The sequence below is a fragment of the Chiroxiphia lanceolata genome, chromosome 2 (genome assembly GCF_009829145.1).
Source record: "Chiroxiphia lanceolata isolate bChiLan1 chromosome 2, bChiLan1.pri, whole genome shotgun sequence".
NCBI classification, from domain to species: domain Eukaryota; kingdom Metazoa; phylum Chordata; class Aves; order Passeriformes; family Pipridae; genus Chiroxiphia; species Chiroxiphia lanceolata.
Genome location: NC_045638.1, coordinates 30,011,213 through 30,074,727, shown reverse-complemented (window position 1 = coordinate 30,074,727; position 63,515 = coordinate 30,011,213). Strand labels below are relative to the sequence as shown.

At 38.2% G+C, this 63,515-nt stretch overlaps 2 long non-coding RNA genes across 2 annotated transcripts; one reads left to right on the top strand and one right to left on the bottom strand.

The window, feature by feature from the left end:
* Positions 1-15,241: 15,241 nt before the first annotated feature.
* Positions 15,242-45,333, top strand: LOC116783408. The gene is made up of 4 exons (XR_004355674.1): positions 15,242-15,328; positions 19,280-19,465; positions 22,853-22,984; positions 45,316-45,333. It is a non-coding gene; the product is annotated as an uncharacterized LOC116783408 (long non-coding RNA).
* LOC116783407 lies at positions 32,486-58,853 on the bottom strand. Its single transcript, XR_004355673.1, has 3 exons — positions 58,810-58,853; positions 33,007-33,189; positions 32,486-32,703 (listed from the first exon to the last, which is right to left on the bottom strand). It is a non-coding gene; the product is annotated as an uncharacterized LOC116783407 (long non-coding RNA).
* Between the last annotated feature and the right edge of the window lie 4,662 nt (positions 58,854-63,515).

The window sequence follows — 63,515 nt, the reverse complement described above, 5'->3', positions numbered from 1 at the left end:
TTTTCTCATTTGGAGCAACATGGGTACTACTTTTCTTTACATGAAATGGGGCAATCAAAACAGAGTAGCTTCTGAATCATAGGGACAATGATTGATGACAATTTTAGAAATAGTCTGTCAAGGAATTGCTGATTATTTGAAATGGAATAACATTTTTTGTGAAAAATCTTGTGTGAAAGCTTTGTCTACTGATGAAACATGGAGTCAGGTTGAAATGTACCAAATATCTTTGTTTAACCTTCATCACTGTTAAAATAATAATGATAAATCCTCCAAAGCAATCATTATTATATTTATAAAACATGTTTATTTAATTGAAAGTGATTGTTTTCTGAAGTATCTCTAAAATATGATGAAAAATTAAGCCAATAGTGTTATTTTAACTCCAAGTGTGATATTCAACGCAAGTTTTATTTGATTTCAAAAAACCCTCCCCGGAGATCACACAAACCATAACAACTTTCTGCCTTTTTAGAGTTTTTTCAGGACCACCAGTAAGAGAAAACATTCATTATTCACAAAATTGTACTGAGTACTTCTCATTTCCTTTGGTGTCAATGTCAAGAGTGGCATCAGACTTAGAAATGAATACATGAAGGCTATAACTACATTTTCTTTTCTCACAGAATCACAGAAATACAGAATGTTCTGAGTTTGAAGGGACTCACAAGGATCACTTTGTCCAACTCTTAAGTTAATGGCTCGTAGGGGGAGCAAACCTGCAACCTTGGTGTTATTACCACCATGCTCCAACCAACTAATGTCATCTCACCTCCTCCAAGAACTTACTTACTCTAATGGAAAAAATGTTCATAGGGAAAATCATTGTGGGCTAAGTCAAGTCAGGATATGGGTGGTGCCTAAGAAGCAGAAGTACAGGGCCTGTATGCAGGTGATCATCCCTCACAGGTAAAACTATGAAAGATCTTTCCAAGTTTGCAGAAGGGCAGGACTAAAGATTCCCTACCTGAAGAACAATGAGTAATGGGAAGGAGAGCCCTGCAGTGGTATTTACAGGAGCTACTTCTTCAGAACTTCTTCGCTTTTAACTTGGAAAAGATGACAAAAGACATATGAGATAAGCATGTGAAGATAGCTTTCAGGGAAATCAAAGTCACATTTTTCACTGAGTTGTCTGGGATTGCTTCCTTGCAATTTCTTTCTCCAAGTTCTTTTGAGAAAGTTTGGATAATCTAGTACAGATTATCACAGATCATAAAATTCATGCTTTAAAACCCTTTATGAAATGCTACATATTTCTTCATAAACTAAAAATGAAAGAAAATTATGAAAACTATCACTGCAAAACTGAATCAAAGTACAAAGATACGACAATTGAAAAAAGAGGAAAGCTTAGTTAAAAAAAGAAAAAATAATAATTTAAAGCTCAGACTAATTTTAAAACTACTTCTGGTTACTTTTGAAACAACAGTTTTGTTGTCTAACACTCTGAACTGATGCCAAGGGGTCAGGCTGAGACGGATTGATGCATTGATGCATTTTGGTCATTGGTTCTGATGCCTCATTGCAGAACAACTGGAAAATCATCTCACAGAGATGAATGAAGAGTATGAGGTATTTGAACTTCAGTTCCCTTGAAATACCTCAGTGATATTTGTAAATCACCCCCTGTGCTTTGATCATCAGGTTTAAGGTTTCTTTATGCTGCTTGTGATGAGAATTAAAAATATCTACATGAAAAGGAAAAAAAAAATCAAATGTCTTCATTATTGTGGTATGATTCTTAGGTAATCTGTGAGATGATGTTTTAAATCTGTTTTCACCTGCCCTTCCCATGCTGTTGAATACCACAGTTTATATCAGAAGAAAGGTTTGCCTGAAGGAAAATAATACTGAATTTAGTCAGAAGACTAACATGACATGAGTAGGTGGAGAGAAACATCAAGATAACATGTTTTGCTAAAATGTGTGTAACTGCTGTGTGTGAGCTGTTTGCAAACTCTGTTTAGGTCTACCATTAGGGCAGGAACTTTTTCTTCACCAAATGTTGGTCAAGTTAGGTATGAGAAATCCTCAAGTCAGCATGACTTCCCACTCTTCTCACCAAATATAGAGAAAACCTCGAAGACATACTTTCAGCAGACACTTGCCTGAAACCAAGAAGGTTTCAGTTCAGTGAAGGGAATCCCATCTACTCTTCCGTGAATGTTGAATGAGAAGTTTTGGTTTCCAAGATTTCATTTTAAAAAGGTTGTTTAATCTATCTTTTTGTAAAAGATTGAAATGAAAACCACTTTGACATGATTTGATTCAGCCTTAAATATTATTTATGGTTATAGCTATCTAGCTTTAGTAAATTATACTTTTTCATAAACTCAGAAAATTTTGAGAGAATAGCCTGAATCTTTTCAGCTTCTTTCAGACTGCTTAGAAGTAACTGAGAGATCCTTGCCATCTGTGGTAGTTTGGTCTGGGCCTTCCTTGGTGACCAGTCTGTAACCAAGGAAGGGTCCAGATTTACCCAGTATTCCCTATGATTTTTACGTAAGCCAGACTATAAGAAGAAAGGAGGAGAGGCCTTTGCTCTTTCTTTCCTTCCGGCGGCTTGGAGGTGCAGGTTCCCTGCTGTTGAGTCTGCCGGGTTGGGGAGCGAGGCCTGGTAAGGCCTTGTTGACCTTGGGAGGCAGCGGTTGCTGGCGATCGTCCCAGAGCGACTCTTGGTTGTCCCAAGGAGAGTGGTGGGATATTTCTTTGCTAACTCTTTAGTTACTAGATCTCGGGCTACTGATTGGGATATATATATATATATTTTATTTTGGTTTTGTTCCTTTTCCTTTCCCCCTTCCCTTTCTCTTGTGAAATTGTATATATTTCAATTGTAACATAAGTGTAAATATATATATATATCACTTTAGCTGTCTCTCTCTCGTTTCGGGTTTTCTTAGTTGTTTTTTCTCCCTCTTCTCCCTGAGGTTTCGGGGGGGGGGGGGGGACAGACTTCTTGTGGTAAGTTTTGGAGACTTGGCAGGAAGCCAGCTTCAAACCATATCACCATCTTTCCTACAATGCATTCAAATCTCTACCCATGAAATAGTATGCATTGCAATGAGTTCTGCTGAGTTGTAGGGGAGAAGAAACTCATGTATCAGAGCCTGGGAATGTGTTCTTCCATAGGCTACTAAATGGTGCCTTCCAGGAGTTTCAGTTATCTTTCAAAACCAGTAAAATCATAATCTGTTCATTTGGTTTGCTGAAATCCCACTATTTAACCATAACACTGCTTTTCTCTTCCTCAGTTCCTCACCCCCTCACTGGAGACAGTACTTCAGACTCTCATCATGACAATGCCAGGTGGCTGGTATTTGGTAGTCCTCTGTGGAGTGTAAGCAGCACATGCTATAGACAGCCCTCGGCCCATTGTTGTGAAGTCTGAATCTCTTCTGCCCTGGGACAGAGGTTAACCCCTCAAGGAGGCAGGAACATGTGCCTGGGATGATGGGGTGGTCTCAGTGTGGCAATTAGGAACAGAGAGGATAGAGTACATATAAACCATTAGGCTGCCTGAACCCGGGAAAGGTTTTGGTTTGGAGCAGAAGCTTTCGAACACTGCAGCAAAGGTTGTCCCCAAGATATTTGTGCCATGAATAATCTGAGTAAGTTTAAGTCTCACAGTAAATCTGAATTTTTAAGAATTTTCAGTCATTTTCTAGACCAAGAATAGCACAGTAAGACCTAAGTAAGAACAAAAATGTCTGTTATTTGCAAATCCTTCTAAAGTGACAGAAGAAACCTTAGATGAAAATTATTGTGAATTGCTAATGAAAATAAATAAATTTAGATTTGAGAAAATTTATTGCTGTGAGAAAACTCCAAGATTAAAAAAAGAAAAAAACCAAATAAGAACAAAACCAACAAGCCTTGTTTTGCTCATGTAATGCTCAGTATAAGAAAAACACCCCATTGATAAATATTTTACACTTCATCCAATACAACTATGCTTTCAATAGATGCCTTTGTAACTACATATCTTGGCAAATACTAGGGAAATGAAGTCTGTTACTAAAATATGTTCCACTTAAAAAAAACCCTAAACACCATAAATCCTCTCCCCCTAAAGCCCAGACTCCACCAGTGGGTTTTTTTTCTCCGTATCCCTTTTTCAGGTGTTCTTCTGTATTTTTTGTCAAGGTGAGTTTTCCTCTGAACCCTCTGTGCAGTATGTGTTCCTTTTCAGAAGAACAGCATTTGTGTGTAGTGGATGATAAGGCAGAACACATGCAGCTAATTCATATCCAAAACAAATCATGATTGTATAGCACCAGGATAGCCTTCTTAGCACACGAAGGGTTAGCATGTGTCATTAAAAGAATATGCAAGCTTTTGATTTTAATTGTAATTGTAATCCTCTCCACTGAAGCCTCAAATCTATCATTTGAAAACTAGTGGAGATGTGAGTTTTCACTGCAGCCACTTTACATTTGTGATACATTAAAAGGTGTAATCCAACTGAAATGTAAATCACTGTTCTTGAAAATAAATTACAAATGAAGATAACAGGGCAGCATACTAGCAGTAAAGCATCCAAGAGCCCATCTGAGGCAGTTTTCTTTCAGATCCAAATTGCAGCAGCCTTGTTATCACAGGTAACAGGGTACTGCTAAGGCAGGTTGATTACAAGGCTATGGTAAACAATCCTTTTAAATGCATTGCTTCAATAGATGTGCACATATAACATTAATCAACTGAATTCAAACAAAGCCACAAAGGGAAGTGGTGGGGCAGCCCTTGGTGCTTTAAGTCACAGAGTAAGTGGCCAAAGTTCAGCGTTCACTTGCCGCAGAGGTGTTTTCCATCCCTTTGTAATCAGCACTAACTTGTAGGAAATCTTAATTGTTAGCCCTGTAGAAACCAAACATGATGTTTCCTCTTGGAAAGGGGTGCTATTTTATGCTTCAAGGTATAGAAATTTTGCCTTCCTGGGACAGAAATTTTGCCTTCCTGGGTCAGTGGCCTTCCTGGGACAGAGCTGGCCTCTGCTTTATATGTTTGCTCAGCCCACCGGGGCCAGATGAAGCAGAGGATGGGTTGGAGGGGCAAGTTCTGGCCAGTGGTGCAGCCCCAATTCTGGACCACCATGAAGCACTAATCCAAGGAGAGAGCAACCTTCTCCCTGCTGAGGCCCTTCTCCCATAATAAATCCACCTTTCCTAATAAACACCCACTCAGACACACAAGTTGCATTAACAGCAGACATTTGTTGAGGTTTTTTGTGTAACTGGTCTCCTTTTGAAATTTGTCATAATTCTGTTTATTACACCTCTCAATCTCTTTCAAAGGTTTATGTCTTTATAGCATGTACTGCCAAGAAATCTCCTCTATAATTGGAGATTTTCTTTAGAAAAGTTTCTGCAATGGGTTGATGAAAATAAGCATCTCTTGGAAGGATGTTGATGCAACATGAGAAAGCAGGTAAGTTACAGAAAGAACAAGGTGTAATTAATCCTTTTATTTAAAAACTAAATACAGTTTAAGTCTGCCTGAAGGTGGCTTTAAATAATTCAGCAAGTGATAATAATAGCATTCATTGAATGATAGCTAAAGAATACCTTACAGAATAACTCTCAGCAATTCTGTGAGAGGCCAGCTACCTGTAATTATCAAGCATGGCCATATCCAGCAATTCAATTTATTTTGGAGAATTTTAACTGAATACTTTAATTAAAACTTCTCTAACTCTTTAGAACAAGGAATATCTTCTGTCAGCTCATTAAATAAAAAGAGGGTATATAAATGTAGGAACTCCATAGAACTGAACATAAAAAGCATTTTAAATTTATGATACGTATAAAAGTTTGAAACCTAGGTGCTGGGACACCACAAAGTTTTTTAACAGGGTTTGGGGAACTTCACATTCAGGTTTCTGATTAAAATTCAGTCCCAATTGAGTGATATAAAATGTTTCTTCAGCACAGGACAGCAAATGAGCTATTAACCTTCAGATCTAGTTCCCAGAAGGTGTCTGTATGATTAAAAAATCAGGGACATGTTAGGAATCTTTCTGGAAATATGGAAAACTGTGTGGCAACTGATTATTCTTTGCACTTCTCTCCAGAATTTGTTCCTCTTGGAGAGGTTATTTCTATCACTCTCAGAGAAAGAGTGACTATATAATGTACAATTTGAAGTAGAACAGAAGACATGATATATTTGATCATATTTCACCCAATTGCTTTTCCCTGTTCTGCTTGTCTTCATATATTTGTAATGTTTTTCATGGATCAAGCCTGTTTCACATTAATACTGCACACAGGTTTACACATGAACCTGCAGAGTGCAAATAAGCATGGGATCACAACTGCAGTGCAAATAGCATACATAAACTGGTCCAACATATAGTAAGTGAGTAAATTCTTATGAAAACTCATCATCATGAATAGACTAACAGACCTGTACTTAAGAAGCTTCTCTATTCCCTGTACAGGTACACTATGGACATCAGCACAGCCATTTCCCCTGGGCTGCTTTGCCAATGTATGTGATCACCATTACTTACAGGAAATAGCTCTAGGAATATAAAGGTAATTCACCTCACTTAGTTCTTGGATTTAATTCAACCTGTTCTTTTTATTTGGATGATGATTCTCGGGAGGAATATGACAGGAATATTAATCCTCCAGTATTAGCTCAGGGTGTATTTCCTGTAAGACAGTAATCTAAACATTTTTAGCTTAAATATTTTTGATTTCTCACCAATCCAGCCTAAATATAACTTGTGACCTAGACCGAAGAGCTCTAGGGGCACAAATGATACTCACCTCTTTGAAGATAAATAGTAACCCAAGAGCACAAAATCTGAAATTCCTCTTTCAAACATTGTAAGGACTGGTTTGTGAGATCAAGCATTGGGTTCCTCACTCAGAATTTCTATTCTAATGAGATGACATTGTATTAATGTGTGAAAGACTATGCTAGCAGAAGTATAAGCTTCTGACCATGCCTCAGAGGAGCCAGACATATCTGAAAGGTAGAGGAGAAACAGTTGGAACAGAATAATTCTGACTTGGGAAGAAGACTGTACAAAGAAGCACTAGCCCCCAAGACCTTGAATACATATACCAAGAGGAGAAGCACTATTATCGTTTAGCTTGAACTCCAGGGCCAACTAATGAAGGGTATTGTTCCACTATGCAACAGCAGAGAATCTGTTATTATAAAAGCAAAAGAGAGCAAGGAATCTGAGTAGTCCATGTCCCTTTCGCCTCCTTTGGCTTCTTGAATGCCTCCATGTCTCTTCTTGAAGCTGTCATAAAAAGCATGTTTTTTTGACTTCCAGCCATGATTTTGGCTTGGAATGGTGGGGCATGACAAACGTTTACCAGTCAACTGGATTAAGGCTCCAGTGTCTAAAGAAGCACACACTCTAATAAACTGCAGATGTATCTCTAAGCTTTTCGCTGGAATAATAAAAATATAGATTTTATCATTCAAGTTAAGCTCAGTCTTTAAGGAGTTTCTGTATTAATATGGCCTGTTATAAAATGATTCTTAAGTTTTATCAGACAACAGTAGAGATAAAAGAAATAGAAATATCACAAGTCTGGTTCTGTTAATTTTAAAATTGCATACTCTTCCTGACATTATTAGAAAAAAAATCAGATTTCATGGAAATTTATTAATACTGCAAAACCTTTGAAATATTTTATAAATGTCTACAAGAATACTAAATGTTGAGAATTATACACAAAGAAAGAGGGACATGTATCTGACTGTGAGTTCAGCTCTACTATACTAAGACAGCTCACAATACAGGTTTGTAACAAATTGGGCAATCCAAGATGCCCTAGTCAAGGACTGTATGAAACACAGGGATCATTTTTACACACAGAGCTGAAAAATACAGCTGTTGTTTTCACTCAGAGATAATAATCATATCTCTGGGCCACAGGATAAGGCCGTTTTCTTGGTTCATGAGCATTAAGAAACAACTCTCCCATTGTTAACCTTCCTGAGGAGAGGCTGCAAATGCAGAGTCCTACAGGAAACAAAGATCTGGAAATCATTTAATGCAACCCTACACTAAGACAGGTGCCGCTCTTAGTCTTTTTAATTGATCTCATTTGTTACTTATACCTGTAAATCACACTGTTATCATCTCTGAACAAGCAATGGAAACCAGAACTTGTCACTGACTAAAGATAGCAGATCAAGACCTGAAATGGGCTGGTCATATAGACTTACTGGCTTAATTACACAACAGTACATTACAATGAAATGAGATACTTAAAAAAATCCAAATTACATGCAGGCCTCTTGTTTCTTTATCCCACATTGACACAAAACACAGTTCAAATGCAACTGCTAAGAATAAATTACAGTCTTCTGAGAGACACAGAACCAGATACAGATCCAGACCTGACACAGTCCAAGATTTTTACAATAACATTAATCTTATACTGACCTAAAGGTCTACTATGCCTATGGCATGATGCTCACATCCCGGAGCTGCTGCAGTGTCATGATGGGACCTGGAGTACATGAAGGTGAACAGCTGGGAGCCTCCTTAGCAGGATAAATTCAGTTATTTAGAAATGGGTAATGTTCATGGTATTTAGTTCGCTCTCCTTGGAATAACTCAGTTCCGTATGAAGTCCTAGGTATAGTAAAAAACCTGCTTGAACAAAATCTACCTAATAATTTCTAGTTCTTCAGTTCAATTGCCCAAAGTCCAGATCACACTTGAGGGCCCCCACTTAGACTTCTTACAGACAACTCTTAAATGTAGTAGTGTGAAGAAATCACACTTCTTTAATTTTTTCATCTCCTTCCAGGTCCAGTGAGATTTGATCTCCTTTTGTTTTTCTAACTACCTAAGTTCCATGACAGTCGTGTTTCTCGTGTCTGAATCCTGAAATCAAGTCTCAAGAAAATGGTAAGCAGAATCATAGAATCACAGAATTATTGAGGCTGGAAGACACCTTCAAGATCAACAAGTCCAACCTTTGACTGAATACCACCATGCCCACTAAACCATATCATGAAGTGCTATGTCTACTTTTATTTTTTGAATGCTTCCGGGGTGGTGACTCCATCACTTCCCTGGGCAGCCTGTTCCCATCCTTAACCACTTTTTCACTGAAATAATATTTCCTAATATCCAATCTGAATCTGCCTTGTTGCAACTTAAGACTATGTCCTCTTGTCCTATCTCTAGTTGCCTGGAAGCAGAGGCCAACGTCCACCTCAGCAAAACCTCCTTTCAGGTAGTTGTAGAGAGTCATAAGGTTACCCCTCAACCACTTTTTCTCCAGGCTAAACAACTCCAGCTCCCTCAGCCACTCCTCACAGTGCTAAAGCTCCAGAGGTTGTGCCAACTCCATTGTCCTTCTCTAGACACACTCCAGCACCTCAATGTCCTTCTAGTAGTGAGGGGCCCAAAACTGAAAACAGGATTTGAAGTGCAGTCTCACCAGCTCCAAGAATAAGGGGATGGTCACTGCCCTGGTCCTGCTGGCCACACTATTTCCTGGCAGATACAAGTCAGGAGGCCACTGCCCTTCTTGGCCACCTGGGAAGTCTGCTGGTTCATGTTCAGCTGCTGTTGACCAGCACCCCCACGTCCTTTTCCACCGGGCAGCTTTCCAGCCACTCTGCACCAAGCCTGTAGTGCTGCATTGGGTTGTTGTGACTCAAATGCAGGACTCAGCACTTCATCTTGATGAAGCTCATGCAGTTGGCCTTGGCCCATCTATCCAGCCTGTTCAGATCCCTCCGCAAAGCCTTCCTGCCCTCCAACAGATCAATGCTCCTGTCCAACTTGGTGTCATCTGCAAACTGACTGAGGGTGCACTCAATCCTCTTGTCCGGATCATTGATATAGATATTAAAGAGGACTGGCTCCAGAACTGAGCTCCGGGGAATACCAGCTGTGACTGGTTGCCAGTGGGGTGCAGCACTGTTCACCACTACTCTCTGGGCTTGGCCATCCAGCCATTTTTTTAGCCAGTACACCCGTCCAAGCCATGAGCATCCAGCTTCTCCAGGAAAATGCTGTGGGAGAGTTTCAAAGGCTTTACTAAAGTCTAGGTAGACTACAACCACAACCTTTCTCTCATCCACTAGGTGGGTCACCTGGTCATAAAAGGAGATCAGGCTGGTCAAGCAGGGCCTGCTTTTCATGAAACCATGCTGGCTGGGCCTGATCCTCTAGCTGTCCTGCATGTTCCGGGTGAAAGCACCCAAGATAATCTGTTCCATAACCTTCCCTGGCATAGCAGTAAAACAGACAGGACTGTAGTTCCCTGGATTGTCCTTCCAACTCTTCTTGTATGTGGGTGTCACACAGGCTAGCCTCAAGTTGTCTGGGACCTCCATGGTTAACCAGTAATGATTATAAATGAAGAAGAGTGGCTTGGTGAGCTCTTCCACCAACACCCTCAATACCTTTGGGTGGATCCCATCTGGCTCCATAAACTTGTGAGTGTCTACGTGGCTCAGCAGGTCACCAACTACTTTCCCCTGGATTACAGAGAGTTTATTGTGCTCCCCGTCCCTGTCTACCAGCTCAGGGGCTGGGTGCCCTGAATATAACTGATTTTTCTGTTAAAGACTAGGCAAAGAAAGCACTAAATACTTCAGCTTTTTCCTCATCCTCGGTGGCAATGTTGCCATCTGTATACAATAAAGGAGACTCTCCTTGGCCCTCTTTTTGTTATTAATGTATTTGTAAAAACCTTTTTTGCTATCTTTTGTGACAGTAGTCAGATTGAGTTCTAGTTGGGCTTTTGTCTTTCTAATTTTCTCTCTGCAGAGGAAATAAACTTCAATTTTCCTTCTTATCTTGAAGCTGCTCTCAGATGTCTTTCAATAATCTGGGAGTAAGCATTCAGCTGTCCCAATCTTTGATGTTACGTTATTGTTTCAGCCATAAGACTCCGAGACATTAGTGATGCCACTCCCATGCTTTCATGTTTGCAGCATGGAGAATGGTCAGCCTCAGATCTGCCAGGCACATGATTCCCAGTGGCAGCAAAGGGAGCAGAGGCAAGGTAGAAAGATATGGGGTTAGTTCATGCCTGACACCAAATTCATACAGGCAAGGGATGTGATGGCCTCAACACCTCTTACAACGTGGATGATAGAAGTGTCTTTTTCACAGCCAGCCATACTGCTGCTCAAATACAGAGCAGGTGAGGCTCAGAGCACAAATTGGTCCTTGCAGCATTATTTACCTCATGGTCTTAAAAGCACTGCAGTTAATTAAAATTATTTCCTTTTATTCTTAAACCCCAAATCTCTGAGATATTGAAGGAACATATGTATTCAGGGTGAGAAGATATTCATGCAATTTGCAAGCACAGCAGAGACACTATTACTATCTGATCTCCTCTTTCACAGCAATAGGTATTTTTCTCAAGTCTATGCTGCTATTGTCATGTTGGGATGTAGCCTCCATATTTTTACAGAGATGATGATAAATTTTATAATTTTAGAATTGGACAAAAAAGCATGGTGCTTATGTAATTTTTCTATTAACTAACCTTTCACCTGACATGTTTTTTCTCCAAGTAAACTCTAATTGAATCAATATGAAAAGGTTTTTGAGTAGGAGACTCTTGAAAAAGTTAGACCAGATAAAACAGTGACATGAGTTTAAAAAGAATTTAAAGTTGTGTTTCAGTAAATGGTGGATACTGTTATTTGAAAATAGTCTTAATTCAGTTTAATCTAATTCATGAAGATATGTCATGTTAAACACCTTAAAATTCTGAAAAAAAATTTATGTGGAATTGATGTAGTTTAATAATTCACTTTAGAAATTAATTCAGGTTAACTTTTCTCAAATCTCCCCAAAAAATAAATAGTATGCAGTTAAGAAGGGATCAGTTATGAAACTTCGTAATAGTTGTCCAAGGGATATAACAGTGGATGTAATTTTTACTTTTCTTCAGGAACATAGAAAAATTTTAATGCTCTTAAGCAATGACTGTGGCTTTTGAACCAAAATGAAGTGTTTGCATATTATTATTTGAAAATCTTGTCTCCTAATTGGCATGGAAAATTCAGTTTGTGTAAATTTGTGGAATATAAGGAGAAATTGCCACATTTTTCTTTTAGCAGTAGAATAGAAATCAATGACATGAAAATTAAATTTTAGCTCCCCATGCTACATTAATTTTCAATTTTATGACTGAACCCATCTTATTTGGGCAATATTGTTGCAGTTGTATTTAATTTAGTAATTTCAGCTTGTTTAATAGTTGACCTTGCAGAAAAAAGCAGTTGGGTGTTGATTGGCACTGCTAGAAGCAAAACTTTTCAAGGAAAAGGTTAGGCTTTCAAAATTTCCAAGAGAAAATGCCCAGGCATTTGCAAATGCATTTTCTTGTAAAGAAAAATGTATATAAAAACATTGATTCACAACAGCAAAATAAATATTAGTACCAAACAGCAAATGGATATTATGACATATGCTTTTTTAATCTGCAATGGTACTCAACTGGACACAGGCAGCATAAAATAGCAAGCAGTAAATGATTCAGCTTCTAAAATAGCTATCAGAGCAAGATTTGGAAGTTCAAAGCATCAAAAAGTGTACTGGAAAAGTGATACCTGTCAAGAGGGCTGAACACTTCTACAGGTGCCAGTAGAGCCTACAAGTTGATTTCTGAGTTGAATTTTGATTTAAACACGTATGCAACTCAGTTTCAAAACTTTAGATATTTTTATGTTGATAAAGTATGCAAAAAAAATTCAAGAACTACAAGGTTTTATTAGCTTTAACAAAGAAGCAACAGTTGGTTTAACGTGGCCTGTTTAGTTCTACTGTTCTCTTTTCTTGTGCAACAGTTATAAAGAAAACTAAAATACAAGACTCAATATTTTATTTGCTTGGAGAAGAAGAATGGGCAAGGCTTTTTCTGCATAAATCACATGCATAAGTAAGAGTTGTCTCTATCTTTTTTTGCTTTAAGATCTCATTGTGAAAACTGAGGTGGAAATTATTGTTGCCTGGCATTGCACTTCTGACTCCACAGCTACATTTTATGAGGCTTGTGTGCAATTAGCCAGTTCGTTATTTTATCCTAATTTTATAATAAATCACTTCACTCTTTTTCTCTCATCCATCATCAACTTATCTGCCCGCAAGTCAAAATGGTACCAATTATTAATCAAGGCCAGAGGCACCCGCTTCTGCATAGGAGCACCATGTTTCAACTGTCAGGTGGCATCCATCCCAGCCTCTCTTTGTCAGCAATAAAGAAAATGAAATTGGACTAATACGAATCTCATTTCTGCCCTGATTAAAGGCCTACATTTTCCCTAGGCATTGCCTGACCAGGTCCTGACTTGTGAGATATTCAATGTTCTTGTAATGTCATTCGGACAGAGCGCGCCTGTCTCCTTAGGTCATTGTTCTTCAGATTCACTTGTTTTACATGGAATATAGGCTAGAAAATCTAGACTTCCTTTGGGGTGTTAATTAAGAGGAGCATCCAAAATTAATCAGCAAATTCACTAGGGCGAAGGGGAGCTGTCTGAAGGCCTCGATATAAAATGCACTTCTAGTACAGAGAAATGAGCCTTCGGCTATTGACAAAGAAAAAACAAGTGCACAGACGGCAATCTGACATAAAAATTCATATACGTATATAATTTTACATTCATTTTCCCTGTCAGCTTGTCACCTTTAATTATAAAGGTTGATTCGCTATTTGGCAGATCTGGAAATTGTAAACGCTTGGCCATTTGAATATCATCATATGGTCAATGTCTTCAAAAAAGAATGACAAAGGAGCATACCAGGAGGGGAACACTGTAAAATCCAAACTGAACTTCTGTGATGCTCACCTGGAAGGATTTTGCAGCTCTTGAAGACAACTCTGAACTTGGCTATAAAAGCACACAAGTTATGACCGTCTACAGAGAAAACATTCTATTGACAAGTTGCTAGCCCCCACAACTTTTTTTACTTAGAGTAGTTTCTAATCTTAATTTCTTTAGTTCTTTTATCACTCACTCCATTCTAATGTTATTAGTGTTTGGTGTGAAGGATTTGCATAGACCTTCAGGCTACTAATGACCTTTATGCGGAAACAGCAAATTCTGCTTTGCCCAGTGAAGAGAACATGTAAAAAGATAAAAAAAAAAAGCTAAGTCCATATCATGCAGACACAGAGAGAAGCTTCTTAGACAGTTAAAAATTTTAATCAGATGAGTTTATTTGTTTTCAGCAAACAAGAATTTAGAACTGTGTTTTTGTAACTGTAGGACTTTTTATTTGTACCTTGAAAGAAGCCCACGGGCTCAAGTTGCAGAGGCTACCTGTTGTAAGCATTTGTTGTAGTTCCACCTCTCTTATTTACCAGCTATCTCTATTTTCATGCAGTTTTTCACAAGTTTGGAATGACTTCAGCTACCATGTTTCTAATATTACAACATGTCATAGTTTTCAACTAAGAACAGCCGCATTGCTCAGAGTTTCAGGTATCACTATTGCTCTTCATGAATTGCCATAGACCTAAAAAAAATACAAAAATAGGCCCTAAAAATGCTACAGACCCATGCAGCAGCACACACAGAGGAACTTTAGCTTTCCAAATCTGTTCTGAACAGTCTGATACAGAAAATGTTACTTGGGCCAGCTATTGACTCCCGATAAACTTAAAATGCAGGCAGGCATGTTGATCAGTAACAATGTATTTTGTACCGATTTTTGAATACTTCTCTGATGTTATGGAACAGAAAATGATGTAGTGTAGGGCTCCATATAATGAAACTTGGCACTATCAGGTTTATTTCAAATAACTACTCCACAAGAAATAGAATATTCTGAACAGGAATGATACCCTACACTGCATCACATACTAATTTAAGATTCTGATTCTATTTTTTTTTATTAGATACTTTTATCCCTAAATGGGTGTAATAAGTTAACTTTATACCATTGACTTCTCAACTGCTATATTTTTGAATTGTTTTCTGTTGAGGAATGAAGAACATCGAGGGTACTAAACCAACCTAAGGAACTCTTTTCTTACTTGTTTTTACATGGTAGCAAAAGGGAAATATTTACTGGCCTCCTATTCCAGCTGTCAGAGCAGCTGTGCAAATGCATAAGAGAACTGTCCTCATGCTATGGCTTACAAGCAGGTCTATTTGTGACTGTGAAATCATGGAGTTAGGTCAAAACTTGCAAGATTGAGTGTTGGTATTTATACCTTTGTATCTACAGGAAAGCAGTTAGAACACTGTAGAGTACTTGCTACTCTTTTGTTTTAAATTAATGCCAGCCTTCATAAAATCAGTGATTACACATGAGACCTGATGCCACCTTAGAAGCTGCATGATGTCTGCCATCTCAGACAAGGTGAGACACAATCATAGTTCTGTGATCTGTTATTCTTTTTCTTCAACTCATTTTATTTTGTAACTATAAACACTACCTTTTATCTTCATTTCCTGCATCTCTGGTTCTGAGGAGAAAGGGTAATTCCTTAGGATCCAATCAGGCAATCAGAAAGTCAGTAGATTATCCAGCACTAGGTGAACATGATTGTGGCTTTGGTGTGCTGTTTGTGCTCACTAAATATAAATAAATAAATAAAAAGTAAACTGTTTACAGACATTCCATCAAAAATTTAAAGAATTAATTACTAATCAGAAAAGAAATCTTTTTACAAACTTTAAGTTTCTACTAAATGAACCACAATTCCAGTGGGAGTAATTTTTTATATTATATCTACAAAGAATCAATGGCACAAAGGTGGTGTCACCCTTTATCTTCCAAAACACCCTTATCCTGTCAGTGAGCAAAAGTAATTGAAACCACCAAAGATCTGAATGCCAGTGAAACTTTGAGAGAGATACTGAACTTAATTAACTAATAATTAATGCATAGTAAATTAAATTTTTTAGTAACTCAAGGCATTTCCCTAGCTATTTTTGCCTTACCTTTTTTCAGGACTTCACAGGGTAATTTTGTTACAATTTCACATAACCAGATTCCCCAAGCTGTTCTAAAGAGATCTGTTCTGCAAGGATTGCAGTACCTCCTACCCTCCCTGCAATCAGGTGCCTCAAACTCCTGAAAGCGAGTACCAGGCTAGCAAGGGATACCTGCCATCTACACACTGTGACAGAGGGTGGACTGTAATCCCAGGGGATAGATGCTATTCTTTCATTGCCTACCTTTACATTTAAAAATATTAATACTGTAAGGCTGACACATTTATAATTCAAGCCTCCTACTAAAGAAAAGTGAAGCCAGACACTATTTGCATCTCTCAGAATCTGTTTACAGTGTATAATTTACTCGGAAACAGGGCATTAGCTTTCTTCTTGTTTTCATAGCAACTGATTGCTGGTTTATTAAATTAATATTAATCAATAGGAATTGATTTTATGCACTACTTAAAATGTTGTTCACATTAGAACTTATCTGTATCCTTTAGAGTTGCAATGGTTTTGTTCCTGTTGTACCAGGGACTCCTTCTAACGGAGGGAAACTCCACCTGTCCTTCTGCACTGAGAAGACTTTGATGCTGCAGGGAAGACTTGCTAGTTCATCTTGTAGACCCATGAGTGGAGGTCAAAAGAAAAAGGGTATTTCCCATTTGAAAACATAAGCTCATATCTTCACATATCAGGAGGACGAAATGGGTTGGCTCAGTTAGAGCTTGGTGCCGATAACACCATGGTTGTGGGTTCAATCCCCTTATGGGTGATTCACTTCTGTGGTGGACTCCCTGATCTTTGTGGGTCCCTTCCAACTCAGAATATTTGCTGAATATCTGAAATATTTTTTTTCTGTGAAAACCTGGTCGGTGGCAATGGCAGAACCTTCCACAGCTTTTGGATCCAGGTTTGCCCTCAGCAGCTTGCCAGAAGTAGTTTGGGGGTATACCAACATTGGTGAAGTATCAGGAGTTTGGATATATCCTTTGTAAGTCAGGTGCTCCTCTGGTGGAGGCCTGCTTCATAACATACAGGACAAAGTAGCATCTTGGCTAATGTGGAGGGGAGCATTGAACATTTTGTGCTGCTTCTTTGCAGTCCAAAATGCAGGGAGTTGTGCATTGTAGGACAGGCGAGTTGCCAATGTCAAACCATGCAGTGACATATTTGCAGTATTGACTCCAAGCACTTACTGTAAGAGAAAAGATTGGCCTTTCTAAACTGAAGGTGTCTAGCAGAACAGTTGCCTCAGATTTGTTTTCAGTGGCTAAAGATGTGTCATCCCACCACATTACAGCACATTAAGTATATAGGAAGATTCAGTCTCATCTGCCCTGGGATCTGCTGTGTGGTGGGTTGGTCTTAGATGGATGGCCACTAACCACTCTGTCACTACTCTCCTCAGCAGGATGAGGTGGAGAGAAAATAAAACTGAAAAAAATCCGTGGATCAGATAAAGGCATTTTAATAAAGCAAAAGCAAAGGCCGCACACTGAACCAAAGAAAAAAAGGTTTTTTTCTCTGCTTCCCATCAGCAGGTGATGTCCGGCCACTTCCCAGGAAGTCAGGCTTCAGGTTGCATAGAATTTGCTCTAGAAGACAAACGTGGTAATAACAAATGCCCATACCCCACCCCCCTACCCTATTCATCCTCCTTCTCTTAGCTTATATTGCTGAGCAGATGTCATATAGTATGAACTACCTCTTTGGTCAGTTTGGGTGTGCTGTCTGGGCTGTGTCCCCTCCCAAGACCTTGTCCACCCTGGTCTACAGATGGGGGGAATGTTGGAGAGACAGCCCTGATTTCTGTGGAGCACTGCTCAGCAGTAGATGTGTTACCAACACCTTTCTATCTATCAATACAAAGCTCACCACTGTGAGGGCTACTGTGGGGAAAATTAACTCCATCTCAGGCAGATCTAATACACTCTGCAAATTTTTTTGGGAATCTCGACTAACATAATAGGTTGAGGTCTACGTTTTGTTGGTACCTTGTTGTCATCATCAGTGAGAGGCTTAACTTTGGCTTGAGTCCAGGCTGTATGCTTTCAGAGTGTATCTTGTCTTGCAGGGCATAACTCTGGCATACGACTGTGGTAAGCAGCCCCTGGTTCCACAACTAAAGTGCATCTAAGAGAGAGGCAATAGAAAAGGTTTTCATTCACACAGCTGCAAGAGATTTGCATTCCTGTGTGGAATTTATCAACCCTTTTCCACTGACAGATTTTCAGATATATTTCTGATATACAGTGCACTACCCTTAATATACATACATATATAAAAATCCTCTTCATCCTTTTTTGAAAAAATGAATTTGTAAACCAGATATTTTTCAGCATTCATCGTAAATGCAATTTATTTAACTTTAAAACTGAGGCTTGATCCAATTTTCTGAAAACACAGTTGATTTTGTTTGGAGTTTGGTTTGAACCCTGATTTTGTTCTCTTTGTTCTGTTTTCAGCTTATGAAAATTGACTGGCATCAAATGAATGAGCAACTGAGAAACTGTGGAATAGTATATTATACTATGCACAACAGTTGGATAAAATACCTGCCAATCTCACTTCATCCTTAAAAGATATACAGCATGATATGGTTTTATTTAAGTAATGCTTCTATCGCAGTGAGACTAAACTTCTAAATTTCACTCTTAAGTAATCATTGTTAAAGCAAACAGAAGATGACTACAAGGGGGAGTACATGCTTTATTGCAATTGTTTTCATTGCACAAACTAGTTGCCAACACTGAGTGACAGATGTGAAACCTTGGGACTACAGAAATATCAAAATATTTCAGATCCCACCAGCTCTTGGAAAATTTTAAAGCCACCACAATGACATTATTAAGTATTATAGGAGGTTATGTTGTTGGAAATGAATCAACAAAAAACCAAAACCAAAACCAAAAAAACCCACAAAACCAAGCCAAACCAAACTAAAACACCAAAAAACCCACACCCAAAAAACCTCCTAAAAACAAAACCAAAACAAAAAAAAAAAAATCAAAACACCAAAATCCTGTAGGAGTTGAACTGCAACTCAAACATAGCTAATGCTGGTCCTCATGTAGTCAGAAAACTGCTTCACTCTCTTACAAGAAACAACTGCATATTCTGGCTTGAATTGCTTGAAGGAGATCTCAAAAAAAAGAAGAGAGTACAGAATAATATCATTGGCCTAAGGATTTGGAGAAGGTGCAGTTCAAGCACTGACAGGAAGCAGTAAATATATCTTCATCATGAGTGCGAAGACATCCAAGATGACTGCTGGTGAACTTGCTCAGGCCTAGAAGCAGTATATCTAAGTTTGAGGGGCAGCAGTCCTGAATCAATAATCACTGATGATTTATGAACTCCTTGACAGGGCTTATCAGCTTGTCACAGGGCTTTTTCCAGAAAGGCACTGTACAGAGGGTTCACGGATTTGTGCTGCATGGACTGAGGAGGGGGCCTCATTGTGTTGGAAATTGCTCTTGAGATGCCACTGTAAAGTGGCAGAATATTGCTGACCTCTGTAATTTACTTTCATGTACTCAACACATAATCCCTGGTAAGTTTAATGTGCCTGCAGACTTTAGTCTATATTATGATATGTTTTCTCTAGCATATTTCTGAAGGAGCTGAACTGAAAATGCTGGGCTTACTGAAGTGTATACAGCACGCTGCAAGAGGGTTTTCAGCCTGACTCCTTGCTTTGGAGCAGGGGGAGCTGCAGGACTTGGTTTCAAGAAAGTTAATGGCTGAATGCTACGCTGTTGAGGGAGTTGCACAGGGCTCAGAGAGCCATTTACATCCAAGAATTACGATACCCTGCGTTCATCTAGCTAGAAGGCACTTTTAGGCTGTATCGTACTCACATTTTGGTTTATGTTCCCTTGTTTTCTTCATGTTACTGTGCTTTGTCTTGTTCTGCAGTTTAGTTTGGTTTCTGCAAACTAGATGCCCACAAGATGGATTTCAGAGAAAAGTGAGGTTCTCCTCTTCAGAGGTTCACCGAGTGTAACATATGCCCTAGTGCAACCATAAGCATTTGGACTCTGAGTCGGTGACTTTGAACCATGTGTGCAATGAGGACGTTCAGACCAGGATATCATATTAAACCTGGATGGAAGCGAAAACTTTGAACCACATAGCAAGAGTAGGGCTTCAGCATTGACTGCTTTGATCTACTGATTTATTCTTATCATACTGAATTATTTGCTAATGTAGACACAGCCTTAATCCTGCTTTTCTAATCACATACTAAGTTCACTACACACTGAAATGCAGATGAAAGTGCTTCCTTATGTAACATTAATAAACCAAGTTCCACTCTAATCAGTAAGAGTTCAGCCTTGTATTGCAGGGTGCTGAGATTTTCCCATAGCAAGCTGTTATTTAAAAAAAACAAACACCAAGAGTCTGAAAAACCTCGAAGTCCCTGAAATTTCAAAGAGCCACCTCCTGAAAAGCAACAATGGAGACCTTCTTTTCTTCACTAATCATGAAACTGATTTTTCTGGTGGATAAAAAAAATTGACCTGCTTTAATGAGTTCACTATTATCTGAAGACATTTTTCAAATTTAATCTCATGGAAAGTCTCTGTGATATGGATGACAAATCCAACATTGCTTTTGGATATTTCCATTCAGGTTTTTAAAGCAACACCACATACTGCTTTTTCCTAAACCAAACAGAAAAGAAATGTGACCTCATTTTTTTTTTTTTTTTTTTTGAGAATATCCTTATTGTGCAGTGAATTGTGAAATAAAGAGAGATTTAGGAAAACATCAGTACTTGGGAATACACAGTTACTCCTGCAGAACAGCTCACATCAAATATCACCCTACCCACCTTCCCAGAAACCCCTGGTAAAGGGGCGAGAAAATGCCAGTTTATTGATGTCTTGTTTAACATAAGTATTTCATACCTTTTGGAAATGATTCCATAGGAAAAGCCTGTGTCAGAACACATAGAATTCTGGCCCAAAGCTTCCAAAACAGAAGATATTATGACCCTCAAAAAGAGAAGATTATTTTAGATCATCCCATAGATATTTCAGTTAAGGTGAGACTAAGCATCTGCACATCCTTTAGTAATGGGATCTATCCTGTAAATCATTTGGTGATCCAAATAAACATGACAGTGGTGAAACAACATCAGTATCTAAGGACGTAGTTCTAGCCAGGATCCCACTAAGCATCGGAATATCTTTGTGAATGCTAAAAGTGACATTTATAAGCTAGCAGGTGAAACTGCTAAAAATAAACATTACTGTGTTTCTACCTCAAAAAAATACTCTACTTTCTGAGGTAGAAATTGCTTTTTGCGGTCTGTCCACAAAGAAATTTGCGTGTCGGGATAAACAGCAATATTACAGTGTCCCTAAGCTTATGAACTGTTTCCTCAGTGACAGATGGGAAAAGTAAAGCTGAAGTAGTTAATGTGCATTTCTGCTAAGCAACAAAATCAGAACAAATACTTAATTAGTTACTTCCTTAAATATTTTCCTTTATGGAGAGAATGAGCATATGTACACACTTCTGCATACATGTATATAAAAGAGTAGAACTCTGAAACTTTCCTTTCCCTTAGTGCAGAAAAAAGCACTCTTCCTGAAATACTGCCTGATTTCAAATTTTGTTTCTTTTCAAATCTAAACAATATTTGGAAAATGTTCAGTTGTACAAATTAACACCATCAAGAATTTTTTTGTAAGCCAAAGGTCTAATTTTAATGGTAATATTTCACCTATAAAAAGTGAGGATAACAGGTTTGTATTCATACAAAGGTGTTAATTAATGAAAGACAAACCTTTGCCAGTTATTGACACATTCCTCTGTAATCCTGTTATGTGGAACATTCTAATGAAGTCATAGTTTATTACTAATGATCCAGCTTTGTTTAAAAAAAAAAAACTGTGAGGGGGAGGGGGATTGAAATAATTTATTTGCTTTGGTGTATTTTTTATCACAGCAGGTAAGAATGCTGCATTTTGACTGCCACATTGTATGCAGGATGAGGGGGTATGACCTCAGAAGCAGCAATGGAGAACTGGCTCTTTCACACTTCAGCACACACTGCTGTGAACCAGCACTTTGGTCATATTATCCGCCTCACCACAAAGCTGTCCGCTAATTATCTCTGAATACGAATTTTATTGAACCTTAATTTTCAGTAATGGGGCCTGATAGTTTCAGAAGAAAGACAAAAGAAGGGTCCCTTTGTTTTTCCCTCACAATAACCTTCTAGTGCTGGAGCTATGGCAGAACTCATTAAACTTGAACAATGAGTTGAAATATGATCGTGTTATTTTTTTCCCTGCCCCCAAACTAGCCTGGTCCTGTCTGCCAGCTTGTCCATCTGTCTAACGATATGGGAAGAGACATCAGTTTTGTAGTGGACACTGTTACGACACATTCCCAAACTCCAACCAAATCACTGGAAGCATGAATCTGAGCAGAAATTTGATTCTTTTGTACATGTTTGGCAAGACCTCATGGCAAGCTTAGCAGCGACTCGGGTGCTATGGATTGGAGATTTGAAAACCCTGATTAAACCAGTTTAAACGAAAGCTGATTTGTGTTTGAGGTGACCTGTGGGAAAAGATCCACACTAGCTAGAAATACCTATTATTCATCCAAACTGTGAGTTAAAAGAAACCTAACACTAAAAAAAAAAGTATATGCAGCTAATTTGAGAAAGGACTGTAGGGTTCTGCTCAGCTGCGGGTTGGTAGAAGTTTTTGTACTGGCTTCAAATTTCAGCCATCACAGGGCATCCTCCACTGAGCAATGGAGCTTTTAAAAGTTTATTGCCTTTGAATCAGGGATTTTTGCCATAGTTTTTTCAATCTCAACTGAACATAGGGCTGAGCAGTTGTGCTGTAGTTCGTATAGTAAAATGCTTCAGGATATACATGAATGCAGTTAAAATTAATGGATTACTTTCTTCCAGGATTGTCTTTTTGAGTCATTGCAATGGCAATTTGGATTGCTCATCAACACTTCTGTCTCTCCTGAGCAGTGCTTATTGTGTATGAGAACCATCAATGTATTTTTGGAAGATATCTTCCTCTCAAGCTTTCAAGTATCTCCTCTATCCAAAATATTGTTTCAGATATATTTCACACAGTTCTGTGATATATTTGTGGAAAATTTACATAAAAAAATAGGGATCAACATCTGTTGTATCCAAGAAAAATCTTAATACTGTCCACTTTAAGATTCTCATGTGTACCTGGAAATTCTTACATAGCCTAGTTTTTAATTTTCTCTTAATTTTTGAGGGAGAAAATGCCACAGCCAAGGCAAATATTACAAGGTCTATGATCTTTTCCTTTACGTTCAGCCTAAATTTTCTTTCTGCTAGATGCTATACAATTATTCCTAAATTAAAGTCACCAATATAAAACCAACTTGTATGCACAAACCAGTTAAAGGATAAGTTTCTAAACAAAATAATGTAAAGGCAGCCCCCTCCTCCATCTCTGTGCCCTCACAGGGAATTTACAAACACACAGAGGCACATAAACTCATGTCTAGCTAGGACTAGAAGTCTGCTGAACAAATTACAGTTTTGGAGAGCAGAGAAAAAGAGGTTGTTTCAGAGGGATTATAAATACATACGTATTTATATTTTTAGATGTTTATGCACAGACGTCCATATACACATGCATGTACATACACATACGTACTTATATGAAGCCCCTAAAGCACAAACTGACTTCATTTTGACTTGACCTATTCAATTAATTTTTATTTAACATTTCATATCAAAACAAATAATCTATTCTGTTAACAGCATTGCTATTTTTATTGTCCTGAGTATTTAAAGGCTGAAATGATTAGTAGTTTTACATTAACTCAATTTATAAAACGGAACATCTGGTTAACACACTGTGATTGTAAAGATTTTGGTTTCCAGTGTATGAAAAGATGCTCATACTGCAAGCAATGTGTACTTAATAGCCTGCATTTAATTGCAAATAAATAAAAATAAAATCAGAGACAGAAAAATATTTATTAATAGGCAGGAATTGGGTGCCCTTCAATGATATAACTTTCACAGACTTTTTCCATCATATAGAAAGTGATTCTTCTGTCATTTCCACATTTGTCAGTCAGTAGTAATTACATCGAGGTGAGCAAAGAGACCAGTATTGAAACTGGCATAAGAATACAAACATCGGGAACACAAAATTTCTAAATATAGCATTTGGTTAAACTTTCAAGCTGCTTTTGGGGAATTTTGAAGCTTTTTAATGATCTTGCCTTTTATTCCACTGATACAGAAATCTTTTCTTGGTCTGTTCACTGAATACCAATTTGATTCAGGGAGTTGTACTTCTATTAATTTTATCTTTCTTTTAGTTTTGACATAGTTAGTGAACCATACGGAAGAATGTCAGTTTGGTATTTGAGAAAGAGTGAACTAAGAAATAAAAAATAGCCTTGATCTGTGATAAATGTGCACTGAAGGAATTCATCCAAACAACAAAAATCACATTCATCATGACTCCTTTAAAAGATTTTATTTGTGCTTCGTTTTTCAACTAAATAAAGTAGTGAGTGGAGAGTTTGTGTGCAGCTACACATATACTCTTAGGGCTGGCTGTGTGAACCTGTTTGCCTGCTGGTGTAATATCTGGCACAAACAGTGCCCCTGATAGCTAATACCAGCAATGTAATTTGTTTACTGTAACAGGCTCTGGTCTTCCAGTGGGAATCCTTGGATGCAACTGGGAGAGAGAGTGAGACAGCAGAGGAATGTACTGTATATTCAGACAGATGTATAGTGGATACTGTATGTTCTTTTCCAACAACCGCTACATTGCTGCATTACAGTTCAAATTCCAAGCATTCAAGGATGTAAACGTATTAAACAATGCATCTATTTGTGCAAAGCATTCTTTATGAGGGGCATCCATGTGCTTTTAATCAGTTTCATGCTGAGTGAAAGAAATTGTAAACTATGCATTAAAAGAAGGTTTGGTGAAAGTTATTTTTCCTCTATCTTCTGCATCCTAATTCAATGCTTCCCCTTGCTTTCAGTGCTAATGTAAGCAATCTTCTAGCAACATTCATGAGGAAAGTTTGATGTGGATTTACACTAGTGGAGCTACATTACAATGGGTAGATTTAAGGTATTATAAAATGAGTTTTTGGATTTGTTACAGAGGTATGAAACCCCTAAGACACAGACAGATAGGACTTCCAACATATGGCAACCACTCTTATTATAAAACAAAACAGCGTTAAGTCAAAGTACCTGATTACAATTCGCTAGTGCTATGTAGCTCTGATAGCAGGCTTATATTTAATGCCACAGAAACAATATAATTTATTTTTCTGTCTTCCCTTATCCCTTCATTATTGGGTTTGTAGGCTTTGAAACCTTAAGCAAAAGGAGAAAATATAAATTATAGAAAACATCAAAGTATAGTGAAATCAAATGACATTCCATACGATCCTTACAGAGATATCTAACACATTTCTTATGTGCAGTTTGGTCGAATTGCTATCACTGCAGAGCTTCAGTCGTTATAATTAGTAATCTTTTGGGAGCTATGGTAGCACACTTACAATGTCAAAAAAATTTAATTGAATGCAATAGTTAACTTGACAGTGTAAAAATTCATTTGATAATGATTTAAGCTGGTCGAGATTTTAACCCATTATAAAAGGGATCATTGGGGAAAAAACATAGCTATATAATTTTACTCCAACATGCTTCTTCAGCTAAGTTTGCTTATAGATTTCTCTTATATTACCTTCTTTGACATGTAGATTCTGGAGGTAGAGCATCTAACACCACAACTACTCGCATCTACATATTCACTACTAAATACAATTTTTGGTGAACATCATATATTTAAAGCATGCAAATTAAGCAAAATGTGACTGTGATGGACACGTCAAAAGAAAAATCACTAAGCCCTGTAGCCTAATAAACAAAATTCCGTTTGGGAAATGAATTGACTGACAAGCAGTTCCTAACAAATAAATGCACATTAGAGTCAGATGCATACCAGAGTATCAAATAACTAGATAATTTATCACCAGTCAAATTTAAAACCACGTTTTCTTGTCTTGGTCTATGGTTCCCATGCACTGCTATCTTATTAACAAGACTTTAATTCTCGTACTGACACACAAAAGTGTTGTACTCTAATGAACTGTCTGCTCCTTGCAGAAATCTGGTGGTAATGTAGGATGTTAGTTACAATAATGATAATCTTTAGTATTTTTAGCCTGTCAGAACCTGCACAGCCAACAACAACCAGTCTTTTACTAAAACTCTACCTCATCAAACTAACTTAATTAGCAATTCAACTCCTTATTTTTGTTTTGGATTCCCCTCTGGCTACTAATTAAAGCTTAATCGAAACTGCTGAACTGAGGTTGTAAAGAATTCATTAATATTAAAATTAGCCCCAACAATTTTTTTGGGCTGGTGCAATTTGTATTTGTTACTGTCAGGGCTTGAAATTCAGTTGAATTGTTAAGAAAGCAGTACCAGAAATTTGCTGTATATTCATATTATAAGCAGAACAAATACGATGAATTCCAATAGTTGAACAAGTAATTCATGTTTTGACCATGCACAGTTCACATTACTTGTGTCACTGTTTAATACCAACAGACAAAATATATTTTCAGATCATTTTTTCCAAAGTCATCCACATTTCTTTATCCTCCTAAGTGCTTTCATATTTTGGATAAAAGGGAATAAAAGGCTCTGAAAAAAAATGCAAAGATTGATTTTATGTATTAACTTGACAAGATTAATATGTTTGAAAAATGAACAGATTTACCACTTCACTTTGATTTTTCCACTTTTCTTAACATCAAAGATTACTCCAGCTGCAATAATGGTCATTCTGAAAACTAAGATCAACTGAAGTATGAGCTTCTGTAAAAGACCTTTTTTTGCTGGTAACCTATATCTCATTGAAATATTTTTTTTAATAAGAATGTAATACATTATTTTTTAAATTGAAATGAGCATCTCTGCTCTATAAATTATTCAAATATATTCTTTTCTTAACTCAGTTTATTCTTTGTAATGAGTTACAATGTATTTTTAATTAAATTGTTTAGCTTACAATAAGAAATGAACTTATATTTGAGTATCACTACTCTCAACAATATGAGTTAAACATATTTGTGTTTGTTTTTTGTAAATTTCATAGAAAATGTAAATAATAAAGGCAGTCTTTTTATAGCAGTTAAAAACAATTTTCATAATTCAAGTTCACTTTTCATTTTAACTTTTATGCTTTAATATTTTTATCGGAACATGTATATTTATTTTACCCTACAGGAAATTTTTGCAAGAATGTTTATAGGAAACAAACTTGTTAGGACTAAAATATACAGCAACTAATACTGTTTAACATATTTTATTAAATATAAACATTAAGATTATTTATATAATGCAAAAATTTACAAAAATATACATGGAAAATTACATATGCATCTAGGTTTCATTTAAATAACATTTATGACAAAAAAATCATGCACATATTTAAAAATCAACATATGTCCATTTTTTACTCACTGACTAAATCAACAATGGCATACAAGGCACACAATTTAAAATCTTGGTGACAATTTCCATGAAGTTATTCAAATACAATTTGACTTCTGACAAGAGGATGTAATTTATAAAACAGAACATGCCTATCAGTGGAACCTAAATTTGCATAATGAGGATACTTTCATTTCTGCAAGCACAGTTTTTGACATCCCAACTTGGAGTGCTGGAAGAATCTGGTGAAAAATGTCAATATACATAAGCAGAAAAATGATGAATAAAATACCCGTAACATTTATCTGATTTGAATAAACAAAATAAATTTTGGTTGCAAAAAGTAATCATTCTGAAAACTATAATAATGTGTTACCTAAATGTGTAGAAGTCTAGCACTGCCTTTAGCTGCAATCAGCCTAATAAAACTAAGGAAGGCGTTTTGAGTTTATCATTAGCTGACAAAAACACTGTTCTGACATTAATATTATGCACTTTTTAATCAGTGTTTTGATTTAATTCTCTGTTGTATTTCCTATAAATATACCACAGTAGTAACAGAAGAGTTAAAACTAAAAAACAATTCCCTTATCCTTTCTTTGGTTGTTAAACTTGAAATTGCTTGTTAACTTGGTCAACTGAATAAGAGCATTCATCATTCTTGAACTGGAGAAAAAAATGCTCTTTGCCCTCCACGAATTATTTTGAGTTGTTATTTCAGGTAAACATATGCTTAGAGTTTAAATTCAAAAAATTCTGGAATAAATTTGCTTTAATTCAGCATCTCCTACCGACCCCACCAAAGAGGATAGTATCAGATGACAATCAAAAACAAGTTACCTTTATGTTTAAAAGCTAGAATGCAGGCAGATTGCAACATATCTATTTCAGGTTTGCTTAAGAAAACCTGAACTGACAAGAGAAAGCAGTAGAAAAATACCTTTAACTAAAAAAAAAAACAACACAAAATATATTGGAAATTATGACTTTTCTTTATACAAGTTACTAATAGCATCTTCCAGAATTAAAACTAAAGGACACAGTTCATTTTTCATTAATCTTGCTGCTTATTCATAGCTTACTAAGTCTCTAAATTTTGAAATTTTGCCTGGTTTCCTTTTGTTTTTGCTGAGCTTCACTTTATGGTCTCTCTGATATTACTATTGAACTGTAAATATTCCAAAGGGAATTGCTTCAAAACCAGCTGTTTCACTTACAATAATATATAACTTGTATATAAAATATATGTAAAGACTCTGAGGCAGACAAAAAATTTTGCCAGCCTTCCTTGCTATAAAATCTAAGAACACAAAATAAGAACAGAAGAATAGGGAAAAACCTTAAATGCAAAACAAAGCAAGGAGGCAAATCTCAGTGCAAAGTATCCTTTTAATTCTAAATTATGCTTGTTTTTATTCAAATTAAAGAACTAGACCATGGCTCTGGAAACAAATTTTTCATCATGTGCTTTATTGAGGCTGATACTTGTCACACACATACATCATTTATAAAAGTGAAAGAAGGCTCTGCCACCTTTATTTATTTATTTAAGATACTAGCCTGACAAATAATACCTTTATTGGGTGATCGATAAATATTGCTATAAACCTAGCACTTTTGTAATTGAATATGCTCTAAATAATACTTCTTATTGCAAGAGGTATTGAAAATGTTGCCTGGTATAGTTCAAAGCAGAACTTGGAGGTAACTGTGACTGTCAACCACAAAAAGCTTGATGCAGAGAAAATAAAAATTATTCAGTTTCTGTCACATACTGTGAAACTAAAATAATAAATACAATCATGGAACAAGATCACTGCCAGCATATTCAAGAAAATAGTAATTGCTTCTTATCTGTTCTCATCATTATCATTTTGAGATAAGTATGTATTTTATAAACATTTTCAGCTAAGAAACTTCACCACTTCTCTTTAAAAATTCCTTTTTATTATCAGTGTAGTTTCACAGGAAAGAAAGAAGCAGCTTGCTGTTCAAACAGCTGAAAAAGAAAAAAATGGGTTTCAACATTGCTTTTGCATCTTTAATTTCTTTCCATGCTCCGTACATCGTGAATATGTCAGCTCAACAGACATCTCATTTTCAATTGCTAACATTTCAGGTATGATAGGAAAACACACGGTGGCTTGATGTGTGAGAGCATTTGTGTGGTTGGGATGGGAGCTTGCTGCAATACGCTGTGATGTCTGTGCATCCATGGTGAATGGGATTGGACAAAGCTAAGCTCTTTAGCCCTCTCCCTCTCTAGGGCAGTATATGTTTATCCTGTGTTTATCACACAAATTCCTTCTACGCATAAATACACTGAAGTCTGTACCGCATGTGTTTAGAAATTACTTATGAAATACTGATTTTTAAAATTAATATGTTACTCAGATTTGAATTTTTTTTCGTTCTGAATTTTCCCAATATGATCACAAATGGAGCTCTGTAGCAGCAGGTCACCTGCTAAAACTAAACCCCAGCAGCCTTCCCCTTCCCTAGTTTTTTACAAGGACCATCCCCACTCCCACAGCTTACTCCACACTCAGAAGTGCATTCAGACATAAATGCATATTGTTTTTAATCTAATTTCTGCAACAGATAAAAATATCCAATATGCTGGCATATGTCTCAGATATATTCACATTTGGGAAGGCTGGGAAAGACCCACAGACTTTTCACTGAAAAAGAAGCTCACAAACATTTTAAAATATACTCTTGTCACATTTCAGCTGGTAAATTCAGTAGAATAGGAGAGGACAGCCATGTTCCAGAACATAAACCTTCTTCAAAACCAAGACAAAACACAAACACTGTGCTTGGACAGGAGGGAAATCTGTGCTCCCTCTAATCCCTTACTGACTCTGCCTGTTCTCTTAGAAAACCCACAAATACAAACTGAGGCAAAATTTGGTGGCATATTAAGACTAAGGCAGAGGAATGTTTAGGACAGCTAAGGCAGAGAATGTGCCTCAGCCTTCTTGGGAAATGTTCAGACACTGTTGTTCCAGAAGAGTGGGAATAGAGCTCTTTCAGCAATAGTTAGCAGCAAATCTGAAGAACTGCTTGTTGCCAAAAGGTGGGAGCAAACGAGTGACAGCAAAAATAACTAGATGTTGGGATTCGTTTACCCACATAATTATTATTATTTTAAATATAGCTGTACACTAAGATTTTCAGTCCCATAGTTTGGACTTTTGCTGCTTTGAGTCATTGTTGCTGCTATTGTTTAAACACTCATTGAAATAACAAAGCAAACATTTCTGTTTCCAGTTGTGGCATTTGTTATGTTCACAGATTTCCCACTAAATACTCAAAATGCCATTTCTTCATAATACTAATAAATGATTCTGCTTCAAGCATTCACTGTCCTGCTTGCTGAAGAGTTAGCAGTGGGTAAGTCCACAATGTTCTGAGTTAAGTGAATTACATTTTAAAATAATTCCTGGTTTGAATAGTTTTATACTCCTCCCTACTTGTGCCTTGAAATAAGCAGCACTTCCCTCCCCTTTACACCCTTCTGAAGCGCATACATGCCACTGCTGTTTATTAAGACAATCAACGTAAAGTGTTGCATTTGACACTCCAGAATATTTTCAAAAATACAGGGATGGAGTCATCTACAAAGCTATCTTCTTCGGTGACAGCAATTTTGTTCATGTACTGCAAACACATTATAGTATTTTAAAACAGATAGTCCTTTTGATTTAAATTCTAGATTACCACACTGTTTGCCTTGCTTTGAAGAGCAGTGCTGGGTGGTGGGAAGGAAAGCAGTGCACAGTCGGGAGGAAGAGATTAACGAACCCCACTGACCTGCCTCTTATGTTCCCTCCCTGACCTCATCTTCTGCGAGTCTGTTTGCATGAGTCGCGTAATGCCCCTCGTGAGTCCCTGGCTGGTGGGATGGTCCCTGGATACCCTGCTCCACAGGTCCTTCAGACACCATGACTGTGGGTGCCTTGTCACGCTTTTACAAATATCACCTACACCCATGCTCTCACATTTCAAGACACTGGAGAACTACCTTCACTCACACAGGGTTCATTTTTTAATGTGGAAGCCAAATGCACACATTTGGGAGGTAAATTATGCAGAAAAATACTTTACATTTCTGCTGAAGCAAATGATTTTTAAGTAGGTCTCATAATTACTTTGGGTGGAGAATGTGCTTTTTCTCTTTGGTCTATTCACTTGCAGTTCGTACGAGGAAGGATTACACTACTATTATTACACAAACACTTAAATGGGTCCATTGATTTGTTTAGAAATGAGATATCAATGACAGTTAATTATTCAATAACTGATCGTTAATTTTGGGCAAATGATCAGAGACCCCTAGGTCCTTCTAATTTTTTTTGGCTCAAAGGAATAAATGAAATCTGTTTGTTAAAAGCATAGAGCAGACTGCTAGGCATTAATTTTCGTTCTGCTACAGTAAAGTAGTGTTTAAAGCAGATTCATGAAATGTTTTAATACTACTCAGGCAAACCTATCAACAGAAGAAAAGTTAAACACACAGTCAAGGGGATTAGTATCTAGCTGTCTATATCTTTCATCTAACCTGACACCTTGCCATCTGTTTTTTTTACAGAAAACAATTTTTTACTTACTTAAATAGCTTGCTTTTAGTTAATCCTTCCCTCTTTTCCTTGCGTTTTAAGCTATCCTAAACATCAAGGATTGTTTGTACCTACTGGGCTACAGCAGTATTGGATGATGTTTGAAAAGCATTGCTTACGTAATGAGGGTATCATAATTTTTAATTAAAGTTCATTCACATTGTGCTTTCCAATACCTTGTCATTACTCTAATGATTAATAAGCAACATAATATTTTCTCGCACTCTATCTGCATGGGAGTGAGCTCTAAAATTTCCAAAGAATAAATTAGAGAGGAATTAAAGTTACAAAATAGACGAATGTCAAGCTGAAACTCTTTTCATTAATTCAATGCTCACTTCTGCCAAGGTCTTCAGCACATATTTAATTCTGTAACATCACTGTGCTGAGATCATTCCAATATAATAGAGTACATTTAAAATGAGCAACTGAAAACTTGCAGCCTTAGCCCTGGATTTATTTGCTTTTCTTGACTAGATGGACAAAAAATAGCCTGGGTGGAGATCTGGTTTCTGTTCACTTCGGTGGAGTTAATGTCATGTTTGGCGAATGCAAGGAGAAATCACGGAGATGGAAGCATGCTTCAAGAGGCTGCACGGTGTCACTTCTGCATGGGCCACAGCCTTATTCAGCACTTTTTAGTAATTAAAGTTCCTGAGAAACATAATATGTAAGTCAGTCTTCAAGAAATAGTGCGACAGATGATAGACTTCAGTATCGTGTGCAGTAAGTATTTTGAGAAATGTGTAAAACTTATTTGAGTAACAGAAGAACTGTGATAATTCTCACGTGTAAAACCAGAGTAGGAGCAAGCCCACAGAAGATGTACCTGTGTCTGTCCTTCATAGTGCAAAACACACTGAAAAATATAGTCTCATCAAAGAGGAGACACTTCCCTGGTAAAAAACCCCGCCATACTTCAAAATTGCAGCTCTGTCACTTCAGTGTGTTACTTACGTGATCACCAGAGGTCAGTGTCACCACAGGCTGCAGCACAGAGGGAGGGAGATGCTGCTCATAAAAGATGAAAACAAGCTCGCCTGATCCTCCAGAATTTGCCCGTGCTCCAACACAAAGTATAACAAATTCACAAGCCTCTCTCTTCTTTGTGAGATGGAGGGTAGATGACTGAGGGGAGTACTGAGGAAAGAAAAGGACACGGGAAAAAAGAATCAGAGAGCTGTAAGGAAATGGGAGAGAGTAAAAGCACAACTTGGCAGGCTGCTTTGTGACCATAAAAGATATTGCCTTCAGATTCTCCAGCAGACAAGTCCTACCTGTGTTAAGGCATGTACCTAGCAATATAAACTATTGCCAGCTTTAAACGCTGAGAAATTATGAGACTAGCTCACAATGTTTAAATAATTAAAAAATACTCTTTTCTTTTTCTTTGTCCAGAGAGTTGGGTTGTTTTTTTTTTTTTTTTGGTCATATTCTCAAGCTTTGCTCCACTAACATAACACCTGAGAATGTTTTTATGTGTGAGTCTGTATGCACGTAATTTTAATGACATGTGAAATCTTCAGATTGTGTAGTTTGCCTCCAGGAATTGCAGTTTAGAAAAAAATACAAGATGTGTAATAACACTCTAGGAGCTGGGAAGACTGCTTCTCCAGTTGTTCATTCTCCTTTGACAAAAGCTCTTACAGCTGTACCATTTGCACATGGGTCAGAGGTGATGGATAAGGGTGCGGGTTGTTGTTGCTCCCTCACCTTGGTATGTCACCAGCCCCCTAACTCACCGAAGGTATCAACGGCGTGCTCCTCCACTCTCACGTACCACCCGTTCTGCACATATATGGGGCTGTGAGTGTGGATGCAGGAAAGAGCAAAGCTATGGCAGGGAGTTCAAGAGCAGAAGGAAAAGTAGGGAGACTCGTTTAGCTTTCTTGGGGCACCTTGAGGTGTGTATTCAAGTTGAACAATAAGTGCTTTCTACCGCTTTATCCATACTGGCATTTTTGGAAGTTAATCTGCTACCAGTGCTCAAGCAAGTGGCAGCAATGCTAATACTGGTACAGAGAAATCCTGGGCTTAGATGCCCTGTATTTTTGTTTCACAATTGTTTGACAATGGCAGAATACTTCATTAGGAAGGGAGTTGTGGGTTGCAACCACAGCTTGAATTTTTTCCTGCTGGAACATGATGTCTCTGTTTGGCTTTTGCAGTCCACTGAAGCTTTTGTGTTTGCCATGATGGGGTCCAAACATCAATCCAGTCACAGAGTTCAGAAATAGTGGTGTAGCTGCTGTGAAAGAAACAAGTTTGTTTCCAAGCTCCCTCTGCACAATGCTGTATTTTAATAGAAATACGTTCTTTTTCTGAATGTATTAATGGCCAGATTTGGAAAAAGAGACAACTTTAAAATATCAGATCTGGAGAATAATTTTTTAAGTAACCTGAGACATTTTTTACAATCAAAAAAATTTTTTACAATCATGATCGTCTCTCATATGGAAAGCATCTACCTGATACCAGGCATAATTTAAGTATTTATCCAACCATATCAGCTGCTCTCAATTCACTCCAGGGTAAAGTCCTTTTCAATACTGCTCCAGAAAAATGATACTGCTTATCAAAAGGAATTATCTAGATAATGTCATGACAGATACATGACAAACTTGCTTTCTCTGCACAAGTCTTAGGGCTAAGCAAATAGAAATCCAGCCTCTTTCCCAAGGCAAAATGCAAGTTGATTTTTGCACAACCCAACAAAAGAAAAGTAGGACAGTTGTCCACACAGAGCTTGAAAGTAGCACAGGGTAAGAGTCCGAAAGCAGACAGTCTTTAATGAGCACTCCATATTACTAAAGTCTATAAATGCTGGACAGTTTGGTATATTTGTTCCGATATGTTTTCATGGTATGGGAAGCAGGGATTTGAATGATGTTTACTTGATCTCAGCATAGTGCTGTGATCTCTCTCAGCAACTTCTATCACCTACAATGGGGATGCTCTCACAGGTCTGAGGAAGCACTGCAAAGGTCTGAACAAGTGTACACTCCTATTTACAGTCTTACTCTCTGAGATCCATCATCAGGTTAAATAATCCATGGTAGCAGATCCTAATAGGTTCACATAGCTGCACTGAATTAATGACATAATGTTTAAACAACAACTGAAAAAATCACATAAATCTAAGGCAAGGATTGGGTAAATTTGCATATTTTCAACAGTTTGTTTTCCTCTAAACATTTCAGAAATATTTTACCACACATTTTCTTGTAGTAATCATTTCATTTTCTTTTCCCCTAAAAATATACCTCCCCTTTCTGAAATGCTGACATAGATCAAGGCATTCCTCAAGTCTAGAAGAATTAAGACACAGCTGGGAAGAAATATGTCCCCAAAAAATTTAACACAGCAAAAGTACTTTGACCCCTAAATAAATGTTTCTTCTATAATTCTCAGTGCTTTGTATAGTTTAGCCTAGTCTTAAGGTATTAACTCAGAAACATTCTCCAGTCTTATTTAATGGTGGTTAGGGAACAACACACTAACTGTAAAGTAATAACAATAATAATAGCCTATGTCAGTATGGGAGCTGGTAGGGTAATAAGTCTGATGGAAAGCATGAAATTTAATTAATGCTCTTTGGCAAAGTTCCGATTTGTGTCAAGACATGACAGAAGCCCACTTATGGGTTAACCCTGCCCACTTATGGGTTAACCCTGTGAGGGCTGCTGAGCTTCCAGCAACAGGCAGCTGAAAAACTTTCTATGCCACTTAGGCTGCTGACTACTCACACACTTTCTGCACTTTGTGCACCTCGTAAAGGTAACACAGACCCCAAGACATTGCCAGGAGCAGATGCAATGAAAATTCGCCACAGAGGATGAGTGTGTGCAAAAAAAGAGACAGTGTTACAAAAGTCTGCACCTCTGTTTTGCTAGCATCAGGTAACAACACATTGCACCTTGTAATGATCTCTGAATGCCATGGCATGCTTTCAGCTCAGAGAGAAAAATGCACCAGTGAAGGCACTTAGCTATGCCAGAAAATCTCGTTATATCCACTAATGTTTATGGGTGCCTGAACTTGTATGGGATGTATGAACTGTGGAAGAAGGCAGGCAGGATAATCATACTGCTTAGTGGCAGGGACTTAATACCTTCAGAACTGCAAACTTCCCTCAGTTTCCATATTTCAGTGAGGAGAAATAGATTCTGGAAGGAATTGGGCTTAGGGGATTGTAGTGGGTTTCTGTGGCTGGGTTTTGGTAGTGGGGAGTCTACAGTGGCACTTCTATTAGAAGCTGCTAGAAGCTTCCCCTGTCTGGTGGAGCCAATGCCAACCAGCTCCAGGATGGTCCTCCTGCCACTGGCCAAGGCCGAGCCAATTAGGAGCACTAGTAATGCCTCTGTGCTAACATATTTAAGAACAGAAGGTTGTTGCATGGATGAAAATTCCAGCCAGGGAAGAGCAGAGTGAGGACATGGGAACAACAAAGTAGACACCAAGGTCAGTGCAGAAGGAGGGGCAGGAGGTGCTCCAGGTGCCGGAGCTGAGGCCCCTGCAGCCTGTGGTGCAGACCATGGTGGAGCAGCTGTGCCCCTGCAGCCCATGGAGGAACTGTGCAGAGACCCACCTGCAGCCCATGGAGAAGCCCATGCTGGAGCGTGCTGGATATCTGAAGGACCCTGTGACCCCGTGGGAGGCCCACATGGAGCAGGATCCTGCCAGGAACCTGCAGCCTGTGAAGAGCCCACACTGGAGTAGGCTTTTCCTGGGTAGGACTTGTGGCCCCTGTAGGGGACCCACGCCGGTACAGCTCATTCGTGAAGGACTGCACCCCATGGAGAAGTGACCCACGGGACAGCAGTTTGGGAAGAACGATTGCCCATGGGACGGACTCATGCCAGAGAGGTTCATGAAGGACTGTCTCCGGTGTGAGGGACCTCACAGGAGTAGGGGAAGGACTCCTCTCTGAGCAGCGGTAGAAAAAACAACTGACTGCAACTCCCATTCCCCGTCTCCTTGCACCGCTGGAGGGGAGGAGGTAGAGTTTGGAAGGAAGAAGGGGTAGGGGGAAGGTGTTTTTAAGATTATTTTACTTCTCACTCTTTTGCTCTGATTCTGTTAGTTATAAATTTAAGCAATATCCCCAATTCGAGTCTATTTTGTCTGTGATGGTGACCAGTAAGTCACCTCTCCCAGTTCTTATCTCAACTCATGAAACCTTAGCTGTTGTTTTTTTTTCTCTCTCCTCTGCCCAGTTGCAGAGGGGAGTGAGAGAGTGGCTTTAGTGGGCACCTGACATCTGACCAGGGTCAACCCACTACAGGGATCTACTTCTTTCTCTGGCTAAATAAAAAGGATGTGAATACTCCTAATTCTGACACTTAATTGTCCTATCCTTCTCAAGTTAGACATCTAAATGAGCTGCCCCAAGTTACCTATCAGACCATCTTGGATGGTCCCTCCTGCTAAATGCTCAGGCTGATGCCAGCAAGGGTCAACTGCTTGTGCTGTAGAGGAGGAGACAGACCTGAGGAAGAGGTGACTTGAAACAGTCCAGAGGTTTTTGAAGTTTTAGATAACATGCAGTTGAGTCAGATATCTGGAGGACTTTTAAGTCCCAAATAGTTTACTCATGGTAACAATGAAAAGGAGAAAACCGCTGGGTGGAATTAGGCAATTAAAACAGGGAAAAAAAAAAAGATTTTCAGAAGGAAGTAGCTTGACAAAACTTTGTTAATATTTCCAAGGGTTAAACAAGGCTTCAGGTTTTGTCTTGCTGTTAAGCGATGCACATTCACAGAGTGCCAAAGAAGGATGTAATAAAAGACTGGAGACTCCTGAGTTACTGAAACCTCAGTTTCACACAGCTCTGCTAGCTCCTGCTCTGAGACTGTATCATTTCCACCCCATCTAAACTGCAGAGCTGTGCAGTGCATTGTGAACGTCTGTTGCCTCACATCTTGGTCTTCCTCTCCTGGGACAAAGGCTGGGGTCCCAGGCCTTGCCCCCACAGGAATGCAGGTGTTCATAGGGGAAGGACAGGGAAGGGAAAGGTGTTTGCAGTGGAACAATTCAACAGGGAAGCAGAGAGCTGAGGCGCTTACTGCTAGGACCTATTGAAAGCTGGGAAACCTCTGAAAAAAATTGAAAGGCAGCCCTTATGATCTGCAAGTAATCTTTAAAGGTGTAAACCCACAGTTTTCCTAGTTCCTTCAAGGCTGGGATTTCTCTAGCTACGTGTTTTGTTATAACCACTGGAAAACTAACTACAACTACATCTCCTTGCCAGTTTAGTCTGTTCTGCAACTCCACCCTTATTTCTGGTGTCTGGTATGTATACTAAAAGTCTCCAGGTTCCCCAGTCCATAAATTTGATGTGTTTGTTCTGGGTGTGCAGCTCATAGCACTGTGAACTGGAGCAGTAGCAATGCCTGTGCTGCTACAAGGAGAGAAGAGTCCTGCATTTGTTCACACAAAGCCCCGTCACTCCAGCTCTCACAGGCAGGCAGATAAACCACTTGTCTTTTTCCAAGTCCTGTTTTCAAGATCCTGGGACTGCCACAGGCAGTTAGGGAAAGTACTTGCAAATAGCACAATTTCATACCATTTGAAGCTGTGTTCTGTTACATATTTCAGATTCTAAATTACAATGAGCTTGTTTTTTAGTTCAGCGCAAGATACTGTAATATATGTGGAGTACACTTGTATGTATATGAATTCCTTAACTTTTAAAAGTCCACGAGGGATGGCAATTTTCTATAGAGAAGGAAGTGGAAATGGACATGGATTGTTAATACCAGAGTATCACCTACCATCTGGATAGGCTTAACATGTGATAAACTGTAAGTTTTGAACATAGATTTGTGGTGCTTGAGGAGATTGCTTAAAAGCCTGTCTATGCTGGCCTGGCCTGACTCTCATTCTGTGGAGCTTATTATAAGGTGAACACAGAATAAAAAGTGAGAGATGTAGCAGTCTCAAATTTAGAATAATAAACTAGAAATAAGAGTGTGTTTAGAGCTGTTCTACTTGACTTTTTTTTTTTTTTTAATGCAGCTCCTGGCATTAAATTACGAAGCTCTAAATTCATAGTTCACGGAACCAAATAGAATAACTGGATTCATCCATTCTTTTACCACCCATTTAACAAAGACCAAAAGCCTGTTAAACTCTTTGGTTTACCTACGAATCTCAGCTCCTCTTGGATATACATAATTTATTAAAAATATCTAGCTTGTATTAATTTTTTTTTCTGATGGAGAGTCTATTACATGTGTTAGCACTTTGTTTGGGACTTAATTTCTGTCACTGATAGAAAGCATAACTTGTTTCAATTTATGACTGCAGTGGGGTTGTTATAGTTATAGTTATAATGGCCAGAGGGTATAAAAAACCCCACACTTCATAAGGCCCAGTAGTATTTTTTACAAGACAGATTGATACAGTTGAGGAAAAAAGAGGAGATTTAGGGCTTGTGTACCTAACAGCTCATATGGTTTTTTTCCAATGATATGAGTTAGACATAAAAAAATAATACTTGTCCCTGCAAACGTTGCCTGACTTATTAACTGTAAAGGCATAATTTGTTGGGGTCAGTTATTGCAAAGGCAAATTATAAAGCATTTCTGATGACTTTTCTCTGGACTGGGAAGATCAGAACTGGTGACAGAGGTTCTGTGATATACAGTGTTAACATACAGCTATAAGATGGTGAGTTTTATGCTCCCTCTTGTCCCCGTCTCTTCCCACTTCCCTGTTGTTGTGACTATGCTCCAACAGTGTGTTGCTTGCTTATATGTGAGTTATTAGGAGAGTGATTCAGCTGGCATTGTCTCAGCAGTCTACCCTCTTTTTATTTATCCCTGCTACAGGTTCCTGACCACCCTCAAATTTTATCAGTGATCACTTTGTCTTCAAATCATGTGGTTCTGGAGGAATTGCAAAGAGTCATCTAGACCATATCCCTACTAGAAATCAGATGCAAGTGAACCTAGATAGACCCAACATATTACTTAATCAATTCTTAAAAATCTTCATTAAGAAACCATAGTTTTCCTAGGTATGCTCTTTGTAACAGTTAACTGTACTATATTTCAGAAAGGTCTTTCAAACACCTAGTCTAAGTCTTTTCCTCTGCACCAATACAAACATTTCACAGCATGGCATTAAAAACTGATCCCTGAGGACCTGACTAAGAAAACATAATTTCTGTGAGAATTCCCTGTTTGCAATTACAACAAAAACTCATACTTTTTAAGCTATTCAAGATACACCACGTTAAGTTTATTATTGTTTTACTTAATCAAAATTTTGTGAGGTACAAAGTCAAATGCCTTACAGTACTTGTGTGAACATTATTACCTTTATCAGCCAAACACATGAAATATTTGAAAGCTAATGAGCTATCCAAGATAGTTTCTTAATCATGCCTATTCCTTTCCACTAGAAAACCCCAAACCTAATCTCTCCCCTGCCAAGCCCCCCCTCTAGCTCATTTGAAATACCTCTTTTTTAGAAAACTGGGAGGGAATAGATTTGGTTTTGGGAAAGGTAAAAAACCAAAACTGTTGTTTCCTGCTTTCTCCTTACCTCTTCCTGTAGCCTACATGAAAACAAGCTGGCTAAGTTCTAGACGTACATGTAATTAAAGTGAAGCCATTTTGGAAATAATTCCAATTTACGATGAAAAAGTGACATATTAGCTCGCAAATGATGTGTTTCAAAATTAGAGGTGTGCATAGGTTAAGTTAAAGTTGATTGTTAAACATAAAATGTGTCAATTAAAAAAACCAACAACCCTACTAACTACTGTCATTTTCGGAACAAGTGAATGAGAACATAAAGTAATGAATTGAAATTAAGTTGTTTCTCAGTAATCACAGTCTATCTAATTTCTTATGTCTTAAACATCTGTTACTTACACATGAAAGGAAGGGTGGTTAGATTGAAAGTAACTGGACAGTGTAGCTAGCTACTAGGGAGCCCTCCTTGCCAAACAGAAAATTTGCTATTACATACAAAGGCAAAAGGAACTTTCAGTTACTTTTACCTTGATATATTTTAACCATAAATTCAGTATTTCCACAGAGAATCCATGCTGAATTATATGCTTTGGGACGAGAGGACAGTAAAAAAATCAAAGTGATTATTCATTACAATTATTTTCATGATATTCATTAGAGTCTGTTTAACTATATTCTACTTCTCAGTTCCTTTAACTGCACTCTGGCTCAAGTGAAGCCTAAGTTCAGTGCAATGTAATTTAATGGAAGGTTTAGCTAGAAGGAGGTAATGAACACCTGTATCAAAAGTAGTGGTTACCATAAAATGATACGTGTGTTAAATATTTACCAGATCGCAGTATTATTTTCTGCTCAAAGTTTAAGGAACTACTTAGTGTCCTAGGCTTGATGATGTGATAACCCTTGGCAAATATTGATTTTTAAATGGTGACAACTGTACAAATTTATACTTGCTAATAGGAGGTCCACAAAGCAAACAGTACTAATTGAGCAAAACCAAGGCACTTTTTCAGCTCATATGTTTGACTTGACATATTGTGACAGACACAATGCAGCTCCCAAGTGTTTCCCACCAAAATGATGTTCATCATATGTCTGTGCAACGTGGAGATGTAAAGGTAAAGAATAAAATGGATGGTAATCTTTCCTTGTGTAATATACACTTTTGTAGAAAGCCAAATGAGGTATAAACTGCTCTCAAACCACTCATCATCCTATCTTCTCTTACCTAATGTTATTGTTGCCTCACACTTTCTTTCATATTTTTTAGCCTTTTTATCTTTGTGTTTTCAAACTTCTGGGCAAAGCAGAGGCATTTCTGATAGTTCTGATGGCAAAGCTTTTCCTCAGACCATGATTCTAAGGATCTGTCTTGTCTTTCCTTCAAAGACTCATTCAGAAGAGGGACTGAAGAGTCACTCTGACATCACAGGGCTATAGTTTTGGACTGCAGAAAGTGAGGTGTTAAGGCTCACAGAGCACAAATCTCAGCCACATGGCTTGAAGGGACTTCTCGGCCACTGCACAATGGTTTTGAAACAACGTTGGAGAAACCATTCATGTTCTTGTACCCTGTTAATCTGCACTTGCACTCAATTATACCGTATTTTATGAAGAGTGGGAAATAATTCACTGTGCAAGTGATGTAGAGTTACTTACTGGGTATAAATGCCTTGCCCGTGTTCCAGGAATACTTACCATATTGCAGGCTGCACACTGCAAGATTCTTCATTTTAAATGCATAGAATTGAAGAGATTGTGAGATTATTGAGAAAAACTGTTTATATATTGCTGGCCCTTAAATTTCACCCATTTACCCTAGACTGAGCACCCCAATTAAGGCTGGAGCATATCTTCTGAAAAGACGTCCTGACTTGAGATGATTTGAATTTTCAAAAAATGGAAAATCCCCAGTTTTCCTGAAGAGGACTTATCAGATTGTGCATTGCTCCCCTGGCATTTCTAGCATGGTGAAAGTTAACACATAAAAATTTTCTTCTACCAGGTTGTAGAGAAGAAGCAAATCAGTCACAGCCAAATTTGGTACACTGTATATAAATTAAAAAAATAAAATAAAAAACGGGTATGGGTAGGGCAAATCTTTATCAAGAGCTTTATGCCTAGAAAGAAATTTAGTTAGTGAATTATTATAACTAGACAGAGCAGGAGGACCTCAAATAAGATTTACCAGCTCTGTTAGTGTCCACCGGACAGCAAAGCGCTGTTGAAGAAACACTGGAAGCAAGTCAGCAATGACCCTCACAAACTTGCCTTTGTTTAGTCCAGTTTAGTGGAAGGAATAAGTATGACCTAAGCCCACTGAGCTAGTTTGTCAGATACCTTCAGGCCAGGTATATTTAAAGGTTAAACTTTCCAAGAAGAGCTCGTATGAATAAACTCCTGTTTTACTTCAACTCTTCATCTTCTTCTGCAGGGGCAGCCTTTTCTAAACTACTTAATAATTTTTGAAATTAATTTTATGTTCCCTGTAACTATCCACTACAGCTTAGCTTGACAGCTAAAGATCCCTCAGCAAGATTAATTCATGATTTGGCCTGTATTTCAAAGATGGCCTCCACAGATAAACAACTATATTGCTAGCTGTTGTGTACCACTCAGCCATCTGGGCTCTTTTATCTGTTTTAGAGACTTGGTGCTATAAGGATATGTCTGTAACGAAAGTTGCAGCAAATGACCAGTTAGCAATCAAGAACATTACTGGGGTGTTTCTAACATTTTTGCTGCTATAAATCACAACCTATTGTTACAGTTTTGTAGCTATAGAGCAGTTGTGTATTTGTGTAAAAATATGGGTCACTGGTATGAGAACATTAACAGGTGCTTCCAACAACCTTACTATTTTCTTAGAAAATAATGATGTGTTATCAAAACTTACAGAATTGTCCTACTCGTGACTTTACCTCAAACCACTGAAACTGAAGAGGAAAAAAGTCATACTTTCTCCTTTTCTAAATGGAAAAACTGAGCAGCTTTTGCTTAAGCAAAGATAGCAGGTCTCACAGTCAGCAAGGCTGGGTAGCGAACAGAAGAGAGCCTTCTCCAGCTGGATAGTGTTAGAGGACTCAGCCCTTCTGCACCAGGCCTGGGGACAGGCATCCCACAAGTAACACATGCTGTAGAGCCACATGAGAAGCCTCCCAGAAGCCTGTCTGACACAGTCTGTGGAGGTTGTGACTGCTGGAAACCATATACTTCAAACTGTGCTAAACTCACAGAAAATCCTTGGCAGAAAATCCTGTGGAGTTCAAGGCTTTCAAAAGCCCTGCTAGTGTATTATTGAAGACACTTAAGTCTTTCCAGCTCAGCTTTCTAGCTTGGCTTTCCCCAGGTTTCAGGACTGATCCATCTGAGGACCACCAGCTGTCAGATCTGGGGGGAATCAACCTTGTTATCTACATGGTTTTGTGAGTCTTTGCAGCAGCTGAGGAAGACAACTCAGCCTGTGAACTTTACACATAGATGAAGTTTAAAAATCTCATGAGAATTCATATAAAATCAACTGCACTAGATGCTGCCCTAGAGCATTACAAACGCTGAACTACAGCAGACAAGTACAACAATGCAGAAACTGTTTCATAACACAAAACCATTGCAAGTTTATCTATTAATGACACAGAAAATCACTAAGGCCAAATAGGAAGAGAATCTCTATCTTTGCAACTGAAGGCTTCATCATCTCCTTACTAAATGGTGGACTGAAACCTGGGCAATACCTTTAAATCTGAAGCAAATTCTGGCAGCCCCTACAAAAACATGGTCTGGACTATGTTGCAGGACTTCAGCTCTGAATCACAATTATTTGTACTAAACCTACAGTTACTGTTAGCAGGTTTAAAGCTAAACCTTTACATCAGATTGAATATATGCATTATTTTTTTCTGCATAAATGCAGAAAAACCAGTACAGTGGATGCTCATAGATGTTAACATCACCTTGCCTCATTTAACTCTGAAAGCTATTTTGCATATGAGCTTACCTAATAAATGTTACATCTGACTTCTGTCTGAGTTTTATCTGTTTGTTTGTGGTGGGTTTTTTTTTCCCTTATCTTTATACATTTACTCTGTGTTCTCTGTGGAGATTTCCTGGCATCCTCTTCTCCTTCTCTTCCACTGCAACTTTGATTTTACACAAGGGAGACACATCAGTGACTTGTATTTGCTAATATCATTTAATGTTTCTCTAGGTGATTTTGTATATATTCTCTCCTTAAGTTGCTCACCAATATATATAAATGTATATCTGCATACATGTATATATATTTACTACAAATAAGGAAAACATTTTATATGGCTCCAAATCTGTGTACCAATTAAATTAGTCAAATGGTTTTGTCATCATTTACAATGAAATAACTGCTCTACTGAAATTACAAGATAAACACAATCTTGGACTTCAATTCAATGAAGATTACAAACACCTGTTTCTCCCCCATGTACTTTTTTTTTCAGTTTGTCCTGCTCACTATGTGCAGAAGTCTTAATGCAGCAATATTAGATGTACCCAGAATACAGACCAATGAAGTATTCACAAAGAGATGAAAGATAGGGCATATGTGTGGGGGTTGTGTTGTCTGTGGTTTTTTGTTGCTTTTATTTTTGTTTAAAGAACAAAACTGAAGCGTATCGACGTAAAGGAACAAGATTCAGGATGGGAGAGGTTCCAGGTGTGGAGAAAAACATACAGCAATTGACAGGACTTTATGATACGGACTTTACAGTTCTTATGTGTTTATAAATATACACATTGTATGTTTCCCCAGGATTTGTATTTCCCGGACACGCCCAGGCACGCCCGCTTCCCCGCTTCCCTCTCTGATAGGCTAAAGAAGATGCAGAGAGGAGACAGCCACCATTCGCCTTTTCCTTCCCCGGTTCCTCCCACGTTCCTCCCCCTTTGCCTGTGTCCCTACCCCGATTTGTTCCCCTGTTTGTCTGTCTCATGCTCCACCCCATATTCTAGCCCCTTCCCCACCTGAAACTCATGAAACCCCTACTCCCCTAATAAAGTATTGCAGTTGCACTTGTCTCTGGATCTGTCCATGCTGTGTCACAGCCCCACCCCCCCACCCCCCCGACCGTGGCATATCTGGATCATTTTTTGGCAGGGAGTGAGAGTGGTTGAAAAAAAAAAGACAGGAATAGGAGGAAAAGGCTGAAGAAAAGTTGCCGTTTCCCATTAGGTGGCTTAGACAAGGCATTCTGGAGTGCTGTGCTGCTCACATAAGTGCTTAGATACTCTGTAGGTCACTTCCCATGTGACTGAAGGAAGTCTGGATTTTTGTTTTTTGAAGGAAATGCTTCATAGTATGTAGGGACTACCAGGAATGCTTAGGTAAAATTACATTAAAATTGACGTGGATGTGAGAACTCTTGGCTTATATTCGAAAACGTGCCATCCTCTGTCATCTCAGCTACTACCCTCCAAAGAAGGAGAAATAACGTGATAAAAATTTAATCGGTGGGACTATGGAAAGAAAAAAAATTCAAAATGAGTTTAAGGTGAGAGTTTATAGATTTAAACTAGAGTTTATATATTAGTTACAATATTAGAATTTATATCACTTCATACTACTAAAACTGTGATAAAATATATGTCTGTAACTGAAGAACTTACTTTATGTGATGGTCTTTCTACCTGTGAGCCCAAGTGTTTTAGAAATAATGACTCATCCAGACTGTGTGCTTATTTCAATCCCTGAAAATTAAACTGAATATAGAGAAAACCAGTCCTAGCATCCTAGCACACAAGAGAGAACACATGATGAGAACACAAGAAAGTTTCCAGCTATGTTATGCAACAGGTGTGAGGTATTGCATGTCTCCTTGATCTGTAAAGGTGTAGAGACTCGTGAAGAATTTTGGGGGGGGTGTTATTTGTATGTTTGGGTTTTTATCCATCTGCTGTATTACAGTAAAATAATCTGAGTTTCATCATGTAAACTTAATTGTACCTGTTTGATAAATACTTTGTGATACTCAATGTTTCATTGAAAGTCTTAGCAATTATTCATGAACATAGCACACACGTCACCATGCATGAGCTCATTAGCCTGAAAAACAAAACTTTGTTAAAGCATGCTCACAATGCTCTTCCTTTTAGGTCAAAGACAATGTGATATGCAGACTGTTATTTGGTATTTAGTTCTGTAAACTGTTTATGTTTCAAAGAATATACTAAGTTGGAGAGGACCTATCAGGATCACTGAGTTTCACATAATTCTCTTGAAGATGCAGTTGATGAGTAATCTTAACTGATGAGAAATCTACAGTGGTTAAAATATTTGCAACTCTCTGGACTTAGGCAAATTTGCTATTTTGAAACTTTTTTTTTCCAGAATGTTTGTGGAGCCTGCAGTTTTCTTAAACCATCACATGAGTTTTTGTCAAATGCCAGAATTTTTTTTTTTTCCTGAAAAAGTTATTTTCTAGATTTCTGTTAGAGCTACCTCTATTGTAAAACTATGAATTTTACAGTGAGGAGAAGCAAAAATACTTTTTGAGTGGCAACACTAGATACTTCATGTTCTTACATGTATCATTAAACCAACACTTACAGCTCTTTTATTGCTTTGACAGCCAATGAAGAGTGCTCAATCATACTGAGCTTTTTAATTGACTACTTAGATTACCCAAAGAACTCCGACGGTTGGCATGGATTTAAACAGCTGGACAGAGCACAACCAACAATTGTCAAACAAGACTGCAAACCCAGGTAGACTCTGACCTTAGCAACACTGTCACTTTTTTCTGTTCTGCTAAGTTACATAGCCTACATTTTTTATCTAATTCTGAAATGTAAAGAAGTCAGAGGTCAGCTAAAGTAACAAGGAAATGAGGTGTGGGGGTTTTGCCATCTTTCATTCATGTTATTCAACCAGCTCCAGTTTTCTGCCTAAAAGCTAATCCAGAGTTTTGCAGCACTTGTGTTGTCTGCCCAAACAGCTTCTAACTGGGCGCTGTCAAGAGTACTTGGTATCCATCTGTGACATGCATGTGTCAGATATAGCATGCATAAAAGGACACTGTTTCTAACTGCTCAGAAGGAGCCCAGCAAGCCACCAGAGCTCAGGGCAAGACCAGCCAGGGTCTCTTGCTGATAAATTCACTGTGCTGACTGACAGTGCCCTGCAGGTTTCACTGTCCAAGAGAAGGGTGAACTCTCTCTTGAGGAAAAAATGAGCTTCGTTTTCACCTCCAATTTTCACCTCTGAATTTCAGTGACCATCTCAGACAGCAACAGTTCTCAAGCTGAGCCACCCAAAATGTCCCTCCTTCTCCAAAATAATTCCTCCTTGCTCTTCAGCAGAACGTTTCGGTACTGACCTTGGACTCTCTAATGACCTTCACATGCTACCCATCTTTGAAATAAGCATCTAGCTTTCCATTTAACTGTACAAGACTAAATATTTAGTTTGATTATTTGTGGGCGACAATCCATTCTTAATTAGCTAAGAAAATCAATACTTATTGTATTTGTGGAAAACAATATTTAAGGCTTGAATAGGTAATTAATGAAATAAACCCATATTTTCACATTATTTCTCATTTTCTTGGTTTTAGGGCAATGTTATGATACCACTGAATAATTTTAAATTGCTGAAACTGGAGATTTTCAAAATTTCCCTAATTGGAAGTCACAAAAATTTTAGCCGTGTCCCAAAGCACCCTCTTCATACATTCTGTCTCTGAGTATGTATGGTAATGTGCATTAATTATACTCTTTCTGAGTACTGTACATGTTTCTGACACGAGGATTCTACATTACAGTGAAGGATTATTGTACTTTCTAGGCCCACTGCAGCTACAGTAGCTTCAATCACTTTAATATATTTTATTACAAGTAGCATTTAATTAACACTACATCTACTGTCCATGTGAAGGATCCAGTCTTGCACAGGTTTAGGCACATGCTTAATTTTGTGCACTGTGAATAGTCCTATGGAACTGAATGTTTTGTTAAAAGAATAGGATTTTCACTGCTGTGTGAAGTGACAGGCACTGCAGAGACATGAAAGAAAAATGAGAACTATGGCTGAGAAAAATAAGATATTTTGGACAGGATCAGGAGACTAATTTCATTTCTGCCTATATTTTATTTTTTTAAAGGAATCGATTTGCTGGTACTGAAAGATATTAGTTTCTTTTTGTACCTGAAGGGGTCTTCTTTATACACTGAGGTAGCTCTAGCTGGGATGGTTTAAGGTGATTGTATGGGACAGTAAACAACTGTGTTGGCACTTTTTTTAGTAATCCAATTTCCTCTGTTCTGAAGAAGAATCTTTCAAAGATATCCTTCATAATTTTTTTAGAACAATTGGAGAAAGAATCTTTTTGAGACTCAAGAAAATACAATATTAATCTTTTGGGAAAAGGACAGGAATCTTTTGGAATCTTTCTTGCTCTGGTACCTAAGCTATACTCATTGTGCACATGTACACTCTCACCTTCATGGATTTCCTGAAAATTCCTCACAGCAGATATAAGTTATCCTGAACCAGAGGGTTATAAAAAACATCACTGTGCAAAGGAGAGATCCCAGGGCATTTTCAAAGTCTTGCTAGTTGTTTTGTGCTTAGTTTGTACCTTTGGTCACACTCTGCATCAGAGATATGGGTATAGGAAAGATAAGAATCTTCCAGCACTGCCCAAGCATGGTTTAGGGGGTTAGTGAAAATACAGGATGAGCGAATGCTGCACTAAAATTTTGTTTTTCTGTCAGTAGTTGAAATTATTAAGAAACACTAAGAAATAAAAGAGCCATTATATAATTGCATATGGCAATGAAATTTCAACATTCAATTAGCATGTATATATGTGTGTGTGTATATTTAATTACAACTTTTAAAATATTTCATTCAGAAAGAACGTAGTTTCTTCACACTGGTGTTGCACTGCAAACTATCTGGATGCTCACATTGCTTCTCCTTTCTGTGAAACCACTAGGTGGAGATGTAGGTTTACCAAGCTAGGATTGCAATAAGCTTTAAAAGGCTCAAGATTGAAAAACGTCTCTTAAAAAAAATAGTACAAGATTGATAAATTATGTATCTTGTTGGTTACAAATTCCAACACATCTTTGAAGGAGGAAAAATGGGAAAAACTAAATGCTCAGTTGTAAAATTGTCCAAGCAAATTATTATTTTTTTAAGACACAAGTTCTGATGTTTAAGACTGAGAGAATAATCGCTTCATGTTATAAATTGTCTGCTGCCAATACACACACATTTTCCTTTATTCTCCTACCAGCTGCTAGCTCATGCTATCAGTGGTCAGGAACAAACAAACAAAAACTACTCCTAAATTTTCTTAGCCTGCTTTCAAACTTTCAAACCAGTGGATATATGCCAGTAACTGGCAGATTTCAGGACTGTTTGCTTAAGTTGAGGGAATTACTTTTAATTCTGGCACTTTTTCAGCAGCATTCTCATATCTAGTATAAGATGTAAAAAGCAAAGTATGGTATTCTGAGTTGCTTTCTTTAAAATAAGACCAGTTTTTTTCTGTCTTTCTGCCATGTGTGCTTAATCACGGAAAGTGAAAATAAGAAGTCGAATGAAACAGTTGTTTATGTTTACTGGTTCCACTTTCCTTTTACATAAACCTTTTCTGCTTCCATTGCTTATCTATGTGCTCTACAAACTCTCCCACAGCAGACAACAATCTGGGCATTTAATAGCAGAGAAGAGCGATTCAGAATTCATTCTTCCATATTTCTCCCCTTATATGAAAATGCTCAAGCAGCTTATGCTATTTTTTCCAATGGGTGGGAAAAACAAGTGCTATCTTGACTTCCACACCTCAGCATCAAAAAGAAGTTCACTAATGTAGTCTATCCTGCCTTCATATTCATGTAAGGGCTCTGTACATTTTTTCGTTTTGCTTTTTTTTACTGTAACTTTCAAAGTCTTGTTAGAAAGGATGTGGGAATGAACTGACCTCCTTTTGAAACATTAGAAAAAGAAATGTGTGGCAGATCCTAGTTTGGGAAAGATCAGTATCTTCATAGAAATGACCCTTCCTTTTCTATAACCTTGGATATGGACCTGCTTTTAGCCAAGTGTTTGAGGTTTAATACTGTTTACTACAGGCTCTGTAATTCTGCTAATACTATGTGAAAGTCTTAGGTATAAGGGGGTAAATCATAAATCAGTTCTAGATTTTTTTTTCCTGATTTCTGCCAAAGTCCTCTTGATTAGTGAGAAAAAATCGGGAGTGATATTTCAGAAGTAAAAATTGAGAATTGCAGTATTTTAGATGCCATTGTCCAATCATGTTATTATTTCTATCAGTGCCTGCAATTTCTAGGTCTATTTTTAGGGAGGAGAGCAGAAATGGGAGTAACTACTAAATATTTGAGCAAATTGGGTCAAAAGAAGGGAGGCATTTATTTTTCTACCAGAAAACTCTTTAAAGACCCCCACCATCTGATAAACTCCCAGAACTGGTGATGCAGCATCCTGCAGCTGTGTTCATCACATTCAAGGGGAAATGCAGGCTGTTGGGAGATAAACAATGATCTTCCAAAAGCTAAATCCATGGAAGGTGAACAGCTATAGTAAGAAACATATAGTAAGAAAAGGGAGCTTCTTTAACAAATGATATTCTAGTTTTGCAGAAGATGTATCCTCACATCTTAATATTTCTCATACTCCTACTCTACCCTTCCACACTGCAGTGCTTCCCAATAAATGTTGTTTATAATAAAATGGGAATTCTGGTTATTTATGTGGACTAAAATACTTTGGGTTTCTTCAGGATAAAGTACTTCAGGTCTTGTATGGTGAAAATAAGATTTTTAGTTGTTTTCTTTTTGACTATTACAACAAGTCCTAAAAGCTAGAAGCAGCCAGGTAAATTGATGCTAAACAGAAATGCAAATGGAAACCTGGCTGGGGAGGTGGCAGAGTTCTGTTTTAGACTTGAAGGACTGTGTGATTTATTAATATTATAAAAATGCCTATCATTTTAGAAATACATGCATCTAGCAACTACATAAGCTAAAAGTTCTTGTGTGCAGAAAGAAAGAAAGATAGATCTCTGGGCCAGATAGAAAGGATGAGGTTAAAGCTTCAATTTGCAAAGCACTACTTTCAGGGGGAATCTCTGGTTTTTTGAGAGTCAGAAAGAGTCACTGAGGTGAGAGTATTTCAGCTGATGAAGGGCAGCCTGTCTGCCTCCAGGCTAACACTTTAGCTCCATCCCAACTAAAACTTGGGTTTGTACTAATCCAGTTCAGATCCTTACCCCAACCAACCCCCGCTTCCGCCTTCTCGGCCGACAATCTGCCCATCTTTTCATCCTACATTAGCTCTGAATGCCTCCTAATCAGTTACAGATTTATAAGGACTACGAAGAGCCCCTGCATTAAACAGCTTTTTCTCTTCAAATATGGAATATGAAGTTCTCCTTAAAAAGCATTTCCTACTGTGGTCACACACACACCTACTGAGGTACTTGCCGAAAAAAACCAGCACAGAATTAAGGCTCTTCTGGCAGTCAAGAAAGAGGAAGATTTCATCTTAATCCTCATGAAAAAAAAAAAAAAAAAAAGAAATGAAAAAAGAAGGAAATTAAAACAAGGAAAGGAAAGGAAAGGAAAGGAAAGGAAAGGAAAGGAAAGGAAAGGAAAGGAAAGGAAAGGAAAGGAAAGGAAAGGAAAGGAAAGGAAATTTCAGGAAAGGAAAGGAAAGGAAAGGAAAGGAAAGGAAAGGAAAGGAAAGGAAAGGAAATTTCAGGAAAGGAAAGGAAAGGAAAGGAAATTTAAGGAAAGTTAAGGAAAGGAATTTTCAGGTAAGTAAATTTAAGGATAGGAAAGGAAAGGAAAGGAAAGGAAAGGAAAGGAAAGGAAAGGAAAGGAAAGGAAAGGAAGGAAAGGAAAGGAAAGGAAAGGAAAGGAAAGGAAAGGAAAGGAAAGGAAAGGAAAGGGAAAAGAAAAGAAAGAAAAGAGAAAAGGAAAGGGAAAAGAAAAGAAAGAAAAGAGAAAAGGAAAGAAAAAAGGAAAGAAAAGAAAAAAGAAAAAAGAAAAGAAAAAAGGAAAGAAAAGAAAAAAGAAAAAAGAAAAGAAAAAAGGAAAGAAAAGAAAAAAGAAAAAAGAAAAGAAAAAAGGAAAGAAAGAAAAAAGAAAAAAGAAAAGAAAAAGGAAAGAAAGAAAAAAGAAAAAGAAAAGAAAAAAAGAAAAGAAAAAGAAAAGAAAGAAAAGAAAAGAAAGAAAAGAAAAGAAAAGAAAAGAAAAGAAAAGAAAAGAAAAGAAAAGAGAAAAGATAGTGTCTGGCAGCAGACACTTTTGCTTTTAATCAGTTACATTTTATCTTAACCCTTTGTATGCTACAGTCCAAGCTTTCCTCGAGTCATACCTGTCTTAAAGTCCCATATCAATGGGATAAATTGCAAATAAGAAGCTGAAGTAAGCAAGAGTTTTCTGGCTTTAGAATTTAGTTGACAGCACAAAAGCTGGGTACCTGAGTTCCCAGTTTCTGTGTGTCATTCTCTCCTCTCCTCCCTGTCTTCAGTTCTCTCTATAAAACTATTTGCTAAAACTGTTGGATTAAGTCAAAACATCTTCTACTGAGCTGTCCCTGTTTTTAGGGATATGTGCAATGCGCACGCTCACATGCAGAAACATCCTAACTCGCAGCCACTGTAACAAACTGGAGGGCACAGGGAGGGGAGGGGGGAGGACCACCCTCTGATGATCACATCTGAGGAAAACAGACATTCCCCTCACCTTGAAACCCTCTCTACTTTTAGATGAGAATACATTTGATCAAAACACGATGCCATTCATCTTTTGTGGCTGTTTGTCGATCATAGCTCCTGGAAGGATAAGCAAACTCTATGGAAAGGCATTTATCTAAATTATCCTGATAAAGTGCTATCACTCTGTGGGGAAAGAAAAATGAGGCAGAATGCTAGTTTGTATACAATTGTACTAACCTGAAGGAAAATTGGCATATGAGGTTGAACTACACTTAATAAAAGTTGGAGTGCTGTTTTCAAAAAAAGAAATACTTTCTTTAAATGAACTTTCTCCTTTGTGAGGATTCAGTCTATTTGAAAACGAAAAGTAAAATATAAAAAAAGATTAAAGATATGAACTGCCTCTTCCTTTCAAACACCATATAGTGTTTGTGACTTTTCCCTTGACAACTAGATAAGAAGATAAATGCATAGTTTCTCTTAATTAGCCTTTCTTAATTAAAAACACCAGAGGTATTTGTGATCATAATGAACTCTTCTGACAGAACGGTCACTTGTTCTTCTGGATGTCACTCTAGGAAAATTAGATTTATTTTTTAAAAGAGCATAAATTCAGTGCTAAGGAAGATATAAATGATCCCTGCAAAAGCAGTGTCCCCTCTGTTTTATCTGAGTTAGATGGATGTGTATCTTGTGGGTTTTAGAATGGTGTGGGGCAGTATTAGCCATCATTAGCACCCCACTATGGATCCAATTCACTAATTACTTATGCTGTCTTGGTTCACTGAGATTTAAGTACCAAGTCAATCCCATTATCTGCAGTCTCCCAAGCTTGCCAGAGTCATCCGTCTTTTATGGAAAAAAAAGCACAAGGGTTATCAATAGGACCCTGAAATACTTGGGATTTTCCCACTTCAGGAGGAGGCAAGATTAGTCCTGACTAAAGTTGCATCTTCTCTAAGCTGCTACTTTGGATGTGATAAAAGTGAATGCTGACAATTATCCATAACTACATAAAGAGCAGGAGAGAGAGAGAAGGACGCAAGAGCAGCGAAGAGAGAAGTCTGCCACACACGCCTGCATCTGTCCTACGGTCGCAGGCAGTTTTTCATATCACCTCAGAGCTACAAATTACAATTCGTCTGTTACAAACACATGATAATATAGTCAGAAATCAGAAATTAAAATATTCCAACGGCCTCGGGCCTCCTCAGAGAGAAAGAGAGAGGGAGAGAGGCTGAGGGAGAGAAGGAGGAGGGAGAGGGAGAGCGAGGAGTATGCCGAGCCCCTGCGCTGCCTGTGTTGTTTGTGCCCTCCCTTCTCCATCCTACATGTTTAATGTCTGCAGCAGTACCGAGGCCTTGTCTGTTTGGGATGGTTGATTGACATCTGCTCTGCCGAGAGGAAGGAACTGGCAGCTATTGGCAGCACTGTCACGTTCATTTGCACACTTTATGAAGCAGCAGTGTGGCTACTAATACAAAAAGAAATCTTCTAAGCAGCATGACATCTCTTGGAATGGAATATTTGTCTTTACAAATGATTGCACTGCTGCCAGTACTTGACATGGTGCTCGCAAACATGTGTAATTGTTGGAAGTGTAATGATGATTATTTGCATATTTAATGTTCAAACAAGTACTGGAGAAGCAACTTAGACTAAACCTTTTATGGGGAGGATTTAAATATGTTCAGCATCAGCCTGATGAGCCCCAGTAAAGAGTCGGGGGTCTAAGAGGAGAGCTCATGAGCACGATTGCTGTATGAAAGGGAGTTTAAGAAATCACCCTGGAATGCGACACTTTTATAGGTTTATTTTGAGACAGATTTCATATGAATTCCTCTCTCATTCATTTTAATTGCTCAAAATTATATTTAAACGTAATTATACAAAAACTTAGGAGTGATCTAGTTATCATGTGTCTGAAATCAGCCAAACAGCAAACTGAGGAAAGTGGATGTGCAAGCACATGTTTACCAGTAACATCAGTTTAGAGGAAGCCTGTGCATGATGGTAAAGACACTTTTTTTAACTCTTTGGCATAAGTGTGAGAAGGGTGCAGGTCGTGGGAGGGAGGCTTACAAACCCTTTTTCCTGGGCTGAAAATACAGCACTGAATATATGCCCTGGAAATCAGAGCCATGCCCAGGTTGATAGAAAAGGGCTTTCCTCCCTGTAGAAAGCACTTCTGTTTCTGCCTTAGAATGAGACTTTTCACTTTCCCCTTCCACACTGATATTTCTTTTTTTAAAAATCTTCTCACGCAGAGACCTGGTTAGCACACAGACCTTACATGCACATATGTGCACACAGGCACACGCAGTTGCACGTGTGAAGGGGAAAATGTTTTACAAAAGGGCTCTCTAACACGGCAGAAAGAAACAATACTTTTGAAGGCAGTATTGTTCCCCTGGGAAGGATACACATTGGTTTTATCAGTGGAATAATTTCAAATGATGCAGATACATGAATGGCAATTTAACCCTCCACCTTTAGTGAAGAATTTCTTTAACTGAGGACTTCATCTCTCAGCTACTTTTCTCATCTTAAAGACAGGTCTTCTCCATTTGAAACTTTCCCCTTTTAAAATATTTATATTAGCAATTAGTTTTCATCTCCCTGTCCTACCCCAACTCTCCTGCTTCCTTCCTCTTTTTTTCTCTCTTCCTCTCTTCCTCTTTTTTGTGTGGTCTTAATACCAAGAGATTTATAATCACCAAATCCTACATTGTTTGAGGGGCAGCACAATAAACTTGACTCAATTATCATGCTGTAAATTGATTTAAAAAAAAAAATCTGATGGATGAATAGAGACTGAATATCTTCGTCTCTGACCCTGTCGTATCATCAGCAATTCCCTGGCAAGACTCCCACTTGATTGACAATGCTGCTAATGAACACTGTCTTAGGCCACGTAATGATTTACCTGCCATGAACGAGGTTTGGCAATGTTACTGTTGCGTACTCGTCTAACAATTAATCCTTTAAAAAACAGATATATAGTCTTGAAGCATGGAAGTGTCTGGAAATTAATAGAAAAGTGGAGGCATAAGATAAATACATGTCTGCTCATTAAGCTAATTAGGATTGTTTTGTTGCTTATCTTGTTGCAAAAGCATTCCCCCTCTATTTATTTTAGTCACCTGTTGTTTCATCCTCACAAGAAGCCAATATCTTCCTTTATCTGACGAACTTCTACCTTATTATTTACCTTGGCCAACAACAAAAGCAGAAAGTATTCAGCTGACTGTGGTTGCAGTCATTCTTCCCTACTGAATGTTAGACTTCTGTGTTTTGTTTTTTAAATTTTTTTTTCACTCATGCTCAGATCATCTGCCTGCTCTGTTTTGTCTTCTAAGCAGCTGAAGGTAAAGAAAACTGCACAGCATCTGGTACTAACATGCAGCACATTAGCCTTCTGACTCTACCTCCAGATCATAGCCAATCCTCCTCACCATACAAAGGGGGGGGGAAATGCTAGAGTGTGAAGGACCCCTTTGTTGATCACAGTTGTATGCAGCACCCACTTGCCCCTGAGCAGGATTCTGGAAGAAGTATGATCTGTGTCGCTTTGCCAGCAATAAAAAGGGTCTTTCACTTCTCCAGATGACATGAAACAGAAAAGCCACCCAAACCCATGTTTGCTGGTTCATTGAACACTACTCATTGTGTGTGCATCAGTATGTACTGCAGGTAACTTCCACAAAATGTAACTTACCTGAAGCACAATCTTGCACTTTTGTAAGTAGGTAATTGCTTGCCTAGTGAGGGTAGGGGCACCGGAGAGTGACTAGGAAAAGTGATGTTAAAGAGAGAAGGGGCTCATGAAAGAAACAGACTGCAAAGTTGAATTTAGTTCCTTATGAAATTCTTTGAAGAAGCAAAAGTATTTAAAAAACATATGACAATAATTAGCAGTATTTCTTTTGGGATTTGCTTGTTTGACCTTAGCCTTTTAATCTGTCAAAATATGCTAATAAGCCTGACAGACAGAAAGATAAAATACAGAGACAGATGAACTAACTGAGAAAACATCAGTACAATACTGAATATACTTGTGGAAAAAGAAAAGAAAGAGAGTGCAATTAAACATTACCTCAAGGCTTTGATGACATGCTCACTATAATGGAAAGTTGCTTACAAATTGAAAGGAATGTATACATGAGGTCACTATGATTGTGTCTGGCATCTCTGATAGTCTTATTTTGAATAGAAAAACATTTTTCTAAGTTCATTTTTGGTCTCAAATTTCAATCTAATATCTTGAAACACCACTTTCTGCACATTGTCTTCCTCTTGCAGATTACTGGATACACGACAATCCATAACTGTTTATGGCTTAAGAATCCTAGAGCTGTTGAACAGGCAGGCAAGAGGTTTCTTTCTGCCTTGAACACCTTGAACACCTTTTTTTTTCCTGTGAGATCTTTCAAGCTATCTGTGTGAAGCCAATGAAGATAATGGTCCCCAAAATAAATAGCCACTTTTAAGAAACAGTTCTGTTCTTTATTCAAGGTGAGCTGCACCATCAGGAGTATCTCAACAGCAGTAAATGACAACACATGAATCAGTTCTTATAGGACACCGGAAAAGGAGTTTAAATTTTCCTGATTTTGTTTCCTTTACAAAATAACTGTTTCTGTATTCTCACTGTAAGGGCTTTTGGTGGCACTAGAATAAGGTCATATCATAACAACAGGTATTTAGAGAAGTGTTGTGTGCCCTCACAGGTAAAGCTTCTCAAGACTTTCTGTTGAAAAAGACTAAAAAAACTCCAGAGAGCCTTTCTCCAAAATCAGAAACATGACTGTGTGATGATTCTCCGTAAAAGATAGTTCCGACTTCCACTTTTAATAAACAAGCTATAAAGAGGAGGTTAAAAAATTTCTCTTGGCTAATGTTGTCTGCATATCCTGGTGTACTGGGACCCATTTCCTGATGGTGATGATAAGAATTACTGGAGCCACATTAAAAAAACCTGAGGCATGCTTTCCCTTTCAGATATCCTGTTGCCATGAGCTCTAAACCAAGAAATTAAACCTAAATCAGGATGCAGACTTCTCTTTGCTGTGTGACTAAGTTGGGCAACTCACTTCCATGAAGTGAGACTGTGAAGGAGTTCTTCAAAATAAAATGTTTGCACATTGTATATCAGTGTATCTTATTTCCTGACAGGACATCTGATAGTCAGCTTTTCCATACAGCCAAATGAAGCATGACATTTAAAACCTCCTTTTTTTTTTCCAATGAGTGAGTTACCCACCCCACTTAAGCTCCCTAAAAATATACAAAAATGAAACATAGACGTGTCTTAGCAGCCAGAAGTGTGTCTGAAATTACTGCCTTTGCAAAGCTTTTACATTTAGTCAACTTTATAATCACTTAAAGAGCTCATCCAAGATTGGACTTTTTAAAATGTAGCTAAGGGCTTTCTTCCTCTCTCTGAGCCAGATGCACAGTTATAAGCCAAAAATTAAACCCAATTAAAATTTTAAAAAGAGCGAATATGGTCTAGCTGAAGGAGATACCCAGGGCCTACTCTTAAGGAACTGAGTGACCTGCCATATCCAGTGTCTTTCAAAGGTCCTCGCACCAGCACCTTGGAATTAAGAATGCTGATCTGCACAGCGCACGGAACATAGTTCCGTCACTGCTTTTCTTGTTAAGCGTCATAGCTTTGCCTATTGCTCGACTTTCACCTGCAGAGCGTGATGTCTGATTCTCGAAGCAGACGCTCCACTCAGGTGCCACCGGTGGGAAGCGGAGCCACCCACCCCAGCCCGAATCTGCCGCGACCCGCCGCAGAGGTGTCCCTGTCTTTGCTTTATTCCCAGTAGCCATCTTGAAGACCAACTTTGCGAGGCGGATGGTGAGGAGTGGGCAGGAAGGCCCCTTCCCTCTCCCCGCAAAGGCAGCCCCACCTCCAGCTGGCTGCCCCACGGCTCCCGGCCCCGCTGGCCGTGCCCGCCACTGCCCGGCAGCTGGAGGAGCCGCGCCCGGGGCCACAGGGCTCGGGGAAGGGGCCAGCGGGGCCCGGGGGTCCGGGCCGGGGGGCTGCGGGGCAGGGTGGCGGTGCCTTTTCTCCCCGGCGGCTTGGAGAGGTGGGCTGGGGCTTTCAGAGGGGCTGACAGATCTGAAGTTTTGGAGGCTGAATGAAAGAAACACTCAGCTAACAAAACAGTGCGCCACAGAAGAAGTTTCATCTGGTCTGGCCAAATCCCTCCTTTCTTTCCGTCTTTTCTCTCTTAATAACAGCTGCCCTCTCATTCCCTGTTACTCCGCTGTGAAGAACAAAACCTCCCTCTGACTATCTGTTTTTCTTTTCTTCCCCAGAGTAGGTCTCATTACTGGTGATTAGCAGATGATTAAAACCAATTCAGCTTCCCCCAGTAGATATTTTCTCCCTGTTTGTGACTAACGCGTCAGTCTTCAATGAACGTGCTCCTAAGCTTATTAACAGGCTCAGAGGATTAGCTGCCACCGAGCGCCGCCGCGCCGATATTGTGATGCAGCGAGTGACATGGAACCATTTGCTGAGCACAGGCAGGGCCGCTGGGACCAAATATCTAAATCACAATTTTAGTTTTCGTGTAGGGGGGAGGGGGAGGAAATCCTAACAATAATTACAAAAATCAAACGTTTGGCCAAGTCTGAAAATAGCCTTAAACTTAAGGTCAGGAGGACTGCCATTCAGGGATAACAACTCCGTGCTCCCCAAAAAATAACCCCCCAAGCCCATCCCAACTAAAAAATATAGGCGGTTCCCTCCCAAGGAGATTAGCTGATTTGAAGTCCAGAAGGGACTGTTTTGGTGAGCCACCACTGCAAAACATACAGACCCGTCTCGAGGTTGATGTGCAAAGGCGTAGGTGTGTATCACATCTCTCTATCTGCTCCCCCTATATTACTATGTAAAACCCCAGACTGTAGCACTCTCAAATCGGAGATTAGAGCAGGATGCAAAATTAGAAGCTTCACTTTATCCCACCCATCTCTTTAAAAACGATCAAGCTTAAATAAAATTTAATAGCTAATAATAAAGGAAAAGAGGTTGAAATTATCTGCAGGTTTGAATTATGCAGTAAATTTTCCCAGAGAAAAAGAAGAAACATCGTGAAACAAGTTAAAATAGGTCATGAAAAATATTTTCAAATTATATGCTTCCTCTCTATTATTTTATACTTTCTATTTGTTCTAGTTTTTTAAGGATTGTGGTATTGAATTTGTGGCCAGATTTGGTTCTCTGCATTACAGTCACTAAACAGACATCATTGTAAGTAGCCCAGATAAACAAACTGATTTGTACTCACGCTCCTATTAAGGTGACTCGGAGCTCCTAAATGACTAGAAAATCTGGCCACTGGAGTTGTAGAAGAACACAGTTTTTCATTTGAGGGAAATATCCTGATGCAAAATACCCCTTTCCTTTTGGAATAGAACATGAGAACAAACGTTTTTCTATGAATTTCCCATAAGGTGAAATTATAAAAAATTGCTGATTTCTAGTCAGATGAAATATTTTATTTGGCATGATTTGTAAAATATATTTTGCTTCAAGTTTTCTTTGTTCATTCTTGGAATAGTTGGTATTCTTTATTTGTATATTATACAAACAGAAAACTAAAAATTTTTTTTAGTCAAATTTATCAACTCCTTAAAATCCTGACACTAAGCACTATTTAGAAAGACACTTTTAGAATTCTGGAAAATGTTTCACATCACGAAATCTGTACTTTTTGCACTGAGGATTTGTTTCAGGGGAAGATTTCAGAGTGGCAAACTCTGGTGACTAAACAAAGAGTTAGAACCATAACTTTGGGCATCATGCTTTGAAAAGAAAGCAGAAAACCCCAACCCAACTTTACAAAGTTTACATTAAAAAATCCTTACAAGGGTTTTTTTTCTCAGTCCGTTTTTAAAAGCTTTAAAATAAAAGACTTTCCCAAATAATTCCCTTTTCACATCTTCAAATTTCTTCCATTTATATTTTTCATTGTCCCTTTCCAGTGCAGCTTAACTCTGAGTGTGCTGAAGCTTGAAATGTAGCTTCCGATTTATAATAGCAACAGGGCATGCAGCAAATGTCAACAAATCCCCCGTCACCCAGGCAAGGAGGAAATGTGAGAGGTAAGGCAGAATAGCCCTTCCTTGCTGCATAACACACACAAACACACACAAAACCCCTCAGTGAAAAATAAAGAACTAAGGTCTTGTTCATGAGAAGCTATATGACTCCATTAATATCAAACCAAAATCGTGACAGGAGGGTGACTTGCATTGAAAATTGCCAGTTATACATTCAGTGCGGGTATAGACCTACACAATTGATATGTACTTAATTTTAAAATGAAACTCCTCCACCATCTATCTCCCTTTTTGCAAAATTAGAGGAATTACAACACACTAGACTGACCATATTCTGAAAAAAAAGCACTCCATTAAACCCACATCACTGACCTTAAGTGACCTCAATAAATAAGTAACTGCTGAAGGCTCAACTCCCTTGTGAAACAATAGACCCAAACTTCAGTGGAGCGCATGCAAGAAAATGTCACAGGAGGGTAGCACAGGATTTCAGAGCAGAAAGAAAGTTTGAGGAATAAAAAGTACACACTGCCAAGTTACTGAGGTAACCTTTTAGCAAAGAAAATTCTGCATTTGTCTTAACTTTTAGAGCAGCAGGTACACCCCCTTCTTGCCATTCTGTTAATAGAAATGGGGAGATGTGGTAGAAATACATTGTATTCTTTGCCAGTCACTCTTTTTCCCTGTCTCTAAGATGTCATTTTATAAATTTATTCACTGGCCAATAATAAATCATGCAAAACATAGCAGGCCACTGGTTCTTTGTGAATTTTCTGTCAGTGGTTTTTACTCTTTCTAATGTGATCAGTCACCTGAGTCACATTACAGGCTTATTTCTGGCTCTAGCTTGGAACAGAGTATACCTGTAAGACAAGAGGGAAAGCTGCCTTTGATTGTGTCAAAAGGTCTATGAAATTAGGAGCTGATATACTGGCTCATAGAAGAAATTTAAGAATATTTTAAATCTTTTCCTTTGGACTACTTCCTGCCTGAAAAATCCTTCCTAGGAAAATGTGGATATTATGAGCAGGTTCATTCTTAAAATGGATTTTCTTCTGTTATCGTCAGGGACAGAATATGATTTAGACAAATGGAGTGTGGCAGGGAGCTTTTTTGTGTCATTTGAGGCCTTGTCCCTCTGTAAGTTGAGACCAGTGCCTATGAAAAGCAGGGTTTGCCTGTCCATCATATACGCAGATTTGAACTCAATACCACAATTACAAGAGATGGAGTTAGTTCATCTTTAAAGGCTACCACCACTGAGCTGGATATTACCTTCTTAATCCCAGCTAGATAACAATCATGTGTTAGTTAAAACCACTGTACTGGTTGCTTCGCTTCTTTCTGAGATGAAAGAAGTAAAGAGTTGATAAAGTGAAACATACTCCAGAACCAGACTGGCTCAGAGAACGGTAAGCTCATGTAAAATTAAGTTCTGAATGTTAAACTTAAAGCATTCATGTCCTAGTTTAAAATATATGACTTAAATTCAGAAGTAGCAAGCTCAAAAAAAGAGTTAGGAAGAGACAGAGAGAGCAAGGTGTATGCAGAGGACTAGTTTTAGCACTCAGTTGGTATTGATACTAGAACACTGGGCAATACAGCAGTAGTGTTGTACAGGCATCATCACTGGGACTTTTCCTCTTTCTCAAGTCTCTAGTTTTAAAAACCAGATTACTAAGCAGGAGTAATATTTTCAGCATCTTTTTACATGGAAGGATAGAACATGTCTGGGTAGGAGAGACTCCATTTTCTGATTCACTTGTGTGTTTACTTTGTCTTGAATTCAGTGATATTTTTTTCAGTAGGAAGAAATAAAGTTGTTGCTGACTTTGTATTCTGCTGTACCACAACACTTGGTAGAGGGAAAGGAAAGCAAATGTGCCGAGTTGCCAGGAGACAGATTTATTCTTAACTTCAGCATCTTGGCACTTCCACCATGACACTGCTTTCGTCTTCCTTCATTCCCTCATACTCCAGGCACAAGGCAGATTGATCAGAAATAGCAGGAAATGACCCACTCCTGTTTTCTACTAAATCATTCAGTTCTGTTTAGTTTTGAGCCGTTCACAGCCCCACAAAAAAGCCTGAATATTTTCAAAGAATGGCTGTGAAATGGGTGCAACATGGAAAATTCAAGTGGCAAATCTGCCTAGAAAAGCATCTGGTCCTTCTTTTC